Source organism: Zingiber officinale, chromosome 7B, assembly GCF_018446385.1.
Source record: "Zingiber officinale cultivar Zhangliang chromosome 7B, Zo_v1.1, whole genome shotgun sequence".
NCBI lineage: Eukaryota > Viridiplantae > Streptophyta > Magnoliopsida > Zingiberales > Zingiberaceae > Zingiber > Zingiber officinale.
Genome location: NC_055999.1, coordinates 100362527 through 100434615, shown reverse-complemented (window position 1 = coordinate 100434615; position 72089 = coordinate 100362527). Strand labels below are relative to the sequence as shown.

Here is a 72089-nt window from a genome sequence, read left to right as displayed (position 1 = left end):
ATTATTCTTATTAATTTATTTATATAATAATTATTTTATTTAAAATTAATACTTCATTAATATTTGATATTTTAAAATTTTTTAAATTCAGTATCCAACTAAGATATATATATATATAATTTTTTTTTTAATTTTATTATATAATTACACAGGCATAAATATATTTTAAAAATATTATAAAATCACACACAATTAAGATAAAATATTTTACTATTTTTTATTCAAAACAAACAATGATACTTAATTAAAAATATAATATTACAAGATTTTAACCTTCAGAATTAATATATTATTCCCATAAATGCTCAATTAATATATTTCGAAGGACAATATGAGCTTCTTTGTCTTTTAATAAATTAAATATTTACAATTATACATAATAAAATTTAAATATATATTAAATACACTTAATTTAAATTCATAATAAATAATGATTACATTTAAATATTATATAAGTAAAGACAAAGACAATAATAATTACAAATTCATTACATTTGATTTTATTAATTATATAATAAAATTAAAAAATAAAAACTCTCTCCCACCTCAAATATGGTGATGTGAATACTACATCATCAAACATGATGTTGTACTATTCATCATACCATATTTAGTGTGGAATTTGATGTATGAATTGGAATCTTTTGATACTAATTTGACATCAAATTTAATATTTTAGTGATGGATTGGAGATGATGTGATACTGTACTTAATCTTAACTAAAAAGTTAAGAAATACATACTTTTGTAATATCACTGATTTATTCACCATTGTTGGTGCAACCTTAGGTCAAGGTTGACCTGGTTGACCCGACTCGAGTTGACGTGACTCGAGTTGTATTTTGATGTTTGACTTGGGAAGATTGTCGGTGCAACCTTAGGTCAAGGTTGACCTAGTTGTGTTGCATGTTGATGTTTGACACTCGTGAGAGAGTTCTATTCTTGATGTGGGACAAGAATAGATGTTTGGGAGATTGTTGGTGCAACCGTAGGTCAAGGTTGACCTGGTTGACCTGATTCGGGAAAAAGTCCAAGCAGGAGCTTGCATGGAAAATCAAGTATGGAGACTGCTGGAAAAGTCAAGCGAGGGAGCTTGGCGCGAAAAGTCAAGTATGGAGACTTGACTGGAAAAGTCCAGCAGGGAGCTTGCACGAGAAAGTCCTAAGCGGGATGTTAGGCGGTGTGGAAAGTCCCGTGAGTGAAACCAGGCGGGGAAAGTCTAGCGGGATGTTAGGCGGGAAAGTCTAAGCGGATGTTAGGCGGTTGGAAAGTCCGGTGAGTGAAGCCGCGGTGAGAAAGTCCTAACTGGGATGTTAGGCGGTGTGGAAAATCTGGTGAGTGAAACCGAGCGGTGGGAAAGTCTAAGCGGGATGTTAGGCGGTGGGAAAGTCTAACGATGTTGGCGGTTGGAAAGTCCGGTGAGTGAAACGAGGCAAGGGAAAATCAGATGGATCGGGGATGATCGGACTTACGGTGTTGAAAAGTCTAAGTGGGTCAAAGGATTGACCGGACACTTAGCGAGGAGTCCTAACAGGTTGACGGATGCTAGGCATGATGTACCAACAGTCAAGGTTGACGGATGTTGGTGTGGAAGCCTTAGGTTTAGGGTTGAAAAGTTTGGATCGGATCGAGCCGATCGATCAATGATACATAGCTCATCGATCGGTGCGGTGACCGATCGGTGACGATCGATAGCTTATCGATGGTTATCGATCGATGCGGAGACCGATCGAAGGAGATCGATGGCGTGAAGAAGAAGCTGATCGGTCCGTAGACCGATCGGGGTTCACATCTCTGCGGGACCGATCGGATTTCTGATCGGTCCATGGACCGATCAGGGCGAACAAGCATAGGCTTCTTCACATTGGTCTGCGGACCGATCGAGATGTTACTGATCGGTCCACGCCGATCGAGTTCTAACGTTGCGACGCAGCGCTAGTTTCTTCATTTTTCTTCTTGCGGTATAAAGGTGAGAGCTTCTACAGGATACTTCTTCTTCCTTGGAAGTTCTCTCTGCACAAGCTTCGCTTTACGGTGCTCGAGCTTTCTTGAGCTCAGCTGCTGCTGAAGCTTCGCGTGAGCTTCCCGTCTCGACCAGCTTGCTGTTGCATCTGTCCGTGGAGTTGCTACTTCATCCGGGACCTCAGTCGACGAGGAGGCAAGCTTGTTTGTTTTACATTCATTTTGTTCTTGCTATTCTCTTGTACTCTTAGCTTGCTGTTGCAAGTGATTGTGGCGAGGTTTCTCCACCCACAAGGAGTTGATATTAGCCGGTTCTCCGGGGACTCATCCACCGACGGATTGATAGGGCTCGTCCACCTTACGGACACGCCGAGGAGTAGGAGTATCATCTCCGAACCTCGTTACATCGGTTTGATTTTCTTCTCTTTCGTTTCTTTGTTGTATTTCCATTGCGCTAACCTAATTGTAGGAAGAACGCGAGAATTTGGGGCGGCTATTCACACCCCCCTCTCTAGCCGAGTACGAATGATCCTAACAAGTGGTATCAGAGCGAGGCCGCTCTTCATCGGATCAACACCCGTGGGAGCAAAGCTAGAGATGGATCAATTCGGAGAAGACATCACGATTCCACCCTTCTACAACGACAACTTCACATATTGGAAGGTAAGGATGATGTATTTTCTTAGGACTAATATGTTGAACTGGTTTTGTGTACAAGAAGGGTTTTCTCCTCCAATGGATAAAGAAGGAGAGCCTCTAGAGAAGAACAAGTGGACGAAGGAACAAGTCCACCAATCCACGATCAACAATGAGGTAACTAAAACAATTGAATTTTCATTACCTACTAATATTTTGTGTAAGATAGGTAAATACAACAATGCCAAGGAATTGTGGGATAACTTGGCCAAGTACCATGAGGAGAGCTTCACTTCAAGCCATGAAGAGGAGCCTAGTGAGCCAAGTAGCTCACATCATGGAGGGAGCAAATTGGGAGTTGAGGGCTACTCAACATCCAAGGAAGAAGAGGAGGAGAGTTCCTCTTGCTCAAGTTCGGAGCAAGAAGAAGAAGTTTCCACCTCCGGAAGGGTTGAAGAAGAAAGCTCATCTCCATCCACAACCCTAGGTAACTCAAACACTGTGATTTCAAGCAAATTACACATAATGTGTTTTGAGTGTAGGAAACATGGGCACTACAAGAGTAAGTGTCCAAGGAGGGTTAGGAAGACTCCACCGGCACCAAAAGTCAAGGGAGCCGGAGTCCCGACACGCAAAGGCAAGGAGCACGTGGTATGCTTCCAATGCAAGCGAAGGGGACATTATCGGAGTCATTGTCCGAGGGGGAGGCAACCTCACAAGGGCAAGAGACCGAGCACTTCTATAGGGGGAGCTAAGGCAAACCCTAAGGTATCATTTAAGTCTCATTCGTGCAATACTAGTAAGATGCATGCTAGAAATTTTATTGCACTAGTCAATAATGATAAGCATGATAACATTAGAAACCGATACACATGCTTAGGTGCCAAACATGTGAGCCTAGATAAGGATAACACTAGGAAAGCCAACCCTAGAATTACCTCATCTAAGGTTAAGGAGAACCTAGGTAGGAATCTCAAATCAACTAGACACATGCCTAGGAATGCCTCAAAGAAAAATGACAAATCAAAAATTGAGGTACTAGAGAAGGAGAATCAAGTCTTGAGGTCAAGACTTGATAATTTAGAAAAGGCTCTTAAAAACATGGAGAAGTCATCTCTAGGGTTTAAGGGTCAAAAACCAATGTCCAAGGACAAAAAGGGTTTGGGTCACAAACCTAAGTCCCAAATGGTCAAGCCCACTTATCACAATGTTCCATTCGATTATGGAACAAAACCTAGGGCTAGGAAGACCATTACCAAGGTTACAAGGGGAGTCACCCCTATAGTTGACCTTGATGAGACCCAAATGACCAAGGCTTCAAAGCCTAAGAGGGTCATTAGGAGGGTTGCTAGGGAAGTTATCCCTGGTGAATATTTAGTGAACCCAATGAGCTCTAATAGGTATTGGGTTCCTAGGAGCATCTTCTCTACCCCATAGATGGGTTAGAGAGTGTCAACTCCAATAAGAAGGGTAGTTAACCCAACTTTGAGGAAATTGACACTCAAGGAGCATTTTCAAGGTTTTGTTAACCTTTGAAAATGAAATAGAATTACTAGTTACTCCTTAAAGAGTAAATTGTGCCATATTTGAAAAATATCGATTTCAATCTTATTTGGCACAATTTAAGAAAACCTAGAGAAATACCATAATTGGGATTTTGGTTTTCTCTAAGGGATATATGGGCAATCTAGGGTTAGATTATAAGTTAGCTAAGGCTAAGGATACTTAGATAGGGAATTTAGGTATTTTATTTGTGCTAACTTCCCATGATTGGTTGTCATATGCCATGCCATGACATCATACTTATTTTATTATCATTTGAAATGTCATGATAATGCTTAGGTTATCTATATGTCATGTGTTAGTTTCGTTTCAAACTTTATGCCATGACATCATGACATTGGCACATGCTTTCACTTATGTTATTAATTTATGCCATGTCATCATCTCTTGCATTAATGATCAATGAAATTGATTTAAGGATGAAAAACACATTTTGATATTGAGATCAAATTTGTGTTTAGAAAATGCATGAGAACTTAGCCTAAGTTGACCTTAATCCATATCTCACATCAAATTGACTTGAATGTGGTTTGATACACCTTAGATGTGTGTGAGATATTAGGATCATGAGTTAGGATCAAGGTGCATTGTCCTTGTACCTAGATGACCCTAATTCAAGAAATTAAGGATCATAGGGAAAGCTTGTGTACAAGTCATGTACATTTAGCCCTAAGATTATGGTCCTAAATTCAAATGGTTTTAAAAGCATTTTAAAATTGATTTGAAAAACCTTGATGAAGCTTTCCTAGTGATAGCATTCATCTTTGAACATTGTGATACCAAGTTGAGTTAAACTTGAACTATTTCAAAGTTTTTGAACTTTGTATCAAGATTGAAAAATGGAAGTTATTTTCATAGAAAACTATTTTTCCATGATAGTGTATGATATGAGGAATGTATCCTCAAAGTTTCATAATTTTTGGAATTTTCTTGAATTTATTAGGAGTTTCTGATTTTCCGGAAGGGGATATCAGAAGTTCTGATTTCAGTGGCTGGATTGGTCCAGGGAAGCTCTGATCGGTCTGCGGACCGATCCAAAGTATTGTAGACCGATCCAGTAAGATCCAGAAAGCTTGATGCGATCTGGTGAAGGACGGATCGGTCTGGGGACCGATCCAGGGGGCTTCTGATCGGTCTGGGGACCGATCAGGGCGTGCCGAATTTCTGATTTTTCAGCTGGTGTCTGAAATTTCAGTTATGGTAGTGGTGGTTGTGGAGTTCTAAAGGTTTGGAACTCTGTAAGACATTGTTGGTGCAATGGTCAAGGGAGTTGACCTTGAGGGGAGTTTTACCTAATTGTCAAGGGGGAGTTGACTTTTAGGGGGAGTTTTTACTCCAAAAGACTTTTAAGGATTAGTGATATGAGATTATCACTAAGTTGATTGTTGAGTTTAGTATCAAGGAGGAAATTAAGAGTTTCAAATGAAAGGTATGGGACTTTCATTAGGAAGAAACTCTTGACCTTGATACCCTCCTTGTTCTTTTTGATGTGTGTCAAAAAGGGGAGAGTGTTCATTGGAGAATTATCAGAAAACCCAAGTTAGGTTATCGGGTTAACCTAAGTTAGGGAAAGAATGTCAAGGAATGTTCAAGGAAGAACATTGGAATTCTTTTTGATGTGTGTCAAAAAGGGGGAGAATTATTGGAGAACCCAAGTTAGGTTATTGGGTTAACCTAAGAGGAGAATGTCCAGAGAATGTTCAAGGAAAGAACATTGGACATTGGAAGATGATTGAAAACCTAAGTTAGGTTATCGGGTTAACCTAACTTGATTATGGTTTTGTCAAACATCGGGAGATTGTTGGTGCAACCTTAGGTCAAGGTTGACTGGTTGACCCGACTCGAGTTGACGTGACTCGAGTTGTATTTTGATGTTTGACTTGGGAAGATTGTCGGTGCAACCTTAGGTCGAGGTTGACCTAGTTGTGTGCATGTTGATGTTTGACACTCGTGAGAGTTCTATTCTTGATGTGGGACAAGAATAGATGTTTGGGAGATTGTTGGTGCAACCGTAGGTCAAGGTTGACTGGTTGACTGATTGAAAAAGTCAAGCGAGAGCTTGTGGAATCAATATGTGTATTACTGACGAAGAAATCGTACACTTGCGGTTCCATAACACAAGGAGTGTGAGGGAAGAAGCTCCGTGACTGTGAGAGAAAGTAGGGGATGTTGGCTGGCGGGGAGTCCTCACGTCGAAGCAAGAGGAGAAGGGAAATGACTTCGTGCTCGAGAGAGAAATCGGAAGGCTAGGGCTGGAAAGACGTCGACAGCAAGAAGAATCGAGGAATAAGGCTCGGTCGGTGATGCTAGGGCAGAAGAGAAATGGTCGGCGCTTGGGCTGAGGAGGAGCGGAACCTGAGATGTGGTTGGCGGTTGGAATCTGGTGAGTGAAAACAGAGGAGGGAAAATCGGATGGATCGGGGATCGGACTCACGGTGGTGGCGATGGGTCAAAGTCGCTTGGCGAAGTGGGAAGTGCTAGCAGGTCGAGGGTGGCCGGATGCTGGGCATGATGTACCAGTCAAGGTTGGCCGGATGTTGGTGTGGAAGCCTTAGGTTTAGGGTTGAAAAGTTTGGATCGAGCTGCAGACCGATCCAATGATACATAGCTCATCGATCGGTGCGGTGACCGATCGGTGACCGATCGATATGCTCGATGGTTATCGATCGATGCGGAGATCGGAAGGAGATCGATGGCGGCGGAGAAAAGCTGATCGGTCCGTAGGCCGATCGAGGTTTCTGATCTGCGTCTGGTCCGTTTCTGATCGGTCCATGGACCGATCGAGAGCAGGGACGGAACAGAAGCTGCGGCCGAACGGGATGTTACTGATCGGTCCGCAGGCCGATCAGTTCCGTTGCGACGCAGCGGCTAGTTTCTTCATTATTTCTTCTTCGCGGTATAAAGGGAGAGCTTCTCTGAGGATACTTCTTCTTCCTACGGAAGTTCTCTCACTTACGCTATACGGTGCTCCGAGCTTTCTTGAGCTCAGCTAAGCTTCGCGTGAGCTTCCAGTTTTCTCGGCTGCTTCTTTGCATGTCCGTGGGTTGCTACTTCATCAGGGACCTCGATCGACGAGGAGGCAAGCTTGTTTGTTTTACATTCATTTTGTTCTTGCTATTCTCTTGTACTCTTAGCTTGCTGTTGCAAGTGATTGTGGCGAGGTTTCTCCACCCACAAGGAGTTGATATTAGCCGGTTCTCCGGGGACTCATCCACCGACGGATTGATAGGGCTCGTCCACCTTACGGACACGCCGAGGAGTAGGAGTATCATCTCCGAACCTCGTACATCGCTGTGTTAAGGTTTGATTTTCTTCTCTTTCGTTTCTTTGTTGTATTTTCCGCTGCGCTAACCTAACTGTAGGAAGAACGCGAGAATTTGGGGCGGCTATTCACACCCCCCTCTCTAGCCGAGTACGAATGATCCTAACAACCATGTTACTAATTCTAAACTATGGACTATAGAGAATATGATAATATATATTTTTTATATAAAAATAATAAAAAAAATTAATAAATCTAACAATTATTTTTATATAAAAAATATTAACATAATTTAATTTTATTTTAAACTGTATCAAAATTAGTTAGTTAATATTCTTAATTAAAATAGTAAGATAGTACTAATATTAATAAAAAATAATAAAAGTAAAAAAGCATAATTTCACACGTGTATATACCTCGTATCTTTCCATCACAATTATCTATACGTATGATCTTGGACATAAAATCTAGGAACGATTTTGTCCGGATCTTTTTAATTTATATTTCGTCCAGAATTTATTTTATTAATCCTGAAGTAGGGTGGTTGATTAAGAATTGAATCAATCCCCCGAAGCCCACTCAGCCGCAAATCTGCTCGTCACCGCGTCCTCCACCGGCACGTACTCCTCCAGCCCGCAGAGGAGGCCCCGAGCGTTGGCGGAGGAGACGAGGATCCCGCGCTGGTGCGGCGGAATGAACCCCTCCGCCACCGCTTTGTCGATGAACGCCAGCAGCGGATCGAAGTAGCCGTCGACGTTGAGCAACCCCACCGGCTTCCTGTGAATGCCGAGCTGCGCCCACGCGACCACCTCGAACAGCTCCTCCAGCGTCCCGTAGCCACCGGGAAGCGCCACAAAGGCGTCGGCGCAGCGGGCCATCTCCGCCTTCCGCTGGTGCATGCTCGTCACCTCCTTCAACTCCCCTAACGTCTCCCCTGTGATCTCCCTCGCCATGAGTGACCGCGGGATGATCCCGACGACGCGGCCGCCGCCCGAGTGCACCGCGCGGGAGACCAACCCCATGAGACCGACGTCGCCACCCCCGTAGACGAGGTCCACCTTCCAGTCCAGCAGTTCCCGGCCGAGCTCCACGGCGGCGTTCCCGTAGCAGTCGCGGTTGCCGGCGCTGCTGCCGCAGAAGACGCACACACTCTTGAACCTCGACGTCCTCGTGGTATCCGCCATCCTCGCCTCGGACGATAGATCGATCGATCGATCAGTGCAAACGTGATATATATAAAGAAATGGAGGCAGAGATCATATAGTTGTCGTGCTGTTTTAAAGTTTGTTAATTTACAGAACATCAACTAAAGCTAGCTAGCACTCCAAATTTAGTAATTCTGAGAACAGCTCAAAGACCTCCTTCACCTTCTCTTCTTTTCCTTTTGCTGCTTCTCGAATCTCGACAGATGAGTAACAATGGAGCCTGAAAGCTAGCTAGCACTCCAAATTTAGTAATTCTGAGAACAGCTCAAAGACCTCCTTCACCTTCTCTTCTTTTCCTTTTGCTGCTTCTCGAATCTCGACAGATGAGTAACAATGGAGCCTGAAAGCTAGCTAGCACTCCAAATTTAGTAATTCTGAGAACAGCTCAAAGACCTCCTTCACCTTCTCTTCTTTTCCTTTTGCTGCTTCTCGAATCTCGACAGATGAGTAACAATGGAGCCTGCTCGATCATCAAAGGTTGACCTTCGTACTCAGATATGTTGTTGTTGGTATCAGGAGTACTAGATAATCGAATCGAAGTTTTGATATTGACAAAGATTCAAAGTTAAGTTTTATTATAATCTAATAAGGTTGACAAGTGTGTAGTTAAGTAATGAAAAAGTTCTAGTAGGTTAAGACTATGTAAAGCAAAAGTCCTAGTGAACACTAGATAAAGGAAAAATCCTAGTTTTTTTTTTATTTAAAAGAGAAAGTCCTATTTGCGACTAGCCAATGAAGTCCTTGTCAATAGAACTGGATAGGAACACTTGGCATATTGAGTACATCAGGCAGAAAGTCTAGACGTATGGGTCTGGAGGACCAAATGTCTAGTAGGTCGATGTGTCTGGAGGACCGGACACTAAAAGGAAGCCTAGGGGGTCAGAGGATCGGATGTAGAGCACAAAGTCTAAATAAGTCTAAAGGATCGGATGTTTGGCAAGACAAGTTGATATGGATGTATTGTGTGGGGTCAGAAGGAATAAAGAGAAGGAGGCAAGGGCATTTTGGTCTTTTCACATGTTGAGAGTTTGGGTTTTAGGGGAGTGATGTTCACCAACCCGGCCGCCAGAGGATAACGTTGCTACCTCCCCACCTCCCTTGTCACCCACCAGTCGCCGACTGCCTTTGACGGCGTCCGTCTTCATGGTTAGCCACCTTCTCCCTCACAGAAATAGTCTCTTTTCTTCCTCTCACGCACGCTACCGTCGTCACTGCGCTGCCTCCTCTCTCACAAGCGGCCTCCTCGCTCCAAAGTCGTTCGATAGCCACCCTTTAGCACCGTCACTGGCCACCCTCGACCCACTCCAGTGCTACGAGTGCCACCGTCGCACTCCACGACAGCAGCTTTCGTGCCACAACCGACTGTTGCCTTCATGCCACAAGTAGCCGCCACCTTGGCGCCATAGTCGACTACCACGCTCCACTCCTTTCTGGTGTCCACAGTCGCTCATCGGTTGCCTCTCTGTCGCAGCGACCAGCCACCATCGTTGATCATGATGCCCCCGGCCTTCTCAGTCTGCTGACTTCGTTGGCTATGCTATTTCTCACTCTACCACGACCTTCACACCTTTCGCATTGCAGACGACATCACTGTTGCCGAATCTAACCATTCGATATCTTGCCTTCAGATGTAACACAGATTTGACCTCCGACTGCCACTGCAATCCTCTCTCGGGGCCAATCCAGACCTCGATCCGCCCTATCATATACACTTTTGACGTGAACCAGCCTTCCCCGAGTCACCACTTCCATGCACCTTGCTATTGTGTTATGGCCTTTGAGCCGATATGTTGTTTTGGCCTTTACGTCATTGTTACTACCCGACCTATGAGTCGATATGTGGTGTTTCGGCCTCCGCACCGCTATTGTGTTCCGGCGTGTGTGCTACTGTTGTATTCTGGTTCCCTGCCACAACCGGCTCCATGCTGTCAAATCTTTCTCCTCATTCGGTTCACATTCATCTACTCTTCTAGGTCACGACGACTCGATCAATGTCACTACCAACTCATCAGTCTACCAAAGGGTGCCCCCTTGGGTCAGGGTACGTCATCGTACTCACTCTTCATTCATTTCATTATCCTACTATTTAGCCTACTTCTTATATATTTATGGGATCTGCCTCGAGCATCGAGGTGCCAGGGACCTAAAAAACTTGGTCATTGTCTGCAGGTAGCGTTGACCAAAGACCTTCTGACGACTTGGTCAACATAGAAGACGACTCAGCATACTCTTCCCATCCAGGGCATGACAACTCGGTCAACATTTCAGCCACATCATTTCGGTCGTTCCATCTTTTCAATTTTCAGACAAGATCACAAGTAAACCCTCCTAAGAGGAGTAAGTGAGGATACATTCTCCTGAAAGAAACAATAGACGTCAATCCAACTTAGAGTTTCAGTGAAATCCAAAGACAGGACCATACATTCACGAGATTGTCAAATCTCTTAATTTATAATTTCATATTATACTTGTTGTGCTAAATCTGTTGATCCCGTTCGGAAACGATGAGCTGTAGACCATCGATGAATTAGCATGGAATTGAACCAGGAATAAGACTTAAGCTGAAGAACTTCGGGAATTGCCTGTGAATACTACCAAAAATAGAGGAAGGAAAATCATCAATAAGCAGGGGGGTCCCTGACACAACTACTCTAATGATCAAGTAAGAAAACGGCAGGAGCAAAGTAGTATAAGTGGAAGAAAATATGAGAATGTGTAAGCTTGTATGCATGTACTTATACCAACTGAGAATGCCCCCCTTTTATAATGTCAATCATAATCTCCGCATTTAATGAGACATCATCTTACTGTCAAACTACTTATCTCATAGTCATGCTTATATCGTATCTAGTAGTCATATCGTGGGTATGGGAGGACATATTGCGTATCTATACATATATATGATCTTATGACTATCTGACAAACTCACATGTTGTATTAATCACAAAACGAGCTCTCAGACTAGAAGGCCCATTAGGATGTTAGTTGGGGGGCGAGCCTTACGTAGAGGGCCCACTTTCTTACGAGGCCTAAATGGTCTGTGACAATATCCAAAGAGAGAGTGGAGCTATACAGGCGGTCTAGCAAACCATAATGTTTTTGTTGGTTGCTACTCGGAAAACCCAATGGCTCCACTGTACAAAAATTTTGTACGTGATCTGAACCTTTCCTAGCTACCATGTGTTCTTTTAAGTTAAACTTGTATCTCCTGCGGAACTTAACACGTTTGATTCCAAGTTTAACTTATATGTTCATTTAGGTTTAGATTTGGATCTCCTGCGGAACTTAACAAGTTTGATCCAAATCACCTAGGTTATAAATTCAATTAAATATTAGTTTCCAAAATTGGCTTCTAGTACTGCATGACGAGGCACTTGGCCTTCTTGGATATGGGAGCAACCACCACCGACTAGACAAAGCCTTTTAAGGAAAGTTAATATTTAATTTCCTTATATAACTCTAGGTTAACCAAAAGGAACAATCAAATCACAAGGAAAAAAGAAAAAGAACACAACATCGAAATTAAATTCGAAAAACAAGAATCGAATGCCTCTTGTATTTGATATTTATACAAAGAAAAATTAACTAGTATGATGCAGAAATTAAATACTAGTTATACCTCTTCCTTGTATGCTAAAAACCTCGAGATCTTCTGTCGTATCCCTCGCCTCCTCTTGGACGTCGTGTGGGCGACGATCCTCCAAGACGAACACCACCTGGAAAGCTTCTCCTCCTTCTCTAGAATTCGGCCACCACCACCACAAAGAAGCAAAAGAGAGCAAAGGGAAGAGAGGGAGAGGGGTCGACCACTTGCTGATCTCCAACAACACAATATCAATTGTTATGTTTTTCAAGGCCTCCCCTTCCCCCCTTTTTATATTAGTTTCCCAACGGAAAATTATGGAAAGAGTTTTATAAAAAATTAGACTCATTCCTATTTCCCTTTTTTTTTCTTTTTCTTTCCTTTTAATTAATCAATCCTAGATTGATTTATTAATTAAACAACTATTTGTTGATGTTTAATTATTTGACCGGCCCCTTGCTTGGGCACCAAGCAAGGTCTTATTAAAAGGAAAGAAAGAAAAAATTTTTATAAAATTTTAAAAGAAGAAAACTTCTAATAAAATTTTACAAACTCTCTCCTTTTTTCTAATGTGGATATTAAAAGGAAAGTTTTAAAATTTAAAACCAAGTTTTAAAATTTAAAACATCTCTAATAATATTTCTTTTTAAAAGAAAGTTTTATAAATTTTACAACTCTCTTTTAAAACCTTGTGGCCTAATTTAAATTAGGAAAATTTTATAAATTTTTAAAATCTCTTTTTTTACAAATTGTAAATATCTGAGAAAATTTAAAAATTCAAAACCAACCTTCCTAATTTAAATATTGCAGCTAGCCCCCTTGCCCAAGGCAAGGGCCGGCCATTTCTAGAGAATATGTGGCCGGCCATTGCTTGGTCACAATGAACCGGCCGCTTCTTGGACACCAAGATAGGCTTTTCTTTGGATGGACTTGAGGCTTTATTGAGGCTACAACAGGGACCCTAGAGGATAAATTGGTTTTGGCCTTCCGATGAGCTTAAGTATCCCGTGCTCGCCCCGAACACACAACTCAAGTTCATCGATAATAACTCATTCCACTAGAGAGTTATTACCGCACTACCGCACCAATCCCAAATTATATTATGAGCTCCTTCTTATCATGAGTGTGTTAGCCTCCCCGTGTTTAAGATTACGAATGTCCACTAATTAAGTGAGTTACTGACAACTCATTTAATTAATATCTAGCTCCAAGAGTAGTACCACTCAACTTTATTGTCATGTTGGACTAGGTCCACCTGCAGGGTTTAACATGGCAATCCTTATGAGCTCCTCTTGGGGACATTCTCAACCTAGATAACTAGAACACAGATTTCTTCTATAATCAATAACACATACTATAAGTAATATCATTTCCCAACTTATCGGGCATATTGATTTATCGAGCTAAACCTCACCCTTTGATAAGTCAAAGAAATAAATATTAAATATACATGCTTGTTATTATATTAGGATTAAGAGCACACACTTCCATAATAACTAAGGTCTAGTTTTTTTACTAAGTCAGTACAAAAAGAACTTACCTAAATGATCCTACTCAATACACTTAAAGTGTATCAGTGTAATTTATTAGTCAAGATAAACTAATACGTAATTACACTACGTCTATTCTGATGGTTTGTTCCTTTCCATCTTAGTCGTTGGCAACTGTTTATAATTTATAGAGAACCGACAACATGATCTTCTAAGTGTGACTCCACACTCCATGTTATCTACTATATAAATTAATTGAACAATTACATTTAACAAATAAATGTAAACATTTGACCAATGTGATTCTTTATTTCAAAATAAATGTGTACAAAAGCTAAACTTTTAAGTATATACTCCAACAATCTCCCACTTATACTAAAAGTCTAAGATGTCATATCTGTTGCCATACATCTGATTCCCATCCCCTCCACATGCCGATCAAAAGCATTCGCCGGAAGGGCCTTAGTGAAAGGATCTGCCAAGTTATCTGCTGATGCTATCTTGGCGACTACAACTTCTCCTCGCTTGACGATGTCTCGTATTAGGTGGTACTTGCGCTCTATATGTTTACTTGCCTTATGGGCTCGTGGTTCCTTCGAGTTTGCAACTGCACCGCTATTATCACAATAAATTGTGATGATTTTGGGCAAACCAGGAATCACATCTAAGTCCATTAGAAAGTTCCTAAGTCATACTGCTTCTTTAGCCGCCTCAGAGACTGCTACATACTCAGCTTCCATGGTTGAGTCTGAAACGCATTTCTGCTTAACACTCCTCCATGCAATGGCTCCACCTCCTAAAGTAAACACATAGCCTGATGTAGACTTACTGTTGTCCCTATCTGATTGGAAATCTAAATCCGTGTAACCCATAGGGAGCAAATCGTCTGCTTGGTAAACTAGCATATAATCTCTAGTCCTTCTCAGGTACTTTAATATATGCTTTATCGCAGTCCAATGTCCTTATCCAGGGTTACTCTGATATCTGCTAACCATGCCCACAACAAAACAGATATCAGGTCTCGTGCATAACATTGCATACATTAGGCTTCCTACAGCCGAAGCATAAGGAACTGCTTTCATGTCCTCTATCTCCTTTGATGTCTTCGGAGACATCTCTTTAGATAGAGCTACTCCATGCCTAAAAGGTAAGAAACCTTTCTTGGAATCCTGCATGCTAAAACGAGCAAGGATTGTATCTATATATGAAGCTTGGGACAGACACAACATTTTTTTCTTGCGATCTCTTATAACTTTGATCCCAAGAATGTGTGCACAATCTCCTAAGTCCTTCATATCAAATTATTTGGACAACCATACCCTTACGTCCGATAATACCTTGACATTGTTGCCAATTAACAAAATATCATCTACGTATAGTACAAGAAATACCACCACGTTTCCGTTATACTTCTTGTATACACAAGACTCATCCGGACACTGAATAAATCCATATGACTGGATTACTTCATTAAACCGGATGTTCCAAGACCTTGAAGCTTGCTTCAGTCCATAAATGGACCGATTGAGCTTGCATACTAGATGCTCTTTGCCTTTTTCAATGAACCCCTCTGGTTGCTTCATATGGATGTTCTCTTCAAGACTTCCATTAAGGAAAGCTGTCTTGACATCCATTTGCCAAATCTCATAATCCATATGAGCAGCAATGGATAAGAGTATCCGGATAGACTTAAGCATGACTACCGGTGAAAAGGTCTCCTCATAATCGATTCCCTCTTTCTGAGTGTACCCTTTCGCAACAAGCCTAGCTTTGAAGGTTTCTACCTTCCCGTCTGTCCCTCTTTTCCTTTTGTAGATCCACTTGCATCCAACGGTTTTTATACCATCGGGTGGTTCTACAAGCTCCCAGACCTTATTAGAGTACATAGACTCTATTTCAGAATTCATTGCCTTTTGCCAAGATGCTGCATCTATATCTTGGAGTGCTTCGTCATATGTTCGAGGATCAGGTTCATGTTTACCCGGGATCAAGTCCGAAGACTCTCCCAAAAACATGAATCTATCAAGCTGCCTTACAACCCTCCCACTACGACGAGGCACTGTCTGTGGTTGTGTATCATGTGTGACACGTGTTGCAGTCTCTTGTGGTACTTCATCTTGTATTGTTGGTACTGAAATAGACGTGTCCTCTCTAAGTTCTTCCAGAACAATTTTACTACTGGGCTTGTGATCCATTATATAGTTTTCTTCTAAAAACTGGGCATTAGTGCTAACAATGACATTCTGATCTTTAGGACTATAAAATAAACCACCTTTCGTTCCTCTAGGATACCCCACAAACACGCGAACTTCTGTACGAGATTCTAACTTATCAGCATCTGGTTTCAGCACATGTGTTGGACTACTCCAAATCCGAAAATGTCTTAGACTGAGCTTTCACCGATTCCACAATTCTATGGGAGTAGAAGAAACTGATTTAGAAGGTACTAAGTTCAGAATGTACACTGTCGTTTCCAGAATGTATCCCCAAAACGAATTTGGTAATTCTAAATAACTCATCATCGATCTAACCATCTCCATAAGAGTCCTATTCCTTCGTTCTGCCACACCATTCTGTTGGGGTGTACCAGGTGCGGACAATTGGGATTGAATCCCGGCCTCTGATAAGTAATTCCTAAACTCTCCTAAGAGGTATTCGCCACCACGATCAGACCGTAGTGTCTTGATACTTTTACCTAGACGTTTCTCCACATCAGCCTTATACTCTTTGAACTTATCAAAGCACTCAGACTTGCGGCGCATTAGGTAAATGTATCCATATCTTGAATAATCGTCTATAAAAGAGACAAAATATTCAAAACCACCTCTTGCCTGGACAGACATAGGACCACACAAATCAGAATGAACCAATTCTAACACTTCTTTGGCTCTATACCCCTTGGTCTTAAAAGGCCTCTTGGTCATTTTACCTTCCAAGCAAGATTCACAAGTTGGAAAATTTTCCAACTCTAATGAACCCAAGAGTCCATCGGCTATAAGCCTCTGAATCCTACTTAAGTTAATATGACCAAGCCTTAGATGCCAAAGATATGCTTGGTTCATTTCTGAAGGTTCTTTTCTCTTATTTGAGTTAGAAGATGTGTTATTAATTTCCATATTATGCTTTGTGGGAGAAATTGGATTTAAAGTATACAAATTGTCAACTAATGCACCAAAACAGATAATCACTTTATTTCTCTTAATAACTACATCATTACTAAAGGAAACTGAATATCCATCCAAAAATAGTTTAGAAACTAAAATTAAATTCTTTCTAAAACTGGTACATAAAGACAATTTCTTAAAACCAAATTTCTATTCCTATTAAAAGATAAGTAGACATCTCCCACTGCAATAGCCGCCACCTTAGTAGCATTGCCCATGTAGACAGTAATCTCTCCTTCAGATAGTCGTCAGGTTTCCTGGAACCCCTGCAAGGAATTGCAGACATGATTAGTGGCTCCCGTATCTACACACCAGGTGCTGGTAGATAACACCGCTAAACATGTTTCAACAACTAGAGTATGAGATATACCTTTATTGTTCTGTTTCCTACGAGGACAGTCCGCCTTCCAATGTCCAGTCTACTTGCAAATAAAGCACTTGCCCTTCGGCTTCTTTATTCCAGCTTTTTGTCCTGCACCTTGAGGTTTATTCACCTTCTTTGCTGAGCCATTTTGTTTCTTCTTCTTCTTGCCTTTCGGCTTAGAAGTAGAACCATTTTCAGCATAGTGAATTTGAGAATGTTGATGAAACAACCCTTCGGCTGCCTGAAGTTCTGTCAGAAGTTCCGCCAATGAATACATCCTTTTATTCGTATTATAGTTCAGGCGAAAATGCTCAAAACTTCTGGGCAGCGTTTGGAGGATGATATCGACCTGGGTTTCCCCATCAATTTCCCCTCCAAGAACTTGTATTTCGTTTAAGTAAGCCATCATCTTGAGAATATGATCCCTCACGAGAGTCCCCTCAGTCATGGTGGCTATCATCATTTTTCTCATTGCCTCTTGCCTAGCAGCACGATTCTGATGTCCGAAGAGTTCCTTGAGATTGTTCATTATATCATAGGCTGTTGGTAAGTCCTGATACTGATGTTGCAATACATTTGACATCGAAGCCAAGATGTAACACCGCGCCATCTCATCAGCTTTTACCCATTTACTATGATATTGAATCTCCTCTGGGGTAGAATCATTGCTAGGTGTTTCTGGGCATTCCTCTGACAGTACAAACTTATAGCCCTCAGCAGTAAGAACAATGTCCAGGTTCCTTTTCCAATCTATGTAGTTAGGACCAGTAATGTAACGCCCGAAAATTCTCAAAACTGCATTAAAAATATTCTATGATTTTTCTGGAATTTTTAGATATTTTTCCGGAATTTTTAGAATAGCGGAAGTAGTAAAAATAATTAGAACCGCAAAATAGCGTAGGCGGGAATCAAACCCGGGACCTCTCGGATCCGATAACTTTTAGTTAGCCTTAGTAACCAGATGAACCCAGCAGGGCCGTGCTGAAAGGAAAGGGAAACGATTTAATTTATATTAGAGTTGGGCCAAAGTACCCACTTAATATAAATAGAAAGTTTAAGTGGGGTTTGGTTTATTTTTGTTTGGTTCGGCAACTTCTCCTCCTCTCAAACCCTCACCCGCCGACCCTCTCCCTTCCTCACCTCTCGGCGCCCAAGCCAAGCAAGCCTAGGGTTCCATCCCTAGGGCCATAGGAGCATCTTCCAGCAACATCAAGGATACGAGGACGCTCCTCTCCGCGAGAAGAACGCGTAGACACGAGAAGATCATCGAAGAGATCTCTTCTCCGGGAAACCTAGCGCTTAGATCTGTAAGAAAATCCAAACAGGAGATAAGAAACCCCTCACCTGCAGTATAAGTAGCTTTCGTTTGATTGCATGCCTTTAGTTTAGCTATATGCAGATTTTTCGGCACCTAGGGTGTGTTTAAACCCTCCTCGCAGATTAGGGATCTAGTTGAGCCCCTCTAGATGGGCCAGACACGTTGTTCTCCTTCAGTTGGAGGCTCTAGACATTGTCGGGTGCCTAGAGGTGGTCTCCCTATTAGAGGGGAGAGTTGGAGCACACCAAGTGTTCGACAAAATGATTAGTGTAGCTAAATATTATCTCAGATATTTTTAACAGCTCAGTTAAATGCATTAGTAGCATTTAAATCAGTATATTAGTCTAGTTTCAGCTTACATGGGACTACGGTCCAATGGGTGGGCTCCCACAGTCGCCTCAAGGTTTAGATAACCTAGCTCTAGGTTCAGATAACCTAGAAACAGCAAAATAAACCATTAGTAGCTATATTCAGTATTTTATTTTTAGTGGCACTATACAGGATTAGATATCCATTGGGTTGGGCTCCCACAGTCGTCCCTAGGTTTAGATAACCTAGTAAACCCTACTAAACTCGGATGCGCGCATAGCAAGTACAGTTGTCGGGCCCAAACAGCAGCATGATTACTATTTTCACTTATTATGATAATAGCTTTCAAACTTGTAATCTAGTTATGTGAATATAGTTTTAGCTCAGTTTTAGTTTCAGTTTCAGTTTAGTTCTCTTAGTTGATACCATGAGATAGCTCCATGCTTAGATTTTATTATGCATGCCATGTTTCAGTATTTATGCCATGTAACTTCAGTATGCCATGCTTTAACAAATTCAGTGCATATTTTTAAATAGCATTCTTTAAAAACATGTTTGCATCGTTGCATGTTTTAGTGAGGTAGTTGGTTTCTTACTAAGCTTAAAGCTTACAGATACTATTTTCCCTTATACTGCAGATAAAGGTAAAGGGAAGATGGACTAGCAGAGGAAGCTGGAGGTCAATGTAGAGATGGTGTGTGTGGCAGGAACCTGGAATGAAGATCCTTAGGAAGTTTAGCAAATTAAGAACTTAGTTTCTTTTCTTAAGACACTTTTATGCATTTCTAGTGGTTTAAATGCTATGAATTAATAAACCTTGCACTATGTCGTGTTAGAATGCTAGTTTGTGGATATTAGAATGTTTTCCATGCATTGTATAATTGTTGTGTGAGGTTTTGGCACGAACTAATGCTGAAATCAGAGTTTCGGTGTGAAATCAGAAACCCAGACCGATCTACGGATCGATCAGAAATGGGGTAGTGCCACTGGATTGGTCAGCTGACCGATCCAGGCGCGAACAGAGAGTTGGCGTCTGTTATGGATCGGTCAGCCGACCGATCCAGATGCGAACAGTGAGTACAGAAGCTCACTGATCGGTCAGCCGACCGATCAGTGAGAACGATGAAGCTTGTGGATCGGTCGACCGATCGAGCTGATCCGAGTTTAATTCAATCGATCACATGGTAGCAACCAAACGATTCATGGATCATTGAAATTTCTGTACAGTGGGACCTATAGGTATTCCGATTATCTTCCTAGCATGTACAACTCCTAGGTACACCTAGAATATTAAGTTCAGATTTTACAGTAATCAGTTTAGTAAAATTTTAATCAATCCATATTTCCGCAATAGTAATTTAGCACAGCATAATGTAGTGATCGGCCTTACAGCCTAGTCAGTAGAAGGCGGGTCATTACAGTAAAGGTATGTATATTCTACACACACATCAGCATTGTACTGCAGCTTCCAAGTAAGAATACCTCTTACTTTGTATGTTTATTGCTTTTCTGTTATAGATAACTAAAGCATGCTTGTTTATGATAGTAGTTAACATGATAACAATAGTTTCTCTATTATGTTTGTGTTAGTCATGTATGTCCTGCATGTTTTTAGAAATGGCACGAGGACGCCTAGCTAGAAGGGCACCTGAGCCCGGCATGAGGCGGGCGGTTGGTGCCTCCCACCTTCGGCACTAGTGGCTCGATTCTGAGCTAGCTAAGCGAACAGAGATAACCACCTTAAAGGCTAATCGCCAATACTCCCACACCACCCGAGCGTAGCGCCAAGGTCTTAGAGGTTCCACCGATCCATCCTATGGCACAGCCCGCAGCAGAACGCCTATATGATCCGATGGCGAGAGTCAAGCGGAGATTTTCTCGGCGAATGAACCATGGGATGCTCGGGCATGGTTCAAAACACCGAAAGTACGATGGAGCTTACGGGTGGCGAACATGAGAAGGTGAAGCGCCTCCTTGACAGATAGGAGATGCATGTGGTGGGAGAGAATCGAGCGAAGCACCCATGACATGGCTGACTTTGAGAAGGAATTATTTGAGGAGTTCTTTCACGCGCGGGTCACCAACCGTCACTACGACGAGTTCACGGGCAACCTATCGGTTGAGGAAGCCTTGAAGAAATTCAACAGTTGGCTCGTCTATGCCCTGAATTAGTCGGCATAGAAAGGGACGAATCCGGTTGATGCTCAAGATCCTGGCCGGAAATAGCAATGAACGTGGCTGGTGGCGTTCATAGGCCACAAACCACGTAAGAATTAGTGAGCGGTGCTCTAATCATCGAGCATTACCAGAATAGCAGCAGAAGCAGGTCCTCTCGAAGCTAAAGGTCAAGGAGGCTCGGGCACTCGAAGCAGCAGGGCCACGGCTCTAATGGAAAGGAACTCCGGCAACAAGCGCAAACCGGGTTACCCAAAGGAGGACCGGCTTATCCAAAGTATGCTACTGGGAAATTCCATCCCGAGTTTGTCGTAAGGCACACGAGGATGCTTTGAATGCGGACAGGAAGGGCATATGGCCAAGCGGTCCAAACAAGACCGTCTTTCACAATCGATTCGATGGAGGCCACCACTCGGTTACATCGATCGAGCGCTTTAGATGGTCACATATCGGCGGGCATTAGAAGCCCCTCAGCACGACCAATGTGAGGATCTATTCAGCGACCGAGAGGACGTAGCAAATGCCTCGACGTTACTGGTCGATTAGTATTTTACAAAAGTACAACTGTCTTATTCGACATCGGGCAACCCATTCTTATATATCCGAGGCATTTGCAAAGAAATTAGCGAGACCTCCAGAGGTACTCAGTTTTCGACGACCTTACCTTCAGGAGAAATTATGTCATCCATGCACTGGCGGTGCCGGTCATTATAGCAAACAGAGAGCTCTTTGTGATCCGATAGTGCTAAATATGATCGACTACGATGTCATCCTTGAAATGGACTTCTTGATCGGATACGGTGCCTCCATCGAGTGTAGAAAGTTATATTCCAACCTGAAGAAGAAGCTTTGAGTTCGTCGGAGAACCAAAGAGAAAGCCCAAGAAATTTCTCTCAGCTATGAAGGCACAGAGATTAGGATATACGGGATTTTTAGCACATGTAGTCAATACCGGTCCAGGCGAGGGACCAACACTAGCGAGGTCCGAGTCGTATGTGACTACCAGGTCTTCCTCAAGAGTTACGCTTAGCACGACGAGGGAGATTGAATTCGAGATAGAACTCGTTCGGTACAAATCCTATCTCCAAGGCGCCTTACCGCATAGCTCAATAGAAGGAACTTCATGAGCAATTACAGAAGCTTCTTATCAGCGCCTAGTCACTCACCATGGGAGCGCCTGTATTGTTCGTGAAGAAGAAGGATGGGAGCATGCTCCTGTGTAGACTACGGACACCGAACCAAGTCACAATCAAGAATTGGTATCCTCTTCCAATAGATGACTGTTTGATCGGCTAAAGGAGCAGCGTTTCTAAGATAGACCTCGATCGGGTTATCATCGGTGAAGGTCAAAGAAGGGATATACCTAAGACAAGATTCAGACTAGATACGGACATTACGAGTTCGTAGTCATGCCCTTTGTGTGACCTCCAGCTACTTTCATGGACCTCATGAATGGTATTCGGGAATATTTAGATAAGTTTGTCATCGTGTTCATCGATGATATTCTTATCTATTCGGAAACTCGGGAAGAACACGCGAGCACCAGAAAATAGTACTTCAGCAGAACCAGTTATATGCCAAGTTCACAAATGTGAATTTTGGTTAGATCAGTGTCCTTCCTGGGTCATATCATCTCAAAGGATGGTATCATGGTAGACCCCAAAAAGATAGATGAGCAACTGGAAAGACCCAAGAACGCTAGTGAGATCAAGCTTTCGGGATTAGCAGTTACTACAGAAATTCAGAGGACTTCCGGATAGCCTCCCCAGCGGCTCTTACCGTAAAGAAGAAAATTTCGTGGATAGAGGTGTGGAGAACAGTTTATGGTGAAAGGAGATTGACCAAGGCACCTATTCCGACTCTACCGGAGAACGCAGATAGCTTTGACATATATAGTGATGCCTCAAAGTTGGGACTAGGAGCAGGCCGATGCAAGATGGCAAGGTGATCGCCTATGCCTCCAGACAACTTAAGGATTATGAGAAGAACTATCCTACTCATGACCTTGAGCTTGCAGAAGTGGTGTTCGCTCTCAAGATTTGGAGACATTACTTGTATGGAGCTCGGTGCAGTGTATCAGATCGTAGTCAAGTATTTCTTCACCGAAGGATCGAATATGCGACAGCAGATGGCTAGAATCGTCAAAGACTACGACATAGATATCCTCTACCACCAAGGAAAGCGAATAGGGTAGCAGGCGCCCTCAGCAGGAAGTGCTACCCTATTATCTCTAGCACCATGTCGCCGCCCCTACAGGAGATCTCAGATTTCGGTCTCGAGCTCATAGTAGGACAGCCTCTACTATGACATTAGAGTCTACCTTGCTTGGTGACATCCAGGCGGCTGGGGCGGGATCCCAAATTGAAAAAAGCAAGGATTAGAGGAGCAGCGGAGAGTTCAGAGTGTCGCCAAGCGGGGTGTCAGATTTGGAGATGATTATGTGTTCGGATCGAGGAACTCGAAGGAAGATTTTAGATGAGGCTCACAAGACTCCTATGCGATGCATCCAGTTCCACCAAGATGTAGGACTTGAGGAAACGCTTTTGGTGGCGGGATGAAGAGATATCGCCGATATACAAGACCGCCTAACCGTCGGAGGGTTAAGGCGAACATCAAAGACCAGGGAGTTTTGCAGCCCAGATACCGGAATGGAAGTGGAAGACATTTCTATGGATTTTATAGTGGGATTACCCGGAACCACGCATGGTTTTGATACCATCCGGGTAATAGTCACAGATTGACTAAATTAGCCCACTTCTTAGCTATCGTGATATCCTACTCCATGGAGCAGCTAGCTCGGTTGTATCTCAAGGAGATCGTTAGATTACATGGAGTCCCACGAACCATTATTTTAGGCGAGAGGCAGTTCACATCGCACGGGTGTGTACTTTGGGCACGGTTAAAGTTTAGCCTGACCTTCCATCCATGAGACGGATGGAGCGAGTAAATCGTGCACTCGAGGATATGCTCCGAGCATGTGCCCTAGATTTCAAGGAAGTTGGTGCAAATATCTGAGTCTAGCGGAATTTACAACAACTATCAGGCCACTATCGGTATGACACCCCACGAGGCTCTCTATGGGCGGAGGTGTAGATCTCCAATCTGCTGGTATGAGAGTGGTGAACAGAAAGAGCTAGAACTTCAGACAGATCTAGTAGCACAGCGATCCGCGAGGATAGAGACTTATCTTGATATCTGGCAGACCTTTAGAGTTTTCAGTTGGGGATTCAGTGTTCCTCAGAGTAGCTCCCATGAAGGGAGTAAAGCGTTTTGGAAAGAAGGGCAAGCTAAGTCCCAGATATGTGGGACCATACCTTATCAGCAAAAGAGTGGGCAAGGTAGCATATGAGCTAAAGCTACCCCAGGAAATGGCAGATGTCCACAATGTATTTCATGTCTCTATGTTGAAGAAGCATATCCCAGATGCCACCCAGGTGATTGAGCCCCAGTCGGTACAGATCCGCGAAGACCTCAGCTATGACAGTCGGCCTATTCAGATAATATACCGAGTAGTTAAGAAATTGCGGAACAAGGAAGTACCATTAGTCAAAGTCATTTGGCACAATCACACAGCAGAAGAGGCAACATGGGAGACAGAAGTCAACATGAGACAGAAGTACCCAGAATTATTCTAAGTTCGAGGACGAACTTTTTATAAGGTATGGGAAATTGTAACGCCCTAAAATTCTTAAAACTGCATTAGAAATATTCTATGATTTTTCTGAAATTTTTAGATATTTTTCCGGAATTTTTAGAATAGCGGAAGTAGTAAAAATAATTAGAACCGCAAAATAGCTTAGGCGGGAATCAAACCCGGGACCTCTCGGATCCGATAACTTTTAGTTAGCCTTAGTAACCAGATGAACCCAGCAGGGCCGTGCTGAAAGGAAAGGGAAATGATTTAATTTATATTAGAGTTGGGCCAAAGTACCCACTTAATATAAATAGGAAGTTTAAGTGGGGTTTGGTTTATTTTTGTTTGGTTCGGCAACTTCTCCTCCTCTCAAACCCTCACCCGCCGACCCTCTCCCTTCCTCACCTCTCGGCGCCCAAGCCAAGCAAGCCTAGGGTTCCATCCCTAGGGCCATAGGAGCATCTTCCAGCAACATCAAGGATACGAGGATGCTCCTCTCCGCGAGAAGAACGCGTAGACACGAGAAGATCATCGAAGAGATCTCTTCTCCGGGAAACCTAGCGCTTAGATCTGTAAGAAAATCCAAACAGGAGATAAGAAACCCCTCACCTGCAGTATAAGTAGCTTTCGTTTGATTGCATGCCTTTAGTTTAGCTATATGCAGATTTTTCAGCACCTAGGGTGTGTTTAAACCCTCCTCGCAGATTAGGGATCTAGTTGAGCCCCTCTAGATGGGCCAGACACGTTGTTCTCCTTCAGTTGGAGGCTCTAGACATTGTCGGGTGCCTAGAGGTTGTCTCCCTATTAGAGGGGAGAGTTGGAGCACACCAAGTGTTCGACAAAATGATTAGTGTAGCTAAATATTATCTCAGATATTTTTAACAGCTCAGTTAAATGCATTAGTAGCATTTAAATTAGTATATTAGTCTAGTTTCAGCTTACATGGGACTACGGTCCAATGGGTGGACTCCCACAGTCGCCTCAAGGTTTAGATAACCTAGCTCTAGGTTCAGATAACCTAGAAACAGCAAAATAAACCATTAGTAGCTATATTCAGTATTTTATTTTTAGTGGCACTGTACAGGATTAGATATCCATTGGGTTGGGCTCCCACAGTCGTCCCTAGGTTTAGATAACCTAGTAAACCTTACTAAATGCGGGACTTGCAAACCCGGGTCTAGCTAGGGATGCGCGCATAGCAAGTACAGTTGTCGGGCCCAAACAGCAGCATGATTACTATTTTCACTTATTATGATAATAGCTTTCAAACTTGTAATCTAGTTATGTGAATATAGTTTTAGCTCAGTTTTAGTTTCAGTTTCAGTTAATTCTCTTAGTTGATATCATGAGATAGCTCCATGCTTAGATTTTATTATGCATGCCATGTTTCAGTATTTATGCCATGTAACTTCAGTATGCCATGCTTTAACAAATTCAGTGCATGTTTTTAAATAGCATTCTTTAAAAACATGTTTGCATCGTTGCATGTTTTAGTGAGGTAGTTGGTTTCTTACTAAGCTCAAAACTTACAGATACTATTTTCCCTTATACTGCAGATAAAGGTAAAGGGAAGATGGACTAGCAGAGGAAGCTGGAGGTCAATGCAGAGATGGTGTGTGTGGCAGGAACCTGGAATGAAGATCCTTAGGAAGTTTAGCAAATTAAGAACTTAGTTTCTTTTCTTAAGACACTTTTATGCATTTCTAGTGGTTTAAATGCTATGAATTAATAAACCTTGCACTATGTCGTGTTAGAATGCTAGTTAGTGGATATTAGAATGTTTTCCATACATTGTATAATTGTTGTGTGAGGTTTTGGCACGAACTAGTGCTGAAATCAGAGTTTCGGTGTGAAATCAGAAACCCAGATCGATCTACGGATCGATCGAAAAGTATGACATCGAACAGAGAGTTAGCGTATGTTATGGATCAGTCAACCGACCGATCGATGATCACCGACGGTCGAGCCACTAGATCGATACCGATCGGTGTACTCTGGATCGGACCGATCCACCCATCTGACGATGAAGCTTGTGGAGCGGTCACCGATCCGAGCTTCTCTCGTGCCGATATCAAGATTGGATCGATCGGGATCGATCCGATCGATTCATGGATCGATTGAAATGTCTGATTACAGCTAGCAGGACATCCGAGAGGCATAGATTATCTTCCCTAGCATGTGTACAACTCCTAGGTACACCTAGAATATTAAGTTCAGATTTTACAGTAATCAGTTTATTAAAATTTTAATCAATCCAGATTTCCGCAATAGTAATTTAGCACAGCATAATGTAGCGATCGGTCTTACAGCCTAATCTGTAGAAGGTGGGTCGTTACAAGTAAGTCTGTTCTCTTTTAGTATGATTGCCAGTGGGTTGAAAGTCATCCTAAGAATCACAAATAACTTTTGGTCAGAACTCTAAATTTAGAATAATATTGATTCCTCAAACAATACTATTTTAAATTAACCAACACCTCAAAATACCGTGATTTTGTATGCCACGATAGTGTGGACGTATACAAATTCAACATTTGTAAAAGGAGGGTTTTACCCATTAATTTTATTATCTTGTCAACCTAACTTTTTGACAAATAAAATTAATAGTTGGTTTACTTTGGTCACACGAATAATAGCAGTGACTCCGATGGGGAGGATACTATTAGACGTGCCTAAGTGTGTACCATTACTTGACACCAAGTCCATTAATAAGATTGTGCCCCTTCCGATGGGGAAGATCACATGCTCTTAATTAACTTCCTATAGTCATCCTAAGAATGGAAGTTTAATCTAGTGATCCGCAAACAAGCTCATCCGATATGGAGGAAGGCACTCAGAGCCAACGCGCAAGCTTGTTGCATCACTTATAAACCAGTAATGGAGACCGTGGAATTTATTTAAAAATAAATCTCTCTCCCACTTAGTTATTTAAAGTGAGGAATTTTGACTATGCTAGCCTACTAAACATGCATACTAACAAGCACATACAGTCACAGCATAAAAAGTAATAAATAGAAAAACTAATTTTCAACTATTATGGCTTTTATCTATTGTTGTCCTCCGTGTGTCGCCAACCCTAGCTGCTGCCACCGGGTCTAGTTGTCGCATCCATCTTGCCCCTTGTTCCGCTGCGTCTCTGGTCCTCAAAAAGGTTCCACGCCTTGCAAGATTCGATCCGTGACATAAATAGAATTTTACATTTTTTGATCCTATATTCCTCGAAGGAATGTACATGTGAACTAGATTGAACATAAAATAAAAATTTACATCCATCGATCCTATATTCCATAAACGGAATGTACATGTAACTAGATCAAAAAATAAAATCCTAATAAAACTAAATACAGCTCCTGCTGTATTTTATAATACAACCATGCACACATAATAAATGCCCTTGACATGTCCAAGGGTCCAATCACACACATATAATAACTATAAGCCATAATAGTTGGATCCCGCATCCACAAAGTTAGCACATCCTACTATTAGTCTGCCTAAATTATGTATGAAATGTGCATAATTAAACTAATACCAAATACACAGAGGCAAAACCTCGCTCTGATACCACTTGTTGGTCGCTACTCAGAAAACCCAATGACTCCACTGTACAAAAATTTTGTACGTGAACTGAACCTTTCCTAGCTACCATGTGTTCTTTTAAGTTAAACTTGTATCTCCTGCGGAACTTAACACGTTTGATTCCAATTTTAACTTATATGTTCTTTTAGGTTTAGATTTGGATCTCCTGCGGAACTTAACACGTTTGATCCAAATCACCTAGGTTATAAATTCAATTAAATATCAATTTCCAAAATTGGCTTCCAGTACTGCATGGCGAGGCACTTGGCCTTTTTGGATATGGGAGCAACCACCACCGACTAGACAAAGTCTTTTAAGGAAAGTTAATATTTAATTTCCTTATATAACTCTAGGTTAACCAAAAGGAACAATCAAATCACAAGGAAAAAAGAAAAAGAACACAACATCGAAATTAAATTCGAAAAACAAGAATTGAATGCCTCTTATATTTGATATTTATACAAAGAAAAATTAACTAGTATGATGCGGAAATTAAATACTAGTTATACCTCTTCCTTGTATGCTAAAAACCTTGAGATCTTCTGGCGTATCCCTCGCCTCCTCTTGGACGTCGTGTGAGCGACGATCCTCCAAGACGAACACCACCTGGAAAGCTTCTCCTCCTTCTCTAGAATTCGACCACCACCACCACAAAGGAGCAAAAGAGAGCAAAGGGAAGAGAGGGAGAGGGGTCGGCCACTTGATGATCTCCAACAACACAATATCAATTGTTATGTTTTTCAAGGCCTCCCCTTCCCCCCTTTTTATATTAGTTTCCCAACGGAAAATTATGGAAAGAGTTTTATAAAAAATTAGACTCATTCCTATTTCCCTTTTTTTAATTTTTCTTTCCTTTTAATTAATCAATCCTAGATTGATTTATTAATTAAACAACTATTTTTTGATGTTTAATTATTTGACCAACCCCTTGCTTGGGCACCAAGCAAGGTGGCCGACCACTTATTAAAAGGGAAAGAAAGAAATTTTTTTTATAAAATTTTAAAAGAAGAAAACTTCTAATAAAATTTTACAAACTCTCTATTTTTTTTTCTAATGTGGATATTAAAAGGAAAGTTTTAAAATTTAAAACCAAGTTTTAAAATTTAAAACATCTCTAATAATATTTCTTTTTAAAAGAAAGTTTTATAAATTTTATAACTCTCTTTTAAAACCTTGTGGCCTAATTTAAATTAGGAAAATTTTATAAATTTTTAAAATCTCTCTTTTTACAAATTGTAAATATCTGAGGAAATTTAAAAATTCAGAAACAACCTTCCTAATTTAAATATTGCGGCCGGCCCCCTTGCCCAAGGCAAGGGCCGACCATTTCTAGAGAATATGTGGCCGGCCATTGCTTGGTCACCAAGCAATGAACCAGCCCCTTCTTGGACACCAAGATAGGCTTTTCTTTGGATGGACTTGAGGCTTTATTGAGGCTACAACAGGGACCTAGAGGAGAAATTGGTTTTGGCCTTCCGATGAGCTTGAGTATCCCGTGCTCGCCCCGAACACACAACTCAAGTTCATCGATAATAACTCATTCCACTAGAGAGTTATTACCGCACTACCACACTAATCCCAAATTACATTATGGGTTCCTTCTTATCATGAGTGTGTTAGCCTCCCCGCACTACAAGAAAAACCCTCATAGACATCGGTGGAACAACAACAGTTTTAAGCAAAAACCGATGTCTTTGAGTATTTTACACCGATTTTTTCAAAAACCGGTGTCTATGAGCGCAAATTTTCGCTCATAGACATCGGTTTTTTAGCCGATGTCTATGAGTGCATTTTTTTTCGTTAATAGACACCAGTTTTAACAGCGGTTTTTAAAATCCGATTTTAATGAACCAAAATAAAATATTTTAATTTTTCCACTAGTCAAAATTTGCAAAGTTCCCTCCATACCTAAACCTATATCGCGCCCCTTCCTCCGACCATCTCTCTCGGCCTAAACCTAAACCTAAACACCTTCTTCTCATTCTGTAGCTTTTTCTTCCCCATCTCCCACACATTCCCTTCCCCAATCCACACCCATGCCCTATCCTCTTCCTCGGCGTACCATCCTCAGCGAGGACGGCTCCGATTCGTCGCCACCACCGCGAAGAAGAAGAAGAACCCTTGGCTCGACCCCTTCGACTGCAGAGAGGACCCCGACATCGAGTACGGATCCCTCTTCGTCGATGGAAAGCAGGAGGAGGACCCTCGCCCTCCCGACAACCCCTCCAACCCCTACGGCTTCCTCAAGTTTCCCATGGGATTCAACGTCGAGCTCGCCTCGCTCGCCTCCAAGGTCCGCGGAGACGTGCGCCTCTGCTGCTGCATCATCTTCGACGGAGTCTACGAGAACCTCCTCTTCTTACCCGTGATCCAGCTCATCAAGGATAGGTATTTTTCTGGTCCAGAGCAGCAAAACACGGTTTCTAGTGGCTTAGGGACCAACTCAAATACTGCAAACTTCAAGAAACACGTTGACAACAAAGATCTTATTCTTTCTTCACCAAAACCGGTAGGTTCTGGTTTAGGAAAATATTTTGTATTTGAAGATGAGAGTATGATATTGATAGCATGGGATTGTCTTTTTTCTTTGTTGAGGAAAGCTGAAGCCAACCAACAAGCATTTCGAGCATCTAATGGGGTCAGCATCATTCTACCATTCCTGATATCTGATCACCACCGAGCTGGTGTTCTTCGGCTATTATCTTGTTTGATTATTGAAGATGTTCTTCAGGTATGTATTAGTATCTGATTCTTCTTAAAAGGATGAATGTTTCCATGTGGAACTTAATTACCCTATTCTTTACAGAAGTTTGGAATATTACCCAAATTGATTCTTTCATCTCATAAGTTGAAGTTTATATCTTACCAGGTTCATCCAGAAGAGCTAGGCACACTAATTGAGATTCTCAAGAGTGATATGATAACAAGTGTTTCTGGATCTCAATACAAACTTCAAAATGATGCGAAATGTGATATGTTAGGTTCACTTTGGTGTATCCTTGGAGCAAATAATGCAGCACAACGAGTATTTGGAGATGCCACTGGATTTTCATTATTATTGACCACACTACATAACTTTCAGAGTAGTGAGCTTCCAGATGTTCTGCAATACTTTTTTTTGTGTGTTATGCACAATTTGTGAATTAATCTTACTTTTGGTTGGAGAATTACCTAGGATGCACTGCTCTCTTGCTTGAGACAATCAACCCATTTCTTTCCCCTTGGGCTTCCCTGCATCAGCAAATCAGCTAGTGCTGCAACAGCACCATGCTCATCCACAATCATCTTCTTGAAGTCATGGACAGCAGAGAGGCTGAACAATGTAGCAGCTGCATTCTCCCTTGCCTCAGTAGTTAACCCATATCTTAGAACATATACTATTAATTCCAAACAACCATTCTCCTCCATAATCTTTCTCTTGTTTTCATCATGAATAGATATGTTCAATATTGCAGTCAGGGCATTCTCTTGAGCAACTGGATTTGTAGACCGGAAAAGCCGGTAGAGAGCTGGGATTGTTCCACCCTCTGCAATGAAAGACCCATTCTCCTTCCCGGTTTTTGCCATTAATCGGAGTTCACGGGCTGCAACAGCCTTCACTTCCTGCGAACCAGCTGATAATTGTTCTACTAGCATTAACACTGTGATTCGGTTAGCTTTGATTGATGTGATTCGGTTAGCTGCTAATGATGTTGGGAGTCTGAACAAGGCCTCGATGTTTGAAGTATTGATTGAGTTGCTTCTTTTTTGGAAGACAAATGGTTTATTGCCATTCTTCATTGTTTTAGTAGGTCTTGTGGATGCAGGTTGATAGAGTATAAATATGAACTATTGTGACATCTTTGACTTGAGGAATCATATAATAGTTTTTGATAGGATGCTGTGTGGTATTGTTCTCTGCCACAAGTTATGCGCTAAAAAAGCATGGTTAATTTGTTGTTAACTGTGGATATTGTAGATTTTTGAAGTACATGATGATTTGTTATTGACTTGCATACAAAAGAAGAGAAGTTTATTTACTATGTGTAGTTCTTGTTTGTGTGAACTCTTAATCATTTTCTATTTATTTCAGGTTCTTCATAACATTACTGTTGCAGAATACTTTCACTGGAATATGCTACGTGATTCAATAACTCCTATTTTTCCACTGGACTGTTAATCTCTTTTTGATTTTATGGATAACTTTGCTGCAAACTATGCTCTGAAGAGAGTTTATTATGTCAACTATGCATTGGGGATATCTGGACGCAGGAAACCTTGCTGGCATCTATTATGAACAAAGTCAACTTGACATGGCAATTCTGCATTACAAGCAAGCTATCAACTGTGATTCTACCTTTATTGAAGCTTACAATAATTTGGTAAGTTGATAATGGTCTAATATGTCAAAATGTGGTATCCTTCTTGATGGTGAGCCAGGTTAGTTAATTATCGACTTTCTTGCACATTAAAAGGGGAATGCTCTCAAAGACGCTGGACATGCTCTCAAAGACGTTGGACAATATAGGGTGACTTTTTAATTTGGAGATTTTTATTCTCTTAAATTTTTTTTCCTTGTTGAATAACTTCATTTTAATAATTTTTCCCAAGTCATGCTTTGCTTTACAACCTAACCATCCACAAGCATTGTCAAAAGAAGTAAGTTGTGTAGTCATATAAGTTGATTGAAAAGAAAGCATTGAAGACAAAAAGCCAAACTCTTTTCCCATGAAAATTTCAACCAATATGGGAATTAAGCTCTTCCAGTTCGGGATTGAAGCCTGCAAGGTGAGTTGCTAATGCCCCCTGTTCCCAGTGCCTCTAGTTTGTGTACATTATTTTGGATGCACTTGTATTGTTTGATTAATTGTCGCTTAGAGCACAGTGACATTGGTCTTTGTTTGATCTTTTCTAGAATGCTTTGTTCTTGTTTATTCATAGTTACGTATTTCTTTGTCACTTGAGAGATTAGTTACATCAGCTATGGTCTAAGTTTATTCCTTGTTATCAGATTACCAGTCGACTCCAATTTATTTAACTAGTTGTGTTGATGTTACTATAATTGTTGACAAGGTCTTGGAGTTGAGTCCCATCTTTACCTGTTGATTATATAATAACTCTAAGCTAACCACTTGATAACACTCGAATTTGCTGTTTGCGCGACATCTAACATTGAGGTCAAATTGCCTGGTTCTGCTGATGATGTTTCATCATCCAAGGTACGCGTTCGACTTTAAAGTACTAACTCAATGCAATGGCTTGTTTTGCATCCTTCTCTTGATCAATGGAACAATTTTGCAGGATATCTATCACTATGCATTTTGGTCAAAACATTGCGTCTTATCTAATCTTGTTCACATGGATTTTATATTCAGAATTCAGCTATTGTGAGGATGACAGTTCTACTTATATTAATACCAATTGCTCTGAGTTCTTACTTCTGATTTCTGAATACTGTAGAATATTTGTTATATTCAGTAGTCAAATCTAATCCTAAATCAACATTCATCAAAGACTTTTTAGTAGAATTTAGAGTATTCTCTCTCTTTCTCTCTTCCTTCTGCAAATTATAAGAAGAATATAAGTTTCTTTTCAATCAACTTATAAGAGTTTGGTATGCTTTAATAATAGCTTTGTTCTTCTATGCTTCCTTCACTGGATTTGTTGTGTAGTCATATTTCTTTGTTCAACCATTATCATGCCTGGTAAGTTGTTGTATGATGCTGTTGGTTCTTAATTATCAATCTGTACACTTGAATTAGAAGGAGCAAATTATCTATGTTATATTCTAAGTAGCATATACTAAGTGTCATATATGAAAGTTTTAGATTCTATGTTATATTCGTTATCTTCCACAGCAGCCTTTAAAAACTCAGTATTCTATTTTATTTGATACATGTACACATTTGTTTTATTTATTTGACATATGGTGGATTTATGTGTTTTTACAGTTTACAAATCTCAAGTACTCCAGAGTTGAAATTGATGAAGTGCGGTTCGAGTGGGGTGAATGCATGCTAGATTACATTTGAAGTGCGGTTCTACCTTGATGTGTTAAAAGAATGTTCTACCTTGATTTTGATATCTATTAGCTAGCTTTTGATGTAAAAAGAATGTTAGGGTATTTTATGGATATTGTTGTAAGAAGATTATTTATATAATTTGTGAATATTTGTGTATTTTATGTATATTATTAAATGAAGAATATTTGTATAATTTGTGAATATTTGTGTTTTTTTTTGTTATTGTCGGTTTTTCATTGTTTCGGAGATCAAATTTGTGTTGTTAAAAAATATACATATTACATCGGTTTTCCACCGCTGCAAAACCGGTATTATTAACTAATATTACATCGGTCATTTACCGCTACCAAAACTGGTGTTATTAACATACAATATTACATCGGTTTTACACCGTTGATGAAACAGTGTCGTTAAGTGATACTACACCGGTTAATAACCGATTCGAAGACCGGTGTCGTTAAGTGATACTACACCGATTTTAACCCGATGTCTAAAATGGCAGACTTTTAACATCGGCTTCATAGACATCGGTCGAAAATGAAATAGACACCGGTGGAAAACCGATGTCTATGAAGGTTTTTGTTGTAGCGCCGTGTTTAAGATTAGAATGTCCACTAATTAAGTGAGTTACTGACAACTCATTTAATTAATATCTAGCTCCAAGAGTAGTACCACTCAACTTTATTGTCATGTTGGACTAGGTCCACCTGCAGGGTTTAACATGACAATCCTTATGAGCTCCTCTTGGGGATATTCTCAACTTAGATAACTAGGACACAGATTCCTTCTATAATCAACAACACATACTATAAGTAATATCATTTCCCAACTTATCGAGCATATTGATTTATCGAGCTAAACCTCACCCTTTGATAAGTCAAAGAAATAAATATTAAATATACATGCTTGTTATTATATTGGGATTAAGAGCACACACTTCCATAATAACTAAGGTCTAGTTTTTTTACTAAGTCAGTACAAAAAGAACTTACCTAAATGATCCTACTCAATACACTTAAAGTGTATTAGTGTAATTTATTAGTCAAGATAAACTAATACGTAATTACACTACGTCTATTCTGATGGTTTGTTCCTTTCCATCTTAGTCGTGAGCAACTGTTTATAATTTATAGAGAACCGACAACATGATCTTCTAAGTGTGACTCCACACTCCATGTTATCTACTATATAAATTAATTGAACAATTACATTTAATAAATAAATGTAAACATTTGACCAATGTGATTCTTTATTTCAAAATAAATGTGTACAAAAGCTAAACTTTTAAGTATACACTCCAACAGTTTTGACCCCTTTTCCGATCGACAATAGCCAATCGGGGGAGAATAGGGAGCGGATCCTCGTGAACATCCAGCAAAGCTAGAAAGTGGGTACTGTTGGGACCGATGTGTTCGCTGGAGGGGGGTGACTAGCGTTTTGTCGCACTTGCGTCGGTTTGCTTCATCTTGTTGTTGTTTGCTTATTGTGATGATGTGCAATGAAAAATACAAGAAACAATGCTAACACGTAGATTTACTTGGTATCCACCTCAAGAAAAGGTGACTAGTCCAAGGATCCACACACTCACACACCCTTCACTATGAAAACCCTCCTTTACGGTAACTATCAAAGGCGGAGAAGCCTTACAAGCTCACAATACAACAATAAGAAAGAAGAAAGCCAAATACAAATAACTCTTACAAGATTTTATACAATAAAACCCTAGCTTCTTCTTCTTGTTGTTGTAACTCGCCTCTTGACTTGGGTGTGCCTCCAATAATCTTCAAGATTGACAAGGAGAGTTGTGGAGAAGCTGTGGAAATCGCCCTTGCAAGCTCGTGTAGAAAATAAATGAAGTTCTACCGAAGAAATCACACGCCAATGTCTTTATCTGCGCCAACGATCGAATCCTAATCGATTGGGGAGGTTTTGGATCGATCGGCCGATCGATCCAGAGCACCTCTATGCTCTCTAGAAATCCCATGAATCGATTGCCCAATCGATTCACTGTATTTCGTACGATTTCCAGAGATATCGCACGAAAACCAACCTCCCAATCAATCAGCCGATCGATTGGAGGCTCCCAATCGATCGGCCGATCAATTGGGAGGCTTTCTGTTCGATCGACAAAGGCTCCCAATTGATCCATGGATCGATTGGGAGAACCCTTTGCCGAGGGTGCTCTCCTAATCAATCAACCGATCGATTGGGCATGAGCCAATCGATCAGTTGATCGATCCAGCTCCTGTGGACTTGCCCAATCAAGTCCAAAGCCCCCTAAAACCAATATCCGGTCAATCCATGACCTGTTGGTACATCATGCCTAGCATCCGACCATACCCGACCAACCTCGAACTAGTCTTCTAGCCTCCTCCATCAGCCTTGCGTCCCTCAGATATCTCCCATCCTTCACGTTTTGCCTTCAGGAGCTTCCTTCGACCTTATCATAGTTGTCGGATTATACCACCACACTCGACCAACCTCGAACTAGCCTCTAGCCTTCTAGCCTCCTCTATCAGCCTTGCGTCCCTCGGATATCTCCCCATCCTTCACGCCTTGCCTTCAAGAGCTTCCTTCGGCCTCATCCTAGTTATCGAGTTCTCCTTGCCAAGTCACACTAGGACTTACCTTGCCAAGACCACATGCTTGGACTTACAACCTTTGCCTGGCTCCTCACCAAGACTTCCCAATTGCCTTTTCCAAGATCACACTTGGACTTTCAGTTGCCTGGCTCCTCACCAGGACTTTCCAAATGCCTGGCTCCTTACCAGGACTTTCTCCACTGCCTAAACTCTAGTTAGGACTTCCCAATCAAGTCTCCTGTCAACCTTGACCTACTTGACTTATATTCTCATCAACCTGGTCAACCCTTTGACCATCTCCATAACCAGACGATTGCTCCAGCAATCTCCTTATATTGTCAAACATCAAAACTCAAATCCTGACTCAAGCTTAACTCAACTCAAGCTTAGTCAAACTGGTCAACCTTGACCTGGGGAAATTGCCCCAACAATCTTCCCCTTTTTGATGTTTGACAATACCTCTAAGTTAGGTTAAATCTCATAATCTTAACCTCTTCTTTATACCAAGATTAAGTCCCATAGCCTTAACCTCTTCTTTATCACAAAGCTAAATCTCATAGCCTTAACCTCTTCTTTATCACAAGGCTTGAATGAAGGTTCCCTTCATTCTCTCCCTTTCCTAGAAGGCAAACTCCCCCTGCTTGGGATTAAGGCATAACTTAATCTTCCATTCTCCCCCTTTGTCACACATCAAAAACTGAAAACAAACGCTTCTCCAGAAAAATTAACTCTACGTTGTTTACAATCTCATATGTTATTAACAACCCCACAATGAAGATCTCATATACTTCATTGCTGCCAAAGCTCCCCCTTGAGCTCTATTTCACTTCACACTGCTCATCCTAGAGCATGCATCAACTTCACAATGAAACTCCCATTCATTGTATTCAATGCTCCCCCTTGAGCAATGATTATTTTCTCAATGCTCATCCAAGAGTATTTTTCACTTTACCAATGAAGGTCTGATCCCCTTCATTAACCCAATGCTCCCCCTTGAGTAGTAATCTTCTTCTCAATGCTCATCTAAAAGCATTTTTCAGTTTACCAATGAAGGTCCGATCCCCTTCATTAACCAAATGCTCCCCCTTGAGCAGTAATCTGCTCCACAATGCTCATCCAAGAGTATTTATTATCCCAACAATGAAGATACCAATCTTCCATTGCTCCACAATACTCGACCCTGAGTATTATCCATCATGAAGGTTTAGCCCCCTTGAAAATCAAAAATTAAAGTTTTGAGGTTCCAAAATTTGAAATTAAAACTAAACCCCATCCTAAACTTCACCTTGATTTATCTTAATCAATCCATACTTATTTTCATCAAGAAAAACTCCCCCTAAATGTCTACAAATGTATTCCAAGGGGTTAGGAAAGGTTTTATAGACTAAGGTTGGTTTAAAATGTTGAAAACAACCTTTTTCAGTCAAACCTTGCACTTCAATCGATCAATGGACCGATTGAAGCAGTGTGGATCGATCGGTGGATCGATCCACTGCATTTCTATTTGCGTAAAATGCCTTCTCAATCGATCGCCTGATCGATTGAGGCAGCTCAATCGATCGGGTGATCGATTGAATGCCTGATATGTTTGAAAGTTGACTTCAGCCAACTTCAAAAATTCTCCAAAAATTCTACAAAATTCTAAAAAACGTGAAATTTTATGTAGATATTACTTAGGTTATATATTATCAAGGAAAAATAGTTTTCTATGAAAATACTTCTTATTTTTAAGGATTGACATAAATTTAAAAACTTGTAAAAACTTTAGTGTTTTCTTCAAGTTTGTGTCTAACTATTCAATGATGATCACTATCAAAAGATAGTGTTCACCAAGGTTTTCCAAAAGAATTTTAAAATCATTTTCAAAGCCAATATCCAATCATATTCCTTGGGCTCAATGCACATGACTTGTACATTAGCTTTCCCAATGATTGGAAAACACATAATTATGTGTTTTGATGAACTTAAAACTCAACAAGATGCACTAAATCAACATCTTGAGTTTTGTTCACCATCCTAACATCTCACTTGTATCTAACGTGTATTAAAATGCATACAAGTCACCTTATAGTTCTTTGTGAGATGTATATTTGGTCTTGCCCTAAACTAAAGGATCATGCATATCTATCTAGACATTATGAGATTTATGATCATCCACATAGGATGTCACTTGGTATACTCCCACTTGTTGGAATATTTACCATTTATAATAGATGACATTTGTCCTTAATAGCAAGGGAATTAAAATAATGCATGATGTTACATGGCATACATCAAAATAAGTAATTTTCAAAAGAAAAACATACTATAGCTACATGATGTATGTATGACATGACATGATATTTTTATGTTTTTCATAATAAAAATGAATGCTAAATATAATTTCATGCCATATGATGGGCAAACAATCATGGAAAGTTAGCATAAATAAAATTTACCTAGATTACCTATCTAAGTATTCTTAACCCTAGCTAACTCAAAATTTAACCCTAGATTGCTCATGATTTCCCATGAAAATGCCAAAACCCAATTTTAACATTTCTTTTCCCTTTCTAAATTTGTGTCATTTTAAATTAAATAAATTCCTCAAAGTATGACACATTTTACTCTTTCAAAGAGTAAATGAAATCAAATTAAGGCTTAGATTCGCCTTTAACCTTCTAAAAAAAATGCCAAAATCCCAACTTGGCATTTCTTATCCTTTTCTAAATGTGTCAATTTAAATTAAGTTCAAATCCTCAAGGTTTGACATATTTTACTCTTCCACAGAGTAAACATCTTACATTAGGACCTAAATTTTCCTTTAATTACCCTAAGAAAATACCAAAATCCCAATTTGGTATTTCTTATGTTTTCCCAATTGTGCCAATTTAATTCAAACATAATTCCTTAATATTTGGCACATGTTACCCTTTCCAAGAGTGACAATTTAGATTAAGGTTTACATTTCCCTTAATTCCATAATAAAATGTTGAATTCCAAATTTGGCATTACTTTTGCTTCTCTCAAGTGTGTCAATTTAAATTAGATTCAACTCCTCAAATTTTGATACATTTTACTCTTTCAAAGAATAACACTAATAATCCTTTTTCATTTACAAAGGTTAGTGAAACCTTGAAAATGCTCTCAAGTGCCAATTTTACCAATGTTGGGTTAACTACCTTTCCAATTGAAGTTGACACTCTCTAACACATCTAAGGTGTAGAGAATATGCTCCTAGGAACCCAAAACCTATTGGTACTCCTTGGATGCTCTAGGTACTCATTAGGGATGACTTCCCTAGTCACCTTCCTAAAGACCTTTCTAGGCTTCTTAGAAACCTTGGTCACTTCTACTAGGTCAACTCTAGGAATTGCTTCCCTTGTAACCTTCTTTGTGATTTTATTAGGCCTTTTTGGAGCCTTAGTCACATTTACTAGATCAACTTTAGGGATGACCTCCCTTGTGACTTTCTTTGTGACTTTGTTAGACTTCATAGAAGTCTTAGTCACATTGGTCTTGCCAAAAAAACCTTTAGGGATTCCTTCCCTAGTATCCTTGACTTGACCTTTACACCTAGGGTTGGTCCCATAGCTATATGGAACCCTATGAAAAGAAGTCACATCCTTCTTGACTTTAGGTTTATATCCCAAACCTTTATAGCCATTGGATGACTCTTATCTAGCTTTTCCTAGGTTATGCTCATTTTGACCCCTAAGCATGTTTTCCATTCTTGCTAAGGTCCTTTCTAAACTATCAAGTCTTGTCCTCAAGACTTGGTTTTCACTCCATAAATCCCTAGATTTTGGGTTTTCATTGAATCCTTGAGCATTTCTATTTTTAGGCATATATCTAAAGTCCTTAGAATTATTGCCTAAGTTGCTATCTACCTTCCTAAACTTAGGTATGGTAAATCTAGCATGAGGAGGAATATATTTATCCTTAAATCCATCATGCCTCCTATTTTCATGATAAATATCATTAAGATGATAAGAATTATTTCTAGCATGTTTTTTATCATGTGTCAAAGCAATAGATTCATTAAATAATACCTTGGTTTTTATCTTGGAAGCTCCCCCTAAACTTATGCTTCCTCCTTTGACTTTCATTATTTTCTTCCCCTTTGGACATTGACTCCGATAATGTCCTTTTTGATTGCACGAGAAGCACACAATATGCTCCTTGCTCTTCTTTGTTTTGGGGATTGTCTCTTTGGGCTTCTCCTTGCCCTTAGGTACTACTTGGCCCTTCTTCTTGGCCAATTTTGGATACTTGCTCTTATAGTGTTCATGTTCCCTACACTCAAAGCAAATGATATGATTTTTGTTATTTTCAATTAAAGTTTTCATACCTTTGCTTGTAGGGATGATGCTTGATTCTCCATTTGATGTAGCTTGAATTGTGGAGGTTGCATCATCTTCTTCTTCTTCTCCTTTTGAGGTTGTGGGTGCTTCCACCTCTTCAACCCTTGAGGATATGGATGCTTCCACCTCTTCCTCTCTTGAAGATGTGGATGATCTCTCCTCATCTTCCTTCTCCTCTTTCTTTACTTCCTCGAATGTTGCCCTCGTGTCAACATCCGATTGGTCCTTCTCTTCTTTAACCAATGAACCCTCCTCCTTAGGCTCATCTACTCCTTGGAATTGTGATGGATCTTCATGATAGGCGATGATCTTTTTCCAAAGATCATATGAACTTGTGTATTCACCTACACTCAAAAGGATATTAGAAGGTAACAAATTTAACAAAATTTTTGTTGCCTCCTTATCCGCCTCCGCTTGCTACTTTTGTTCCTCAGTCCAATGTCGAGGTCAAAGGCGCTTCCCCTTTTTATCTTTTGGAGGCTCAGATGGATCTTCCAAAGCAACCCATTGATTCCAATCTAAATGGAACCAAGTTTCCAACCTCGTCCTCCAATAATTGAAGTCTTCTTTGTCATACGGAGGTGGAATTCGGATATCCCATCCGAGCGGTCGTTCAAGCTCCATCTTCTTCTTCCTCTAGCTTCTTGCTCTATTGGCGATTAGTCCGTAGAAGAGCGACTTCGCTCTAATACCAATTGTTGGAACTGATGTGCCCGCTAGAGGGGGGTGAACAGCGTTTCATCGCGCTTACGTCGGTTTTCTTCGTCTTGTTGTTGTTTGCTTCTTGTGACGATGTGCAACAGAAAATACAAGAAACGACACACTACAACGCTAACACGTAGATTTACTTGGTATCCACCTCAAGAAGAGGTGACTAGTCCAAGGATCCACACACTCACACACCCTCCACTATAAAAACCCTCATTTGCAATAACTACTGAAGGCGGAGAAGCCTTACAAGCTCACAATACAACAATAAGCAAGAAGAAAGCCAAATAAAAATAACTCTTACAAGATTTTATATAATAAAATCCTAGCTTCTTCTTCTTCTTGTCGTAACTCGCATCTTGACTTGGAAGTGCCTCCAAGAATCTTCAAGACTGGCGGGGAGAGCTATGGAGAAGCTGTGGAAATTGCCCTTGCAAGCTCGTGTAGAAAATGAATGAAGTTCTACCTAAGAAATCGCACGCCAATGCCTTTATCTGCGCCAACAGTCGAATCCCAATCGATTGGATTGCTCCCAATCGATTGGGGTGGCTTTGGATCGATCAGCCGATCGATCCAGAGCACCTCTATGCTCTCTGGAAATCCCCTGAATCAATTGCCCAATCGATTCACTGTATTTCGTGCGATTTCCAGAGATATCGCACGAAAATCCAACCTCTCAATCGATCGACCGATCGATTAGGAGGCTTTTTGTGCGATCGGCAAAGGCTCCTAATTGATCCATGGATCGATTGGGAGAACCCTTTGTCGCGAGTGCTCTCCCAATCGATCAACCGATCGATTGGGCATGAGCCAATCGTCCGGTTGATCGATCCAGCTCCTGTGGACTTGCCCAATCAAGTTTAAAGCCCCCTAAAACCAACATCCGGTCAATTCATGACCTGTTGGTACATCATGCCTAGCATCCGGCCATACCCGACCAACCTCGAACTAGTCTTCTAACCTCCTCCATCAGTCTTGCGTCCCTCAGATATCTCCCATCCTTCACGTCTTGCCTTTAGGAGCTTCCTTCGGCCTTATCCTAGTTGTCGGATTATACCACCACACTCGACCAACCTCGAACTAGCCTCTAGCCTTCTAGCCTCCTCTATCAGCCTTGCGTCCCTCGGATATCTCCCCATCCTTCACGCCTTACCTTCAAGAGCTTCCTTCGGCGTCATCCTAGTTATCGAGTTCTCCTTGCCAAGTCACACTAGGACTTACCTTGCCAAGACCACATGCTTGGACTTACAACCTTTGCCTGGCTCCTCACCAGGACTTCCCAATTGCCTTTGCCAAGATCACACTTGGACTTTCAGTTGCCTGGCTCCTCACCAGGACTTTCCAAATGTCTGGCTCCTCACCAGGACTTTCTCCACTGCCTAAACTCTAGTTAGGACTTCCCAATCAAGTCTCCTGTCAACCTTGACCTACTTGACTTGTATTCTCATCAACCTGGTCAACCCTTTGACCATCTCCATAACCAGACGATTGCTCCAGCAATCTCCTTATATTGTCAAACATCAAAATTCAAATCCCGACTCAAGCTTAACTCAACTCAAGCTTAGTCAAACTGGTCAACCTTGACCTGGGGAAATTGCCCCAACAGGTACCTTTGAGAGACTGTCTGATCGATGGTAGCCGATTGGAAGAACGAGTGGATCCCCGTGAGAGTCCGACAAAGCTGGGGAGTGGGTCTCCTTGTGGGACTATCCGATCGATAGTAGTCGATCGGGAGAGAGCGAGGAGTGTATCCCCATGAGTGTTCGGTAGAGCCAGGGAGTGGGTCACCTTGAGGGACTGCCCGATTGACGCTAGCTGATCAGGAGAGAACAGGGAGTGGATTCCCATGAGTGGTTAGTAGAGATGAGGAATGGGTCCTCGTGAGGGACTGCCCGTCGACAATAGTTGATCGGGAAAAGAGATCCTGCTAGGCCAACTACTTGGCTTTTTTACCTATCTTGGACTTTAACCGACACCTGTGTTGACCTATTGAACCCTGGGCCTCATTGAAGGGCTCTTCCCTACTCACGATATCATCTATGATGTAGGAAATCAAAGGTGGCTTGAGTTAGGGCATTCCAAGCACCTGGAAGAGATCAGGTACCCAAACGTCCGGACAACCATATAAGATCCAAGCGCCCAAGTTGGCTTGAATCCAACCACGTGAGTGGCTGAGTTGACATGCTCTGGTTGGCTGGCAAACATCAGCTTCTAGGCACCCAAGAGGGATCCAAGCACCCGAGAAGGAATAAAGGTGACTTGGATAGAGCTTTGCCTAGGCGCAGCCACGTCGGTGGTCCAAACGTCCGGAAGGGATCAAGACACCTGGACATGGATAAGTTAGTGACTAAAGGCGATTAGACCATAGGCCTCAATTAAGGCGCTTGGAGCTGATTCAGTCACTTGGAGTCAGCCTATAGGTGTAATCAAACCGAACCAAGCCGAGTTGAACAATAAAAGGCTCGATCTTAGGCTCGGTTCGTTATTCCTAAGCTCGATCTCAGCTTGAGTTTGATTTGAGCTTTAGTTCTTAAGCCCGAGCTCGACTCATAATAAAATTAAATAGCTCAAGTTCGGCTCGAAAAAAACTCATTATATATATACCAAGCATGTTCGCAAATATTTAAATGAACATGTTTGCGAACTCATAAACCAAATACTGTTATGCTCGAGTTCGGCTTGATAATGTTTTCGAGCTCAAAATTTGGTTTGAACTCGACTCGTTAACTTAATCGAATGAATTCGAACAAATTTTTTTTTTTCAAATTAAGACCTGAATAGCTCGCGAGCGGTTTGACTCTTTTACACCCGTAAGTTAGCCTATATAAAGGACATTAGTCAAGAGCTCAACATACTGTTTCAATCAAGCTTCCAAGTGCTCCGACTGCTGTCTCACTCCCGAAATGCCAATGCCACACCGATCGATATGCCGAGACACTACTTTGACAAATGCACAGAAGTCCACATCTCGATATTGTCGGTATACTTGGTTATTTATTTCATTTCGACTTATTCGTATTTCATTTTTAAGGATAGTAAACGTATTACCAATCGTAATATTTTATAATCGATGGATTGATAGTAAATTATCCATCGAAAGTAATTAACAATCATGAACTTTAGACTAATAAGCGCAGACTATGAAATATGTCTTCTTTTTTTTTTTTTTTTTTTTTTTTTTTTTAGCCTTGTTTTAATTGTCACTGCTGTCTCTTAAAAAACTGTAAAAAAAAAACGATGCGCTAATTTATCTCGTCTATAGTACTTCTTCGATTCTACACGATGACCTTATTCTTGTTGCTATTATGTGTGTGATGTAAATATAGTATTGAATGTTATTGTTAATATGATGGGATGATGTCAGTGTTAATGTTGGCAGGGTTTAGAATGTCAATTGTATTATGTAACCTCCTTCTTAAAATGTATTAATATATTCGAGAAAAATAATTATTTATAATATTATTTCTTTGGAAACTAGCCATGCATGCCATATCCACGATAGACGTTTTTCAACGATATTTTATTTTTTAAAAAAAAAAAATTGGTAGATGACCCATCTTGATCCATGGCTTATTCGTGGCTGTATGCGAAATCGTTGACGACAACATACAAGCTAAGTTGGCCGCACCCGGGAGCAAGGTTGCGCATCACTGGCGGCCACACGGAACTTGTTGTGGCGGACAATCGCACGGGGCCGATCGTTGCCGGTTCAAAAAATTATCATCTAAATTGCTACCATTTCACGCACATATAACTTACAATACTTTTATATTTCTTTTTTACATTACTAATATATTTAATTAGATTTTTTTATCTAAGGATCACAGTTAGAAAAAAAAATCCAATTAAATATATTGATAAAGTAAAAAAAAAAAATCATAAGTTAGCTACGAAATTGAGATAATTTATATGATAATTTCTTCCAAATGAATTCACTTGATGAAAGATACCCGAAAAAATTAGAGGATCAGGGATAAAGGACCAGAGAATCCGAACTTGTTTATGGCCAAACAAGGTAACTATGTGCGGGACCGTCCATAGCTCATAGCTATACAAGGCCACAGTGACGAATCTAGAAGGAGCGGGGGTGTGCTTGAGCACCCCCTTGCTCGTGAAAAATAATCCATGGATAAATTTTTAAATTTATTTGTCTATTATTTTATAATAAATAAAGCATAAATAGTTCATCATTTTTCACTAAATAAACATTGATTTTTTTTAAAAAATAATTGTTTTCATCTTTCCAATGAACAGGATGAATCGTATAATTTAATTTATCTAAATTGCAAATGCACGATGCCTGATTCTGGATTTAAAGAAAGATGTCAAAGTTAGAATGAAGAACAATAACTACCTTAATTACAAGCTTGACCGAGATAAAAGACTGCTCGGTTAGAAAGATCGTTAAGTTAAGCCTGAATAAGCTCTATGTTTTATTCATTTTCAGAGTATGTTAGGTCACTTTTGAGAGACGGTTAAGAAGATGATTTCATTTTTTTACCACTAGTGATCGAGATAAAAGACAGGAAAAAATATATATATAATATTGAGATAAGTAAATTTCCACATGATAAGTTTCTGATTGGGTTAGAATAAAGTCAGGATTTGGTAGGTTCAAGACTCCCAACATGCCAACCTCTGGACTTCCTGAGTCATCGACTCGTTGAACTCTCGACTTCCCAACCTCCTGGCATGTGAAGAGGTACAATAGTTACTGAAGGGTCGACGGCAGTAACAACAACACTCTTTAAAGACATGGTGGTTACAATGATACCCTTTGATAAGGTGCATGATCTTGACATTGTCAACCCCACAGGTCATCTAAATTGATATGTGATGGGATGCTTATCACATGAGGTCGCGGGGTCGAAACTCAGGGTAGTCGGGGCGTAAATCTCTGGTCTCTGTGTAACTCACCCCACCTGCCACATGCTCGCTCAGGATGTTGTGATTTACCTCCCTCATGATGGCCTTGGGTCGGGTGCAGCGGGGGCGCTGGGGGCGAGTGATTTCGCCTTTTTTCCACATGATCTTGACATTGTCTAGGTCGTTCTCTGGTATGTAAGATGAGGGCCAGGGGAGGGTACAAATCTAGGAGGCGTCATAATTCATTCTATAGTCTATGCTCTTTCATCTACTTTAGTGTATTAATTTTTTTGTCATTTCTTTTCTACTATTTTGGAGCTCCACGATGATTTAAACATCGGAAAGATCTCATCAATATTCTTGTTTGAAATCAATGAAGATGTACTGCTAATGAGGTGACCTACACATTGACTACAAGAATACCTTGAACTAAGAAACACCAAAGCTTGGGGCTAACCTGTCACTTCATAGAACGAAAAGAGAGAAGAAGACGTCAATAGACGGGTCAGGGAGGGGTCCCCAGCGTAATCACTCCGATATTCAAGTTAATTTGAGGCTAAATCTAAGTCGTTGAAAATGGTAACGACGAACAGTTAAAAACGTTGCCGAAGTTACCTAAGCATGGAGAAAGGAATAGTATTTCTGTCCTTGACACATGTAAGGAGGTGTCTTATCATGAGTATCATCTTTAATTTAACCTATCTTACCACCATACTTAAACAGTACCTGGCCATCTCCTCGTAGGGATGGTAGGGTTGTCTCAAGTATGAGTTGTATAGATACGTATCAGGGATTTTCTAACAAGCTCCTGCGGGACATTTAATGAGACAGTTAGTTGATGGGCCAAATGGCTTAACGAACCTTTAGTTGATATCTTTTAGTAGTGGACACATGTCGCTTAAGAGAAGACCTTGTGGGCCCGCAAATGAGGAATTTAGGCTTAGTTATGCCTCCAGTGATGTCCCTTCAGCAGAATCAACCTTGTTAGTGTAATGCCCACAAAATGTTAAGCTATACTTAGGAGTATTTTTCTTTAAAATAGAAGAATAAAATAAAGAAAGAGAAAAATAGAAACCAAAATAAAAAGAGGTGAGGTCAAGGATTGAACCTTGAACCTCCCACAAATGATAGAGTTAAATTGGTGCATAGAACCACTAGAGACATAAATGATATGTAAATAGGAAAGAATAGAAATATTAGTTAAAGATGAGAGGATGGTTAAATAAAGGAACAAGAGAAAACCAAATAGCTTACTTCCTCTTCCTCTTGGTTAAAAGAAGACGCAAGCAAAAGACAAGTTGTTTACTTCCCTCCTTCTCTCTATTTTCGTGGAATTAAAAGAGTGAAGGGAGGGCTAAGGGGGATGAATGAAGGTATGTTCATTACATAGGAAATAAATAGGATGGAAAGAAGAAAAGACAAGTGATTAATCCTTTCTTTTTCTTCCTTCTTCCTTCTCCTTCTTCATTCTCCACCGAAACCAAAAGCTCTCCTTCTCCTCATTTCCAAAAGCTAAGCTAAGGTTCCTCTCCAAGAAAACTAATTTACAAGAAGGAGCATTCAAGGTCTACCCCTTCCAAGCAAGAGAAATCAAAGGGAGTGCTAGAAGAAGAAGCTCTCTTCTTCCTTTGTTTCTAGAGTATCTTTTCTTAAGAAAAACCACAAGCGAAAGGATGTAAGTATCCCCTCACCTGTGGTACAAGTTGCTTTTGTTTTCACATAGGAGTAGAATGCTTAAAACCTAGGGTCACAAGTTGGAACTTTCGGCCAAGTATAAAATAAAAGGAAAGATTTGGATAGATCAAGATTTAAATAAATCATGTTCATTATGTTCTTATGATAAGTACCCTAGTATAAGAAGCTAGTTAATGTTCTCATGTTGTATGTTGACTTAAAACCTAGATTTTTAAACATGAACTTTCGGCCAAGTATAGATGAAGAACCTAGGAAAGCTTAAGACCTAAACTAACCATGTTTACTACATCCTTATGATATGTATGCTAGGTTAAGGGATTAGGTTGGTTTTTCTTATGCTTGAATGTTGTTTAAAGATAGTTTTCCCTTCATGTGTGTTTCGGCGAAGACCAAAATTAGGGTTTTAAAGAAGCTAAAAGTTAACCTAGCATGCTCATGTATCTCTTCATAATATGATATGAATTTAGCTAGGTGATTATGCTTATATGTTGATTTAAAAACCTAGTTTTCCCTTCATGTGTGTTTCGGCCAAGACCAAAATTAGGGTTTAGAGAAGCTAAAAGTTAACCTAGCATGCTCATGTATCTCTTAATAATATGATATGAATTTAGCTAGGTGATTATGCTTATATGTTGATTTAAAAACCTAGTTTTCCCTTCATGTGTGTTTCTGCCAAGACCAAAATTAGGGTTTTAAAGAAGCTAAAAGTTAACCTAGCATGCTCATGTATCTCTTAATAATATGATATGAATTAGCTAGGTGATTATGCTTATATGTTGATTTAAAAACCTAGTTTTCCCTTCATGTGTGTTTCGGCCAAGACCAAAATTAGGGTTTTAAAGAAGCTAAAAGTTAACTTAACATGCTTATGTATCTTTTAATAACATGATATGAATTTAGCTAGGTGATTATACTTATATGTTGTTTAAAACCTAGTTTTCTCTTCATGGATGGTTCGGCCAAGAACCCAAAGTTATGGTTTAGAGAAGTTAAAAGTTAACTTAGCATGCTCATGTATCTCTTGATAATGTGATATGAATGTAGTTAGGTGTTCATGCTTATATATTGTTTTAAAGTTAGCTTTTCCTTCATGTATGTTTCGGCCAAGAACAAAACTAGGGCTTAGAGAAGCTAAAAAGTTAACCTAGCATGCTCATGTACCTCTTGAGAATATGATATGAATTTAGCTAAGTGTTCACACTTGCATGTTGCCTATAGCTTGGTTTTCTCCTTATGAGTGGTTCGGCCATTATGAGTTTAAAAGCTTAGGTATGCCTCACATGATGTGTTATGTATTAGGAAATGTTATTTACTAATGTTATGCATGATTGAGTCTTTTATGATGTACTATGTGCCCAAAGATGCATGTTTTATGATATGATAAATGACATGTTCATTATGTATGCTTATGATCCATGCATGTGCTGTGTGTCCAAATATGCATGTTTTATAATGTGATAAATGACATGTTCATTATATATGCTTATGATCCATGCATGTGTTGTGTGCCCAAATATGCATGTTTTATGATGTGATAAATGACATGTTCATTATGTATGTTTATGATCCATGCATGTGCTGTGTGCCCAAATATGCATGTTTTACTTCTCATGATATGATAAGATAAGATGGGTTATGTTATGATATGAACCATGATATGATATTTTACTTTGTATGGCTTGTACCAAGGGTGGGCTCCATAAACGCCCCTAGGCCGACGGACTATGAACGGGTCTAGTAAAGGGATGGGCTCCTTAGTACGCCCCTAGGTCGACGGACTATGAACGGACCTAGATCCTTAGTAGGTTTGGGGCTAGCTACCCTGTCCTAGGGATTGCGCGCATTTATGTATGTATGTGGTACAAGCCGGGCCCTCATGATGATATTATGTTCAAGTACTATATGCTATGCTTTAAAACATCTTGCATATGACATGACATATGTTTTAAAAGACATCTTGCATGATACGATTTATGATTTATAGGTCATGATGATTTATGATATGATATAGCATGATGTTATTTATGAGCTAATATGATATGATTTATAAAATGACATGCTATGCTCTTATGATATTTGGATTTATGATATGATATAACATGATGTTATTTATGAGCTGATATGATATGATTTATAAAATGACATGCTATGCTCTTATGATATTTTGATTTATGACATGATGTAGCATGATGTTCCTTATGATGTATGATATGACATGCTATGTCCTTACGATGTTAGATGATCATATTTTTTTTATGGTTGAATGCTTATGTGTTTATACATTGATGTATGGATTTTGTGAGTAGGAAAGGGTCTTACTAAGCCTGTGTGCTTATAGCTTACTTTTCTTGTATCACAGATAAGGGCAAAGAATGGATGACCTGAAGGAGCTGTAGGAGAGGCAAGGAGATGTGTGTGGTGGTGGCTCGGGTAAGACAAATGAAGACCTGCTTAAGTTATTTGGTTATGTTAACATGGACTAGTGTGTTATGTTTTGTCCGTATGACTTTAAAATATTTTTAAGTGTTTTTATTTTCAAAAGAAATGTTAATATGCATATATGCTTCCGCAAATAGAAATGGTTAAGTACGTAACCCCGCACCCTACTAGCAGGAGGGGCGGGCGTTACAGTTAGAGTTTAATCGGACTTGTACTCTGCTATATCCAATGGACTTCTAAAGGCTGAGCCTTTGTGAGGTCTTCGTGGGGAGTTAGGACTTCTAGTGGACCTAAAGCAGTGCAAGATAAATTTGTTGGAGCAACGGGGTCGACAAGAGGGGGGTGAATTGCCTGTACAAAACAAAGCTAAACCCTTCTCAATCTTTTAACTCAGATTAGTAGCACATTTATAAAAAGAAAATTGAATAATTAATAAAATAAAAGAGACTAAAAAATTATTTGGTTACAACGTAGGTGGTTGTTAATCCAAGGTAAAAGAAAACACTAAAAAGATTTCCTTCGGGTAGGCGGAGAAGCCTGTTACACTCGTTGAACGCTCAAAAATGTGGTGGGAAATGAATACAAGAGTTGTTATTAATTTCCTAGGTCCAGGGGTCTTTTTATAGCCCATGAAAAATGTTATTCACAGTTTGCAAGGAGCTAGCCTTCAAAGAGGTCCAAGGCGCCTTCCATCAGATAGAGTTTATCCACCAATGATAAAACTTTATCCTCGGCTAACGGCTAGTGAAGGCACCTTCCATAGGCTGGAAGGCGCCTTTGCACTGTTCATCGAAGGTGATGTGCATAGATTATATACACTTACTTAGTATGATTTGACGCACATTTACATATTTTATGCATGTTTTAGCTATGCACTTTCATACTCTTTATCTTACTTTCAGTATAATTACTCTTCTTTATTCGAAGATATGCTCTTGTGTATTTTCTGTTTACAGGAGTCGAATCTGGAGAGGAAATGATGTTCGTGGTCGATCCAGTCAACAAGCGAAGGAAGACAGCACTGGCCATGTGAGCCACACGACCATGCCAAAGAAGCAAGGAGGAAAATGACTTTGGCCGTGTGGTGCGTGTAGCTTCACCAGAGGAGAAGCATGACATGGTCGTATGGATCCACACGGTCGTGTCACCCAACAGCGTATCCAGAACATAGTCGTGTAGATCTACACGGCTGTGCAACACTTCCAGAGAGAAAGCAAGTCTAGGCTATGTGTGCCACACGACCGTGCAAGATTTCCAGAAGCCAAGATTGGCTAGGTCATATGAGCCACACGGTCATGTAAGCCATCTAGAGACAAAGCAGGGCACGACCATGTGAAGGTCACATGACCGTGTGACCCTGGCCGAGAGCAGAATGGGTGAGGCCATGTGAAGGCCACACAACCATGGCACAAGCCGTGTGGTGCCCGTACCCTGCTCTATATAAGGGGATTTCTTCCTCTTTCAAAGGGGAGGAGGCTCTCCCTTTGGGGAGATCCAATTTGGGGTTGTTCTTCACCTTCTCTAGCCTTGATCCGGCAAACCAAGACTATCTCCATCTCCATGTCGACTACAGAAGCTAAGGATTAGTTCCGAAGATCACTCATCATCTCTAGATAAGCATTTCTTTTCTCTCTTCTCGATTGGGGTTGAAATGTTTGTAATCTCCTTGTTTTCGGATATCTATCTTTATACTATGGAGTAGATTCATTGTTCTAGGATTAAGGGAGTATTTGTAGTATGATTTGATGTAAGATCTCATGGATATGTCAATTTCCTATCTAGATGATGTTGGTATATTTTGTATCTATTTGATCTTATGTGGATTCTTGTGTTTGGACCTAATTATCATGTTTGATTGAATATTTGTGATGCTTGTGGATCTCGTAGAGGGATACCCTAGATTGTGTTACCGAGGGGCGTTAGTGATAGGCTGCCCCGCTAACAGACGTCTAGGGGTCACCTTGAAAGGTGAAGCTAGTCTCTACAAGGAGGTGGGATAGTTGAATGCGTTTAGTTCCTACACCTTTATGTGGATTGAGTGGTGATGTGTTTCTGTGTTGTATGACCAAGGGGCATTGGTGATAGGCTATCCTGCTAACGGACTTCATAGGGATCATAACTATCTAATCGCTAGAGGTGTAGATCAAAGTCCCTTGTCGGTTGTCTTCTGTAAGAGAAAACCGACAACTTCCTACAAATGTATGTCAATTGAGGATATGAATTAGAGGACCATGCTACATCAATGAATATCAAAATGAAATCGAATTCCTAGAATACTCACAAAACCAAATACTTCATTTACTTTCCTATTTCTATTTTCTAGTTGCTTACTTAGTACATTCGCTACCTTGTTAATTGTTTAGCTAATTCTATGTGAGACGTCTCTTGTACTTATAACCAGTCCCTGTGAGATCGATAATCTTTTATTACCGATGACAAAACCATGCACTTGCGGTTGAGTAACAAGTTTTTAGCGCCGTTGTCGGGAACTGCGTCTATAACATTAGAAATAATCATTTGAGTTAGACTAAACTTTTCTTTTCTTTTCTATTACATAGTTGTAACTAGTCTTAGAAATTCTATTTTCGCAATCTTACCTTGCATTTCTTATTACTTTTTCTGTAATTTTCCTTATTGCAATTCAAATTGTGCATTTTATATTTTCAGTATTTCGGTGAGAAAATTTTGTGAAAAAAAAAACATGTGATCTTGTTCTTTGTATGCGAAGATCTAACTTTGCAGGTGATTTGTTACCTTTTGATCCAGAAATTGATAGAACCTTTCATAGAAGAAAAACCTCGCAAAGACATCTAGAAGAACAAGAACACTCAAATGTGGCAAACAAACCACTGAAAGATTATGCAGCACCGTATGCAAGAGGACTTCGTTCTAGCATCACAATGCCATCTATTGAAGCCAATAATTTTGAAATCAAGCCTGCGATAATCACTATGGTATAACAAAATCAGTTTGGAGGTGGACCACACGAAGATCCTAATCAACATCTTGAAGTTTTCTATGAAATCTGTGGTACAATGAAAATGAAAAGTTTTCCAGCAGAAGCAGTGTGATTATTATTATTTGGATTTTCTTTGAGAGACAGAGCCAAACAGTATATCCACTTGGGAACAATGTGAGCAACAATTTCTGGACAAATTCTAACCTCCAGGCAAAACTACTTGATCCGGTTGTGTAAGGGCATGGGAGTAATTAGTTGGTGAAGGAAGGACAGTTTGGTCTTTTTAAGTCCAATTAGGTTTGACTTTAAAGGGAAGCAGGGTTCGGCTTTTGAAGAGGGGCTTTTTTGGGTTTGGTTCGCCGCCAGGGACAGAGGGGAGGACCACCTCTCTCTCTCCCGTGCTCAGCTCATCACCGGCGCCAGGCGCCGCCGCTAGGAGGAACATAGGGGCATGGCTTGCTTCATGTTTTTTTGCAACCACCTCCTCTCGCCGGTTACAGCTCCGACGCCTATTGCCATCTATCCTCCTCTCCTCGCTGCTGTCTGCTCCCCTGCGGCCAGCCGCCGTCAGCAGCCTCCGCCGCCTTCTTCCGCGGCCATAGCCACAGCGTCGGCTAGTCCTCTAATGCGCTCCACAGCGCCTGTGACGCCTCTATCGCACTCCGCATCGCCGTCGAGTCCTCATTAGCGCTGGGCTCAGAGATTAGCATAGCCGCCTATAGTGACCGCCGCCGCCCCTTACAGCACTCAGTGCTGCCTCCAGCGACTGCTGTCATCACTGTCGCCTCCTCCTAGTCGAAGAGCGCACGGGCAGCGGGCGCTACTTATGCTGTTTACCTATGCCGGCCTTTGAGCTGGGATTGGGTTCCAGCCATCGAGCCAATGGGTTTCACTATTCACGTCATTATTATGTTGATGGGTTATTATGCTTAGGAGTTGCAGGTATTATCCGGCCTGCGAGCCGTCTCTTTGGACCCCTGCTACATTAGATCACAGGCCACCGCGCTATGACTTGATCAGCATCACTATCAGCTCATCCATCCATCCGAGGGCGCCCCCCTGGGCCAGGGTACGTTCTCGTACCTTCTTTGCATTTATTTCAATATTCTATTATTATCCGGATATTTATGCATTTGTAGGATTCGCCTCGAGCACCGAGGTACCAGAGACCGGGGGAACCCGGTCGCTGGATACAGGTACAGTTGACCGGAGGAGGAATTCTGACGATCTGGTCAACGTAGCGGACAGCTCATCGACCGGGTCATGAGGATGCGGTCAACCTTCCAGACACGTCACACCGGCAGATTCGTTTTCTCAGCTTCCAAACAGGATCAAATTGACGTCGTCTGTGGGAACGCGCCTGATCTGGAACGTGAAGATGGACGACGCCGGAGAGTTCTACTATCCTCATGACCTAGGTCAGTCTTTCCGTTATCTGTTCTCGGTTAGTTATGTGATTTGTAGTAGTTCTTCGAACCAAGGCCCCCGAGACGATCGGCCGGGAGGGGCTCGAAGCCGAAGGCCCCCGAGCCGATCAGCCGGGAGGTTTATATCCGAGCCAGGGGCTCGAAGCCGAAGGCCCCCGAGCCGATCGGCCGGGAGGTTTATATCCGAGCCAGGGGCTCGAAGCCGAAGGCCCCCGAGCCGATCGGCCGGGAGGTTTATATCCGAGCCAGGGGCTCGAAGCCGAAGGCCCCCGAGCCGATCGGCCGGGAGGTTTATATCCGAGCCAGGGGCTCGATAGCGAAGACCCCCGAGCCGATCGGCCGGGCGGATTATATCCGAGCCAAGGGCTCGATAGCGAAGACCCCCGAGCCGATCGGCCGGGCGGATTATATCCGAGCCAAGGGCTCGATAGCGAAGACCCCCGAGCCGATCGGCCGGGCGGATTATATACGAGCCACAGGCTCGATGGTGAAGACCCCCGAGCCGATCGGCCGGGTTTGAATTAGCCCTTAGGGCCGTCTAGCCCAGACGTTAAACCGTAGAGTCGAACCGGCGACTATAAAAACCCCGGCTTGAAGACCGTCTAGCCCAGACGTTAAACCGTAGAGTCGAACCGGCGACTATAAAAACCCCGGCTTGAAGACCGTCTACATGGACGAGTTTATCAGATATTCTATCTCGCCTGCTCGGGGTTGAGCGCTTTAGTTATTTCATCTCCCCCGTTCGGGGTCGAGGACCAGCCAGATATTCTCTCCCGCTCGGGTCGAGCGATCACACCGGTCGAGGACCAGCTTGAGATATCCTATCCACTCGGCACCGTCCTATTCAGTACCACGCGATTGCCAGTCGACATTTCACGATCGTTCTTTCGATATCCTATAGGCTGCGCAGTCAGCACTTTCATAGTCGTCCGCCCGGCATTTATCCGACCGATCGACATCATTCCGGTCGCACGCGCGGCATCTCCCGCCCCACATCTATCCATCCGATCGCCGTCATTTCGATCGCTCGCACGACAGCGTTCGTCTAGCATCTATCCATCCGATCGACTGCACTTCGATCATCCGGTCGGTATCTTCATGGTCGCGTACTAGGCATCGCTCGTCCGCTCGGTCTACTTGTTGTCCAGCGTGTTGTTCGGTCTGCTATGCTTGCACTCGTCATGCGCTTGTTGTTTTGCCGCTCATTTGATGTTTTGTAATTCGCTCGGCCTCGGGCCGATTATCGACTTGATCCGCTCGGCTTGATTACTATTTCATTCGACACCACTATTATAGCGACCGTTCGAGCGACATCATATTATTGGTTCAGTGATTTGGCTTTGACATCGAGAGTGGTTCAATTCTTTGCAATAGACTGTCCGGTCAGTCGGACTCACGCCTCCTTCGACTAGACTTGAAGGGGAGGCTTGTGATCCGGTTGTGTAAGGGCATGGGAGTAATTAGTTGGTGAAGGAAGGACAGTTTGGTCTTTTTAAGTCCAATTAGGTTTGACTTTAAAGGGAAGCAGGGTTCGACTTTTGAAGAGGGACTTTTTTGGGTTTGGTTCGCCGCCAGGGACAGAGGGGAGGACCACCTCTCTCTCTCCCGTGCTCAGCTCATCACCGGCGCCAGGCGCCGCCGCTAGGAGGAACATAGGGGCATGGCTTGCTTCATGTTTCTTTGCAACCACCTCCTCTCGCCGGTTACAGCTCCGACGCCTATTGCCATCTATCCTCCTCTCCTCGCTGCTGTCTGCTCCCCTGCGGCCAGCCACCGTCAGCAGCCTCCGCCGCCTTCTTCCGCGGCCATAGCCACAACGTCGGCTAGTCCTCTAATGCGCTCCACAGCGCCTGTGACGCCTCTATCGCGCTCCGCATCGCCGTCGAGTCCTCATTAGCGCTGGGCTCAGAGATTAGCATAGCCGCCTATAGTGACCGCCGCCGCCCCTTACAGCACTCAGTGCTGCCTCCAGCGACTGCTGTCATCACTGTCGCCTCCTCCGGCAGCGGGCGCTACTTATGCTGTTTACCTATGCCGGCCTTTGAGCTGGGATTGGGTTCCAGCCATCGAGCCAATGGGTTTCACTATTCACGTCATTATTATGTTGATGGGTTATTATGCTTAGGAGTTGCAGGTATTATCCGGCCTGCGAGCCGTCTCTTTGGACCCCTGCTACATTAGATCACAGGCCACCGCGCTATGACTTGATCAGCATCACTATCAGCTCATCCATCCATCAGAGGGCGCCCCCCTGGGCCAGGGTACGTTCTCGTACCTTCTTTGCATTTATTTCAATATTCTATTATTATCCGGATATTTATGCATTTGTAGGATTCGCCTCGAGCACCGAGGTACCAGAGACCGGGGGAACCCGGTCGCTGGATACAGGTACAGTTGACCGGAGGAGGAATTCTGACGATCTGGTCAACGTAGCGGACAGCTCATCGACCGGGTCATGAGGATGCGGTTAACCTTCCAGACACGTCACACCGGCAGGTTCGTTTTCTCAGCTTCCAGACAGGATCACTGTTCATATGAGAAATTTGATAGCAAGCTTTAGACAATCATACTCTGAATCATTATTTGAAGCATGTGATAGATACAACAATATGCTCAGACAATGCCCACATCATAGACTGGAAAAATAGCTAGTTCTATATATATTTTATAATGACATCAACTATCATACAAAAGTGTCTCTAGATTCTGCAACCGGAGGGACACTTATAAACAAAAGCCTAGATAAAGCTGAGAACATTATTGAAAGTGTAGCACAAAACCATCATTAATGGGCAATAGAAAGAAGTAGAGGTTATTCATAAACAAACTCAATTAAAGCATTAGGAAAATTTGATGTAGATGCAATTACTTTGATGTTTGCAAAACTGGATGCTCTTACTAAAAAACTGGAAAATATGGGAACAAATTCTAGCACGGTCAATGTCATAGTGTGTGTTTGTGAAATATGTGGAAGCACAGATCATGCTCAAGATTCATGCCCATTGGGAGTCATCTCTGCACAAATTAATCAACTTTAGCAATGTGATGCTATCATGAGTTACAATCAAAGACAGAACAATCCATACTCCAACATAAACAACCCTGGTTGGAAGAATGATCCAAACTTCTCTTATCGTACTAATCAAGAACAAGGACCATCCTCGGGGGCTAGACTAAGCTACCAGCTTGGGCAATAAAACTTTCAACAACAACAACCTTCACAAGGCTATCAATTTTCTAAATTAGAGAAAATGCTTGAAGAAGTCATTTCTGGTCAAAACGAATTGAAGCAAGAAATCAAGCTATTAAATCAGAGAATGGATAATTCAGAGAAACACTAGAAAATGCAAGATAGCCAAATTGCCCAGATAGCTTCTTCATCTTTAAGAGCGTCAGGTCAATTTCTTGGAAAACCTGATGTCAATCTAATGGAACACTGCAACAGAATTGAGCTTAGGAGCGGACAGACCTTGGGAGATCCTCAAAAGACTGCTCCAAAAGGGATGAAAATTCAAAAAGAATTCTTTCCTCCAACACTTGAATCAGTTCAAATTCAAGATGATGAGGAGAATACCAAGAAGATTGAAGAAACTCTTCCACTTTACCCTCAAAGCCAAGCAATCTTTTTTCCTCAAAGATTAGTCATGTTGAAGAAGGATGAAGAATTTGAAGAGAGTTCTAGTGGACTTAGAGCGGTGCTGGATGAATTAACTATTCGATAGATCTTAGCCACTCGGGTACTAAGAGGATCTGACCCGTGTAACATCCGATCGGCTCTGAGGAGTTGTGTCCTCCTGAAATATCCGATTCAAAACATCTGATTGGCCAATGCTATACAAGGAAACCTCTCGTGTGCTCATTAGAACATTGGGGAATGCTTGGTCACATGTATTGGGGTTTCGTGATCTTTGCTAATGTTCGATCGACTTTATCCAATCGAACTTTAGGGCATCACGTCGATCGGCCTTCGGGAGTTAGCTTGAGACCAAAATGTTTAAGTTGACCCTTCAAGACTTTGACTCTCTTGTCAGCTAGCTCATTTGAATTTGATACCACTTGATGTTCTTACATTATTCGTCATATCAACCTATAACTCTCGATAAGGCATATGATAACATATTATTTTCTCTAGGAATCGATCCATAACGACGAAAATACTCATCCAAAGCTTATTCGAAGAAGTTGACTCGGCGAAACAAGTTTAGTGGGGATTGCCTCTGAAACTGGATTCTTTGGTTCACTTTTTATAGACTAGAGGATGGTTCATAATGCAATTGCGGTCTAATCGTGACCGCAATTGATTGCTATCTCTCCCTAAGTTCATATTCTCATCCAAGTTATAGTTTGGGTCAGGGTAGGCGGTCGAAGGTCGTCGCTTTACGTGGTGCCCGACAACCTGGCCACCTGCCCACCACCGACAGCTTCCGACCATTAATCCTAACTGAATCTATAACTTAGATAGAAAAATAAATCTAAAAGGATCACAATTAATTATAATTAAATTGTGACCATAAATAGATAGTTATTGTATTATGGACCATCTCAAAAATAGTGAATAGGAAACAAAATAAATTCACAGATGGTATAATTAATGACTTTTTATATAATAATGGTAATTAATCACGCAATACTTTAATCATTTATTTAATTACGATGAGTACAAATTAAGTCCACATCAATCAGAAGAAGAATGAGCGTTTAGTCCTTGAAGAAACCTTGCCACAGCAGCCTTGCTCGGCCCCACCACGTCAGTCTCCAAGGCCTCGGCCACGGCTGCGTCAGGCACCCCGGCCAGCTTGGCCGCCACGGCCGCCGTCGCGTCCATCCGCAGCAACGGCCATCCCAGCGACGCCAGTTGCTCGATCTTCTTAACCTGCTTCTCCATCAGTTCCCGTGTGTTGGCCTTCATGGCCGCAAGGGCCGCCTCAAACGCCTCCTCTGTTCGCCCATCTTCCCCGGTGAAGTAGGCCCGAAACTCCGACACCCCGATGGCCTTCCCCAGCCCGGGATGCTGATTCTTGGAACCTTCTTCGGTCGCGAAGTAACGATCCAGCTCCTCCACCATGCCCCTCTCCACCATCCCATCGATTCTCCGATCGAGGCTCTCTGTTAGCACCTCTGCATCCACATGCATCCAAATGAAGCAGCCGTCGTACCGCAGCTCATCCAATCGATGCTCGAGCGACGCGTAGTGTTCGGGATCGCACAGACCCGTGAGCAACGCGAAGACGAACGAGTTCGACCCTCCGACGACGATGGGGATGCAGCCGCGGGCGGCTATGTCGCGGATTGTCTGGCTCGCCAAGGCTTGAAAGTCAGAGGCAGACATCTCGCCGGCGGCGGGATCGAACGCGTCGAACAAATGGTGCGGCACGCCGCGACTCTCCTCCCTCGAGATTTTGTTCGTGACGATGTCGAGGCCGCGGTAGACTTGAATCTTGTCGGAATTTATGACTTCGCCGGAAAATGCGGCGGACAATTCTATAGACAGATTGGACTTGCCCGTGCCGGTGGCGCCCATGATTACGACTATTCTGTCCTTTTCTTCACCGTGCGTTTCATCCTCGTCGCCATGGCTCGACATTTTCTTCTTCTTCTTCTTTCTCTCTTCACTTTTTAATTTTAATTTTAATTTTGGTCTTTATATATTAATTCATTGTAACATAAGATTTCTATTTTTAAAAAAAAACAAAACTGCGAGTAAAACAATTTTGCGTTAGTAGACTGCTATATATGAAATCCACAACAGTTTTCCACCAATTTTTTTTTCCAATTTTAGTAAGCAGTATGTGCTCAGATAAATTCAAAGAAAAATGACATCAACTACTTTGTAAGTGAACTTGTAATATAATTTTTTCAATTTTATTTTGGGTGTTTAGAAGCTAACTCTAATGGTCAATTGATTATTTTGAAGATGATATTAAGACTAATATTTCTAAAAAATAATTACTTAGATTTACTAATGCAATTAATACTTTGATAATAATAATGGCATCCCAATCTTATCCCACTAAATACTTTATAAATGACATCTGATTATTCGGTATAATTTTAAGATACAAGAATTTGCCCTGATTCGGTGATGAGAGCTAACCCCTCACAGGATTGTTGCCACGATGAAAATTAAAGCCTAGACGATCAACACCCCTTATCGTTGACTGGTCTAACAACCAAGTTGCCCGACTGGGGGAAGGATGGTCAGGCCGATATCAACCTGATTGATCCTGTCCGAGTCACTGAATCGACGGACGCTGGGCACGTGGCGCTCTCCTCTATCTCCGACCAGCTGCACAGACCTCCGGCGAAGTATGGGCTTGTCAGAGGAGCTTGCCTGACCCCTTACTGCTACAGTCCGAGCACGTCTCTGATGGGACAGCATAATCTTCTGATGAGATAGCATAATCTTCTGTCTTGTCATTCTAGCCCTTCTGTTTCCGCACCGAGCGGCATGCCGCTCGGCAGTCTCATCACGTCCGACCGGACTAAGGTATACGTCCGTTCGGGGTATTCCTGGTCATGTGCTCTGGACTGTTCGCAGTGTTGATACTTTATTCCTTCGGTCGAGCGGGCCATCCGCTCGGCACTACTATACTGTTCATCATGAGCGTCGGAACCCCGACTTCCCGCCGAAGTGTATTGCTTCCGCTCGGAAGCTTCAGCCGGTCGTCACCATCATTATCCGCTCGGCCAAGCTTCTGGTTGGCCTTTTACCTTTCGACCTCCACGTGGCGTTGACTCTGCTAAATGGGGACTCCCATTCTTATTGCCGGATCACTTGCCTCCCCTTCAAGTCTAGTCGAAGGAGGCGATTAGTCCGACTGACTGGACTATTGTATCGCCGAACGGCTCTTCCAGGAAATCATTATCCGCTCGGCCGATGAGGCGGTAATTACGGCCTCCGTCAACGCCATCGTCCCTCCTTTCTTGTGCTCGAAAGGGGATTTCTGTCGAAGTATTTTTGATAAGCGAGTCGAACGGCCGTACGTTGCCTTATCCTTCCGCTTGGACGTTTATAGACGCCGGCTTGTCTCCCGGTTTCCCGGCCGGAGGGTTTATAGACGCCGGACCGTCTCTCGATTTTTAACGACAGAGCTCGTCGGCGCGGATATTTATAGCCGGTCGGCGCGGCTCTCAATCTTTAACGACGAAGATCGTCGGTCTTCCGCTCGGACGTTTATAGACGCCGGCCTGGTTTTAGTATTTATAGTTTCCGCGGTTCCTTCTCGATTTTCGCTCGTCCGCTCGGGATATTTATAGTCGCCAGACCGTTCGATCTTTAACGACGAAGATCGTCGGTCTTCCGCTCGGACGTTTATAGACGCCGGCTCGTCTCCTGGTTTCCCGGCCGGAGGGTTTATAGACGCCGGACCGTCTCTCGATTTTTAACGACGGAGCTCGTCGGCGCGGATATTTATAGCCGGTCGGCGCAGCTCTCGATCTTTAACGACGGAGCTCGTCGGTCTTCCGCTCGGACGTTTATAGACGCCGGCTCGTCTCCCGGTTTCCCGGAGGGTATAGACGCCGGACCGTCTCGATTTTTAACGACGGAGCTCGTCGGCGATATATATCGGCGCGGCGCTCGATCTTTAGCGACGAAGCTCGGTTCCGCTCGGACGTTTATAGATGCCGGCTCGCCTCTCGATGTTTAGATCGGCGACGGCTCTCGATTTTAACGACGGAGCTCGTCGGCGGGATATTTATAGTCGCCGGGCCGGCTCGATCTTTAACGACGGAGCTCGCCGCGATATTTATAGCCGGTCGGCGCGCTCGATCTTTAACGATAAGCTCATCGGTCTTCCGCCGGGCTTATAGACGCGCCTCCCGCTTTCGGGGTTATAGACGCCGGACCGTCTCGATTTTTAATGACGGAGCTCGTGCGCGGATATTTATAGCGGTCGGCGCGGCTCGATCTTTAACGACGGAGCTCGCGGGCGCGGATATTTAAAGCCGGCGGCGGCTCTCGATCTTTAACGACGGAGCTCGTCGGCGGATATTTATAGCCGGTCGGCACGGCTCGATCTTTAACGACGGAGCTCGCCGGTCTTCCGCTCGGACGTTTATAGACGCCGGCCCGTCTCCCGGTTTCCGGCCGGAGGGTTTATAGACGCTGACCGTCTCGATCTTTAACGACGAGCTCGTCGGCGCCGCGGCTCTCGATCTTTAACGACGGGCTCGTCGATATTCCGGGCGGCTCTCGATCTTTAACGACGGGCTCGTCGGCGCAGATATTTATAGCTCGGCGCTCGATCTTTAACGACGGAGCTTCGTCGGCGCGGATATTTATAGCGCGGCCCTCGATCTTTAACGACGGAGCTCGTCGGCGGATTTATAGCCGCCGGGCCGGCTCGATCTTTAACGACGGAGCTCGTCCGCGGATATTTATCGGCGCGGCTCTCGAACTTTAACGACGGAGCTCGTCGGATCGGCTGGCTCGTCGCTCGATATTTAACGACGGAGCTCGGGCGGATATTTATAGCCGGTCGGTGCGATCTTTAACGACAGAGCTCGTCGGGCTTTTAAGCCTAATTTGGATTTACTCCCGGCCGAACGGCACAGGTCTTCGAATTGAGCCTTGGCTCGGATAATATACTCCCGGCCGGGGCCTTCGCCGCCGAGCGCTTGGCTCATATAATTTACCTCCGGCCGCACGGGGCCTTCAGATACTATACCTCCTCGAGCAGCTTCGAGGTGAGTTCGATACTATACCTCCGCAGGCCTTGGCCGATAATTTACCTCCCATGAGCGGCACGGGCCTTCAATACTATACCTCCACCGAGCTGGCCTTCGTCGGCGCTTGGCTCGGATAATTTACCTCCCCGAGCGGCACGGGCCTTCAGATACTATACTCCAGCACTGGGGCCTCGTCGTCGAGCTTGGCTCGGATAATTACCTCCCACGGCGGCACGGGGCCTTCAGATACTATACCTAACGGCTCGGGGCCTTCGTTGCCGAGTGCTTGGCTCGGATAATTTACCTCCGAGCGGCACGGGGCCTTCAGATACTATACCTCCTGCTGAGCAGCTTCGTCGCCGAGCGCTTGGCTCAGATAATTTACCTCCGGCCGAGCGACGGGTCTTCCCATCGAGCTCGGGCTCGGTTAATATGATCCCGGCCGAGCGGCACAGGCTTCCCATCGAGCCTTTGGCTCGATATACTCCCGACCGAGCGGCACGGGGTCTTCCCATCAAGCCTTTGGCTCGGTTAATATGATCCCGGCCGGGACTTCCCCATCGAGCCTTTGGCTCGGTTAATACACCCCCGGCGGCACGGGGTCTTCCCATCGAGCCGTCTAATATACTCCCGGCCGAGCGGCACGGGCTTCCCATCGAGCCTTGGGCTCAGCTAACCCCGGCCGAGCGGCACGGGTCTTCCCATCGAGCCCTGGGCTCGGTTTATACCCCCGGCCGAGCGGCACGGGTCTTCCCATCGAGCCCTGGGCTCGGCTAAGGCCGCGCGGCACGGGCTTCCCATCGAGCCTTGGGCTCGGCACACACCCCCGAGCCGGCACGGGTCTCCCATCGAGCTCGGGCTCTTACATCACACCCGCCAAGCGCACGGGTCTTCCCATCGAGCCTGGGGCTCGGATATGATCCCGAGCGGCACAGGCTTCCCATCGAGCCTTTAGCTCGGCTAATACACCCCCGGCCGAGCGGCACGGGTCTCCCATCGAGCTCGGGGCTCGGTTAACACCCGAGCGGCACGGGGTCTCCCATCGAGCTCGGGCCCGGCCTCTTATATGATCCCGGCCGGCGACAAGCTTCACATCGAGCCTTGGCTCATACACACCCCGGCCGAGCGGCACGGGTCTTCCTATCAAGCTCGGGGCTAACATACTCCCACCGAGCGGCACGGGTCTTCCCATCGAGCCGGGCCGGTTACATTATGATCCCGGCCGAGCAAGACAAGCTTCCCATCGAGCCTTGGCTCCCAATACCCGCCCGAGCGGCACGGGTCTTCCCATCGAGCTCGGGGCTACACTCCCGGCCGAGCGGCACGGGCTTCCCATCGAGCCTTGGGCTCGGATAATACAGCGGCACGGGGTCTTCCCATCGAGCCTTTGGCTCGGCTAATACACTCCCGGCCGAGCGGCACGGGGTCTTCCCATCGAGCTCGGGGCTCGGTTAATACACTCTCGGCCGAGCGGCACGGGGTCTTCCCATCGAGCTCGGGGCTCGGTTTCCGGCCGAGCGGCACGGGAGTTTTTACTCAAGAAACTACAAATTTATGAGCAACAGAAATAATTGAAGAACTGACCTGCCGACCAGCAGGGGATCTGACCCAATTTCTTGACTCCCGAATACCCGTGGAGTGAGAAGAATATATATACTTGTCGAAACTCATCAAGTCTTCCTCGTCGGACCGATATCGGGGCAGGCGTTGCTCCCGCTTGAATTCCGGTCGGGCCCCCATTTTGCCCCCATTTCGCCTGTTGCTCCGGTCGGTCCGCTCAGTTGTGCTATCCGCTCAGCTTGAGCCTTCTATTTATGTTGCTCCACGAGCTTAGCCGCTCTTGCCTCAATTAGAGCGTCGGGCCTCTCCTGGGAGAGCATCACGGTGTGAGGTCATCCAGCCTCGTCCATCTATTCCGCTCGGATACAGGCGCGTTCCCACAGACGGCGCCAATTTGATCCTGTCCGAGTCACTGAATCGACGGACGTTGGGCACGTGGCGCTCTCCTCTATCTCCGACCAGCTGCACAGACCTCCGGCGAACCTGCACAAAAGTCGTGCCGGGGAGGGGTCCCCGGCGACGACCCTCCGACGCTCAAGTCAGGCAAGAAGAAGACGATGAAATAGCTCCGAAGATCAGAGTTTTCATACCTCCGGCGAAGTCTGAGGGCTCTTATATAGAGCTCTGAGGAGGCTGATGCACATACACCGAGGCACACACGTGTCCTCAGCCCATACCCAGTATGGGCTTGTCAGAGGAGCTTGTCTGACCCCTTACTGCTATAGTCCGAGCACGTCTCTGATGGGACAGCATAATCTTCTGATGAGATAGCATAATCTTCTGTCTTGTCATTCTAGCCCTTCTGTTTCCGCACCGAGCGGCATGCCGCTCGGCAGTCCCATCACGTCAGACCGGACTAAGGTATACGTCCGTTCAGGGTATTCCTGGTCATGTGCTCTGGACTGTTCGCAGTGTTGATACTTTATTCCTTCGGCCGAGCGGGCCATCCGCTCGGCACTACTATACTGTTCATCATGAGCGTTGGAACCCCGACTTCCCGCCGGGGTGTATTGCTTCCGCTCGGAAGCTTCAGCCGGTCGTCACCATCATTATCCGCTCGGCCAAGCTTCTGGTTGGCCTTTTACCTTTCGACCTCCACGTGGCGTTGACTCTGCTAAATGGGGACTCCCATTCTTACTGCCGGATCACTAATGTTACCATAGCTCGGTCGCATACCGAGCTTCCGACGCTCAGAAAATCATGTGTCGGCGAGGCACACGTCGAGCGGCCAGCTCGCTCGGCCAACCGACGACACGGGAGCGCAACCGAGCGGTCACACTCAGATGTATCTCGACACAACAGCGGAGCTCGGACAGTGGAATGTTGGCCGAACGGCCACCCCATTCGGCCTAAGGGCCAGACACCCGGACGGCTGAGGGCTGGCCGAGCGGCCATCCCGCTTGGCCCACTAACAGACAAAAGGAGGATCAGCCGATATCTTTGTGGGAACTCGTGCCACCGATAGACGGCATGGTTGGCGGCATGGCCGGGCAGAGGATCGTAGGACGGAAGCTTCCACTGTTATGTCAGAGATATGCTTGGGTCATTGAGGTATGGTGTCAGAGACGCTTTCCTGACATGTCTTTTCAAGGAAAACTTTGAGAAGCGTGAACGCCTCGAAAAGTGTGCACATGCGCTCCCGGTAGGCCTATATAAAGAGCACCAAACTTCAACGGAGGTATGCTAAGATTACTGTAACTATTGTTACTCTGCTCCTTTCGATTCGCTTCTTCCTCTGCTTCCACATCGCCGGTAACTGACTTGAGCGTCGGAGGGTCATCGCCGGGGAACCGTTCCCTGGCTCAGCACTGATGTTGTTGTGGTTGTAGGTCTCTCCAACTCGGAGTCCGCCAACAATCAACAGGAGCGTCACGTCCCCCAGCGTCCATCAACTCGACTCTCGGACAAGATCAAATTTGGCGCCGTCTGTGGAAACGCACCTGCATCCGAGCCGGGAAGATGGAAGAAAACTGGATGACTTCACACAGTGACGCTCACTCAAGTGGAGCTCGATATGCTCGTGCAAGCGCGAGCGACCAAAATAGTCGAGCAGCAATAGCAGAAGGCGTTGGCTGATCGATTAGCGCAACAGGCCACGTCAGTGTCAAGAGGTCGAGCGACACAGGAGGACTGGCCGGAGCAACTCTCCATCTGGGGACAAATAGAGGGACAACCGACTCGCAAGGAGAAGCACCCCCCGCGCCGATACCATTCCACCGAGCTCTGTTCCAGACGCCCTCAGAAATCGCGCAGGTGAATCAGGAGATGGGAATCAAATCGCGCAGAAATCGCGACGGTTCCAGGCAGGTCGACCCTTAACCTTAACCGCCCAAGACGGTTACGGTTCACGGTTCAGAACCGCTGGTTCACGGTTCGGTTAAAAAAATTAAAAATTAAAAATTAAACATTAAAAATTAGAAATTAAAATTTATTGAAAAAAGGGCTTGCACTTATTTAAGTTGCCTACGTATCCCTTTAGGGGAATCAAAGCCCACGTAGTTCTTTTACATTTTTATCCTTTTACATTTTCATTCACTTCCATTTCCTGTTCCTATCGTATTTGTTCCTTCAGTATCAAAATCTTCAACTTCGTCATCCGAAAGTTGCATTCCTTGGATTCTTTTCTCCGCTCCGTCCAATCGTCAAGAATGTTTGGGCTTCCAATGAGTCGGAGACAAAGTTGATCGTCATTTATCCAATATGTTACTGTCAGCATTGAATGTCAGTTCCACAACAACTGTTGATATTGGACAAGTTAAAATTTCTTTGGTGATTATGGAAAGGACAAAAAAACTTTGTGACCGCCACTTTAAGATATTATTTGTTTCATTAAAATAAAAAGGAGTCAAAAAAAAATCTTAAGTTCTATATGGAACTTAAGGATTCTCGTGGATATTTCGTTTGTTCTTTTAATAAAACTTGTATTTTGTAAGTTTTAAATTATTACTACTAGTATTTTGTATTTTAAAAATATTAATTTGTGTTCCATATTTTATACTATATTGATTATAAATATCATATAAATAAATTCTAACATTATATACTAATATTATTAAGAAGAATCTTTAAATGGAATTAAAGCTTAATATAAAAACCTAACATTTAAATCTAGGATAAATGCAATTAAATAAATTTCATGAATATAAATAAAATATTTTTATTTAGTTTTCATACCTAAGATGCAAGGAGATAAAGATTCATTATTAATATATTCATTTAAAACTAATACTATATTAGAAAAATTTTCTAAAACTAATTGAGCAGTGGGATAATAAACACCGGAAAGTTGTTCGGTTGCATCATTAAATACTTTTAAAATTTCACAAATACTACTACAAATATTCCATTGTTGTGAAAATAAATATATATTAGTATTAGTGTTTTGTGCAAAAAATGAACATAATAATTCTTTATATTGAAATGAATCTTGTAATAATTGGTATGTTGAATTCCAACGTGTTGGTACATCACGTGGAAATTTTTTAGGTCTCATTCCATTAATTTTACAAAATCTACCCCATTGTTTCATTATAGATGGATGAGACCATAAATAAGAAATTGCAATTCTAATTGGTTTAATATAACTTTCTAAAAATTTTAAACCATCTTGAATACATAAACTTAAAACATGGCATACACAACGAATATGAAAAAATAAACTTCCAATAATAAGTTGACAAACAAATTTTAGATCATCTATACAAGCGGTATTGGAACTAGCATTATCTAATGATATTGAAAATATTTTATGAGTTAAACCATATTCTTCTAAAATTAAACATAATAATTGTGCGATATTATGAGCATTATGCGATTCATCAAAAACTCTATAAGCTAATAATCGTTTTTGGAGGTTCCAAGAGTTATCGATCCAATGGCAAGTCACACCCATATACGAATGTGTTTGCCAATGATCACTCCAAATATCGGAACATAAAGAAACTTTATTATCTAATTTACTAAATTCATCAATTAAATTCTTTTTCCCTTGTTTTACTAATTTTTTAATTGTACGAGTAAGTGTAGTCCTAGGAACACGTTTAGCACATGGATTAAGAGATTCTTTACAAAAATCTTCAAATGTGCATTTAGATCCAAAACTAAAAGAAAGATGTTCTACGAAAACAAATTTAGCTAATGATTCTCTTAATTTATTATCTGAATATAAAAATAAACCGGAATCGGTAATACCGCTAGTTGAAGAAAATCTTGATAATTGTGTTTGAGAACGGTCGAGTCCATATTCCGTCGGGTGCTTCGTTTCTACATGTCGTTTCAACGACCCATAGTCGTCGCCGGCTTGGAATTTGTAAGAAGTATTGCAGTGCTTACATTTTGCACGCATTTCTCCCAACGGAAGAGTGACCTTCTCAAAATGTTTAGTAAAAATAGAAGACTTTAGAGGAGGAAGTTCCCGAACCTTAGAAGTAATTGCATCGGTACTTCCTTGTGTTTCGGGTGTCAGATTCGGAAGATGCTCGATCTCATCATCGGTGGATTGAATGTTGGGGTCCTCCTCCCGCGGATTCATTATTTGCTTTCCCTTCCGAGCTCGAGATGATGCACCTCCGCGGCCTCCTTCCATTGTAATTGAAAATTGAAAACGAAAGCGTGTAGAGATTAGAGAATACGAAAATGAGATTAAGAGTAGAGAAGATGTGTGTGAAAAATGATGAAATGAGCTCTCTATTTATAGAGTTTTGATAGTAACGGACACTAAATCATAGTCATTGATCAAAAAACGGTCAAATGATCCTAACCGTTGAAAAAAAATACCCAAAAAACCCTCCCAACGGCTACGAACCGCCGGTTAACTGGCGGTTCCAACGGCTATGAACCGTCGGTTAACCGGCGGTTCAAGCCGTTTAAAAAAAAAAAAAATTGCGGCTGAACCGCCGGTTAACTGGCGGTTCGCCGGTTTTACAATCAATAAACTGGAACCGGCCCGACAACTTGCCGGGTCGGTTCCGGTTCGACCCGGCGAACCGGGTCAACGGGCAACCGACCCGTTGACCCGGTTACGGGCCCGGGCCGGGTTCGGGCTAGACCCGACCCGGGGTTGGGTCTACTCGGGGGTTGGGAGCGGGTCCCCAGTCACTTCAATACCGACTGTCTGGTCGGTAGTGCCTTCGCCCACAGCGGGCGTCTCCCCAGTAGGCGTGCCCTCGTGAGAGTCGACCGACGCTAAGCCGAGGCTCCCCAACTCCTTCGCAGCGACTATCTCGACCTCGGTGTCTTTCAGCTTGCAATAGCCGGTCACCCGTGCTCGCATCATGATGTGGGTTGCAAAAGGAAAAAAGGAAATTAATTAGACTCAAAGGAGAGAGCCCAAGAAGTTTCTTACCTAAGTCGCGCGGGAGTCGAGATCTGATCGGACTCAGGCCGAAGATGTACATGACACCTTCCAGCAGCAACTTGTGGATGTCATAGTTCTGGTCGGCCAGCATCAGGGGCGGATGTACACTTGGACTAGGGGGGGCCATGGCCCCCCCAGTCCACGTGTAAACCTTTAACCAAATACTATGAAATTGGGTTGGGCCTTTAATTTTCCCAGTCAATTTCCATGGCACCCGTTCACGTTTTTTAACAAGTTGTGCCTTTGCCGCCCTCAAAAGTCCACGTATAAGTAGTAATAATATTAATTATTAGTAAATATAAACTAATTGTCTTCCTTTTCGTAAATACGGCTTTGAACGAGTGGTGGCGCTGCAACAAAATCTAACATTGGACGTTGGACATGAAGGTCTCATGTGATGACTGATGAGAACATTCTTGAGCCCAAATCGAGAGAAAGGTGCAATTTCACTTACTACTTATTCCTTACATACTTAGGGTTTTAAAACCCTTAAAACTCAGAAGGAAAAAAGATTTTTTTTTTAGTATTTCCATATCCATTTTTACACACTATGAGTCTATGAAGATTAGCACATAGCACAGATTTATAACTTCATTGTGAATTTGTGATTTATTAATGAGGCGAGAAGAAGCGAAGAACACAATTACACAAAGGAGATAAATAAATACCCAAAAACCAAATAAACATGATTCCATAAATTTCTGAGAAAAAAAATCATAATATTAGATATTAGCATATTAAATGGCATAACCCTCCTTGTCCAGTTGAAGGTTGCTTTAGAATATTTTTTTTGCCTATGATATATGCATACACATGTAATTATGCAAACATATTATACTGCAATTGGTAATGATTCTACTATTTAGTTATAGTGGGTCTGTGACTTTGAAACAAGCAATAGATGCACAATTATTATTGCTTCGAAGACTTTGAACATTTAAAAGAACATCAAATTTCTTTTAGTTAGAGAATTGTATTTGAAATTTAAAACTTAATTGAGTTAGAAATCTTTTGAAGAAATCTTTGGTTTGCTGTCTATCATTATTCCAATCAATATGATGCATGCCATATTCAAAAGTTTTTATTGGAGGTTTGACAAAATACATTTGATAGTATCTTACTGCCTTGCTTTTTTATTTAAATATGTAACTAAACTGATTTATTATTTTATACAAAATTATAGTGAGATTTTACGACACTACATTTTTTCTTGGAAATCAATTTCACAGTTTCTATTTAATT

The 72089-nt window shown here is 42.5% G+C and overlaps 2 protein-coding genes and 1 non-coding gene across 3 annotated transcripts; all 3 read right to left on the bottom strand.

The window, feature by feature from the left end:
• Positions 1-7982: 7982 nt before the first annotated feature.
• Positions 7983-8606, bottom strand: LOC122004618 (probable cytokinin riboside 5'-monophosphate phosphoribohydrolase LOG6). Its single transcript, XM_042559475.1, has one exon. It carries the CDS (start codon positions 8604-8606, stop codon positions 7983-7985), a length of 624 nt encoding a protein of 207 aa, XP_042415409.1.
• Positions 8607-57792: 49186 nt separating this feature from the next.
• LOC122007490 lies at positions 57793-57899 on the bottom strand. The gene has a single exon (XR_006118983.1). It is a non-coding gene; the product is annotated as a small nucleolar RNA R71 (small nucleolar RNA).
• A 1978-nt stretch (positions 57900-59877) lies between these two features.
• Positions 59878-60845, bottom strand: LOC122004617 (adenylate isopentenyltransferase-like). Its single transcript, XM_042559474.1, has one exon. It carries the CDS (start codon positions 60843-60845, stop codon positions 59937-59939), a length of 909 nt encoding a protein of 302 aa, XP_042415408.1. The 3' UTR covers positions 59878-59936.
• Positions 60846-72089: the final 11244 nt, after the last annotated feature.

Bases quoted from the DNA above. Each gene is read 5' to 3' on its own strand.
- LOC122004618 (XM_042559475.1), bottom strand. From the start codon at position 8,606: ATGGCGGATACCACGAGGACGTCGAGGTTCAAGAGTGTGTGCGTCTTC.
- LOC122004617 (XM_042559474.1), bottom strand. From the start codon at position 60,845: ATGTCGAGCCATGGCGACGAGGATGAAACGCACGGTGAAGAAAAGGAC.